The sequence below is a fragment of the Sebastes umbrosus genome, chromosome 7 (assembly GCF_015220745.1).
Source record: "Sebastes umbrosus isolate fSebUmb1 chromosome 7, fSebUmb1.pri, whole genome shotgun sequence".
Taxonomy (NCBI): domain Eukaryota; kingdom Metazoa; phylum Chordata; class Actinopteri; order Perciformes; family Sebastidae; genus Sebastes; species Sebastes umbrosus.
Window position 1 is genome coordinate 33,489,366 of NC_051275.1, and position 72,089 is coordinate 33,561,454.

The window sequence follows — 72,089 nt, forward strand, 5'->3', positions numbered from 1 at the left end:
CAATTTTCACTGCTATCTCTATATATATATCTTAATATATTTTATATTTTACATTCATGGCCTCACATTTATGAGAGATAAGAACAAGTCCTGACATGTGGGTCAGCAGTGATCCATCCACTCCTTCAGCGGTGGTGTTTTCATCGTCCTTTCAAAGCTTGTTGTTGTGTTCAAATGCAAATAGAGGTCAGTGAGGATGGTTCAAAGCTAGTTAGGGTGGAAAAAAGTGTCAACTGCTCCACAGTAACACATGGGACAAAACAAAGATTGCCGCTGGTTTGAATGGGTTGCTCCCAACCCGAGTTTCACAGAAGTCAGCGATAACAACTCAAAGGTGTCACCTGTTGGAGACCTGTAGATCTGTCTAGAATGTATACTGTATACATAAAGTTTGAAGAGTAAAGATACGAAATGCTGCGGGTGGGGATTTCTTAAATATACACCAAATCATCCTCAATGTCTGTCGTGTTGAATGTCCAACAACCCTTAAATGATGTCTAACTCTAAACCTGTCTAAACCTGGTACTTGTGCATGGTCACATTATGCACTGAATACATTACCAATATTTGTGAAAGGAATATAAATCTGCTCTGCTCTCCCAGTCACTTGTACAGGTGAACATTATCTCTATTAATGGCCTCTCTAGATGACCTTTGTCAATGTTTTCAGTCAGTCCTCTTAACTTGCAAACATATACATTCCTAAATTTTTTAAAATGAAAATAAAGCATTGTGCGTCAGTGGTGGATGTGTGGTAACCAAAGCGTGTTTAGACTCAAATAATTAGAAATTCAAATGAAACCAGGAAGTGTATTTTCCTCAGAATGATTACCCCTGTCCAACGAGTTAAGAGTCGTTTGCTCGTCTCCAACTCTCACTGAAACTCACTGACCTCATTGAGTACACAACAACAGTTTGAACTTGTGTATTGTACCATTTGAGACTTTTTACAGTGGGAACGATGCATTTCAAACAGTACTGTGTGATCTGTTGTTTGTGTTGTGCATTGTGTCTCTGTTTGGACGCTGCAGGGACGTTTCAGACGGAGTTAATGTTGTGGTCGGGTGATGTGGGGTGTTGAGCCGTCAAGGAGCTACACAGAGGAAGTGTAAACACTGCAGTGTTTACTGTTTGTGGGATTCAGCTGGTAATACTGAAACAGTACTCTAATGAGAAAGTACCAATATGTGTCAAAGTGTGTGTGTGTGGGAGAGAACAAGTAAAGGCCCTGACACACCGAGCTGACGGTGTGTCCTGCACCTTTGGCTCTAGTCTGCCTGTCTCGGAGGCTTTTTGTCCAATTCAGAATGCTGATGATGTTGGTTTGATGTATCTGCGCCTTAAGATAGAGATTGTGTACACACCAACCAAACTAAATCTGAAAACACACCTTCCTCTCTCCGTTTTGGACCGCCATCCACACTAACGACGAGTTCACACTACAGGATTTTAGCCCTGATTTTCCATTCGCAGACCAGCTTCCAGACAAAAGCCCCAAAACAGAGGCTAATTGGCCAGCGTTGGCTTGGCGCTCGCAAATCTGTGTCTCGCTATGTGTGAACTGTTCAAAGATGTGAGCCGAAAAATTCGCTGATGCCTCGCAGACACATTCCAGATATCCTGCTAAATATCTGGTCCTGTCGGGGAATCTGTTTGTGAGCCAATGAGAGCGCAAGACACAGGCGGAGAGGAAGCCCGACGAAAGGGTCGTCTGTAACAACAGGAACTTCACTGTACGTGTTGCATTTGCAACACGGATCAAAGCTGTTGTTGCACCTATGGTGTTGGATGTTAACATGAATAAACGTAACACATGACTGATCTACATAGGGGAAATAGTAGACGCGTGGCTGTTTTGTGAACATGTGTACCAACGACAACATCAACATGTGACTACGTCCACGTCACTTCTCGTTCGTGTTTTCGTGACAAAACATAGTTTTGAGACCTCACCTGGGAGGTGAAAGATCTTGTAGTGTGTGACCTCCTGTCTCCGGTCAGTCATGTAGTGTTAAAACCACTAAAATGACTTAAAGACTCATGATTACAAGAACAGCAAGTTGTGTAGTGTGAACAGTACAGAGATCTGTGTGAACTTGGCATTAGCTGTCTGACAACTGCTGACCAGATGTTGGCTGAAAATGAACAGTTATTGTTTGCCGACTGAAATAGAGCGAGGCAGGACAGATTGTTTCCAAGCGTTTTGGCATTTATGAGTGGGAGGTGATCTTGTGGATGTGTGGATGCATGCTGTTTTCACATGCAAACTGAATTTGTAATGTAATCTTACTGGGGCAAATATTAACTTACGAGTTAAGGGCAGCCGAGAGGTTTGATGTTTGGATTGTTTGTGGCTGTGAGAACTGAGTGACAGTTCGTTTTTAAGAGGCTGCAAAGACAAACTGTAAAATTTCTTATCACAACGCCTCACTGATACGTTACTGTGGTGTGTGTGTGTGTGTGTGTGTGTGTGTGTGTGTGTGTGTTCAGGGTTAAATAACTGTAATGCAGTGTGGTTTCCTCCCTGTGGTCGGTTGGTTTGGTAACAGACTGACTGTCGTTATGTCTCTCTCTTTTCTCTCCTTCTTTCTACCTCTTTACTTTTTTTACCCTCTTCAACATTTTTATTTATTTTTTTCTTTCTTTCCACTCTCTATATATTAATAGAGTAATTTATGAATGGCAATCAATCATGCAAATGAATCAGTTACCTCTCTCATCCTCTCCCTTTACCTCTCTCTCTGTGTTGTTGTGTTGTTGTGGTCTGGTCTAGTGACACAGCAACTGAATCTTCTCTTACATAACCAACATAACTGTCTGTGGCTGTGGGAGTTGGTGGGTGACAGAGTATGTGGGTGTTTTCTTATAGTTCTTGCAGTTTCAAAGCTCAATATGAACAGTGTCACAATAACCCACAACATAATCATGTAAATAAATGTCTTTATTTACACTTATTGAATCCATAAAGTTCGACTGTGTCTGCACCCTTATTCCGAAAAAGACAATATTCCTACTAAACTGTTTACATGGCTAATGAAAATTAATATTCCACTAATATTCCCGTTTACATGCAGCTGTGAATGCTCCGATTGACGTAAAACGCCCCGGTGACGTACGTCCTACGGCTACGCACTTTAAATAACTTTACTTTTCCAACTGCAGTCATGTTGCTCCCGTGGTGTACCCTCATTGTCACCGAGAATATGAATCTTAATATGACCAAGCACTTAGTGCCTCCAGTTTTGGATACTCGGTTACAGTTACGGTCACAGTTCTGTCGGCTGTTTAAAAGCGTTGACTTTTGACATGTACAGTAGCTCTATATGGTACACAGGAAGTGCTGCATTTTATATTCCATGTTCGTCTGTGAAGTAGAAAGTAGTGCATTTGAATGATCTTTGGATACGTTCCACTAAATAAAGAGATGAGACGTGCTTTTCTGGTAAATTCTTTTCATTCCTTGTGCGTAGAGAAAAAAGCCCTAATTAAAAAGATATGTTAACTACACTGACACACTTCAGCTGAGCCAAACCTCCGACTGGATCATAAATCACCTTATCAACTGTGAAAGGAAGGCATCTGTAGTAGAGCTCGGTTCAGGTTAGGGACTGACATTAGGGGTGCATTCCACCACCACCACCACCGTCATTTTCTGCCTGCAGGAGTGTGGTTTACTTAAACTTTGGCTGGGAAGTATCACGTGCCGTGTCAGTTAGCAGTGGTTTGGGTGGAGACGAGGGAGGAGCGTGCTTACAGAGGCTGGTACAACACAGTAACAGTGTTGGGTACGTTGTTGGGGTAAGTATTCTGGTTTGCAGACAAATATGAGATGTAATATCTGTCAGTTAATATGGCTGACACAGAAACACAAAATATTACAGTTACAGGATCAGAACCCGGACGCTGGAGTTTGTGCTGGTTGAATTTGAGCTAACTTCTAACTGAAGATCCGTCTCCCGGAGCTGCCACACACTCTCCTCCCGGCGGCAAGTCATTTTCTTGTTTCTGCCATTCTGGATTTAATCCAATAAACAAATTATCAAAACGTACACGGACCCCGTACCTTTCACGTGATTGACAGGTCCTCGGGGCAACTCTACTTCTTCGTCCTCTCGAACTGAGGACAGACTGGATGCTACAATAGCCCCTTTCACACAGAGATGCCACCATACTGCCGTAAAGAAGATCCTCCGTTAGGCTGCCATTGCTTTTTCTCAATGAACGAAACAACTGCAGCGTTTGATTTTAGATAGCATGCAGGCATCGAGGGAGCAAAAGGGGCATGACGTTAAACAACAGCGTTGGCGTCTAGAGTGTGTATGTGTTTAGTCGTAGACCTTTTATACAGAACAGTGAGGCAGAATAACGGTGCAACAATCCCGCCTTGAACAGGCTGTTTGAAAGGAACCAGTGACTCACTATCGCCTCTCCAGGTATATAAGTGGTATTACAAGACAAGACGGGCCGGGGCTAGCTGGTTAGCATGCTCATTTCAGTAGATATCTCTTCAACACAGTACATAGACGTCTCTGACGTCAACGTCAACACTGTAACCTCTTCACATTCTGTTGATAATGTCAGTTCAATCTGGCCATATCTTGCACGTTGCACCTTTAATCATGCAATAGATAAGAATAAGCCACTTTTCTGAGGTAAACTGTCATTTTGTTTTTCCCCCAAATTATTGTCAATTGTCAATTTCCCCCAAATTATTAAGAAAAGAGAAGGCCTGGAGGGGAAACGAAAACATAAACTAGATTAACTAACGACAAAACACACGTCGTAAGTATAAAGCTAAACTTATTTAGGTGGTAAAGTTAATAAAGTAATTACTGTGTAATATACTGTAGACTTCTTTCTTCTTTGTCACGCACACACAATCTCAAAAACACACACAATGTCTCTCTCTCTCTCTCATACACACACACACACACACACACCCCAGCATGGTTGTCGGCCCCCTGTCTGAGCCTGTCTTGGCCTCTTTGTTGAGGCCAGCATGACAAGAGCTCCATTGTCCAGAAGCTTCTCCATATGTCCCTGTATACACCACAGTGAAGCACTCTGGACAATACCAGCACACAGAATCTGATCGAACTGTCCTCTGTGGCTTCATCAAGGACAAGAGCTCGTCCTGAGTTGCCACTGCATCACCTCAGCATGTAAATGATTCATATTGATAGAATGTGATAATTTGATGAGTTTGAATTATTTCAACAAACAACTCGTCAGTGATGCAACAGAACCGTCTATGAGGCTACATCCACACTAATACGTCGTAAACCATCTCCGTCCAGACGAGTGCTTTAAGGCCGCTTCAGAATTAATCTATGGCCATACTACCACGCCTGAAAACGCATATCACATGACCATTCACGTACACTGGGCATGTGCGTGTCGGTTTAAAAAGGAAGCAGGATTGTTGGTTGTTCAGTTGCACAAAATACTACGAAGGAAGAACAGCAATGGCAAAAAGTATAAGACCAGAGATTTCTTTGCTTTGACTGACGACGAGGTGGAGCCGTTCAACGTAACAGATGTTGTTTGTTTTCTTCCGGAAAAGGTTCACGTGATAGGGGCGTGACGAATCAGGGAAGGACACATCATGAATGATGAATGAAGTTAATTAGTTAACCCAACCACACCTTATTACCCTGCCAAGCCTGCTTATACCATGGTCAACCTATCCGACGCTGTTTGTCTCAGATTTCTCGACCCACCTTCCCTTCCCCTCCCCTTCATCCATTCTCCTTCCTACGTCATCCTTATCCTCATCCTCTCTTCCCTTCTCCCCTCATCCTTTCCTCTCCATGTCTCATTCTAGGTACTGTCTGGGGGCCTGTGATCAGTTCAGGTGGAAAAGCGAGCGAGTCTCCTTCTGCCCGGACTTCATTACGACCTCCCAGACCAGCCTAACTGACGACATCCTTCTTCCTCCTTCACCTCCCCCTTTGTACATCCATCCATCAGTCCTGAACATTCAATACCTCCTGAATTTCCATTAAAACCTTTTAAACGACCTACCGTTGCAGCGTGGTCCTGGCTAGTGAAGACCCCAATCAAGAAGCGAACATGGGTGTCTGCGTCATCGTTTTTCTTTTAAAGGTCTACGTTTCTGTCCGTCCAGACTAAAACTCAACCCTGGAGTTTTAAAACTAAAGCTAAAGCATTTTCAAACGTCTCTGTTATAGGGGTTTGAAAACTGCTGTAGTAGTGTGGACGCTAGGCAAAAACTTAGCAAAAGTTAAGCGTTTTAAAACAAAAACATATTATTGTGGATGTAGCCTGAGAAAATAAGAATGGAGCTTTTACTTCTGGAACCGTGGACACCTAAAAAGACTTGACAAGACACAGTGAGACAATGTGCTTTAAAGAGGACATATTGTGCTCATGTTCAGGTTCATACTTGTATTTTGGGTTTCTATTTGAACATGTTTACATACTTTAATGTTTAAAAAAACTTTATTTTCCTAATTTGGAGCTGCATGCAGCGCCTAACTCTGAACAAAATACAAACTTGTAATAAACAACATACAACAATTGTGTCGTCATTTTACCATGCAGATAGTTATAGTTTTATCTTGTGAGGTTTTGAGATGCACTGGGTGTGAGTGGTGTGAAAATGTTTTTTTTATGTCCACATGTTTTTTTATTCAGTCCACACCTAACTGAGGAGTTTTCAGTGAGAAAAGTGTGCTGGTTATCAATGAGCAAAGCGGGACCTTGTTTCTAGAGAGGCATGTGTTGCCAGTGAGTTCTTTAATTGCTGTGAGTGCATCCTCTTACAGGTAATGTTGCAGTTCCACATGTGGCCGACCATCTGTTTACTTAAAAACAATTCATGCTTTTAATATTCATCGTCATCTCCTCCCTGTGTCTGCCCATTGTTATGGATGTTGGCTTTTTTAGGTCATTTCCATTTCAGGGTTGGTCGTCAAGTGATCCTGTTTGCGAAGCCACAGTCTATTGTTGTACCCTGCTGGGTTTGTTTGTCGTGGTGGTGCTCCCACTTTAATGCCCACATTGATGTGTATGAGGGCCATAGCCAACAGATTGTCCATCGTCTCGTTTCCTCCACCTCATCTGTCCATTAACTGTGTGTATAGGGACACTTCAGTGTCAGTGTATTGCACTTCCACCATGACCACATACTATACAAAAATTAAGCTGTCTTGAAATTGTCGAATAATGTTGTTATTAATAATATTATATTGTTATTGCACAAAAACTACTAATCATTTAAAGTTTTTAATAATCTAATGCTAATCAACCAACAGGCGATCAAAAATCATTTTTAAAACTGAAATTAGTAGCAAAAATAACAACCCTATCATGCGCTGCTTATATATGCTATTCATTCTGTAGTAGCAGTAGCAGTATTTTGCTCTTTTTGTACCCAGGGAATAAAACCTTCAACTCTAACAGTGCTCTGTTAGTGCCAATAAAGCACACGGTACCACAGCAGCTCTATCTGCTTTTAAGCTGGTGATTTATGGGTCTTTTTCTAAAGTGCCAGGAAATATTTCCAGCCCTGATAGGAGTTTTTTAAACGGCTGATTTAAGTGAAAAGTTATAAAGATTAATGGTGACTACAGTTGAGAAATGAACATGTCGTTGAAGCTGAGAGATGAATGGTGACCCCCAGGCAGTTATAGTGACTGTTATACAGAGGTGGATAAATCACCGAGCAGGGACCTGGCACTGGTGAGGTCGCACAAACAACCGTGTCACGACAAGCTGCAAGAAGAAGGATATTTCACTTTGTCTTCGGCCTCGTTCCATTCATCAAGCCAGCTTCCTCTCTTCTAATAGTACTGCTACCTCTTGGTCTTATTTCACAAAAACATGCTCTCCTGTGTGGTAAACTGAAATGATTATGTCTTCTCTAGTCTCCTTCACACACACACACACACACACACACGCACACACACATATCCACATTCTATCTGGATTTGTGTGTGGAGTAAAAATGAAGAAGAAGAGGATTACAATGAGTGTTGAAATGTGTAAAAGGAGATAGTACTAAATGAAGACACCCACCTCAGCTTTGATAACACAACGCTGCTGGGATTTCCTGTCTCAAAGATTAGAGAAGACACCCACCTCTAACCCAGACAATGAAAGCACAATTTAATGCACACATTTGTATTTTAAAATCCAGCTTGGGAATACTGTCTTTGTACCGTTGATTTGGATAATAAAAACATCTGTCCGTCTCCCCGGACGGACAGATGTGCAATAAATGTTGTGTGTACAGAATAGACCAACACAATTAAAGGGACTGTATGTAAGTTTTTACTGTCAGTGTGTGAACAGGTTGTAACCTAACCTAAAAAATTAGACCTTTCTGGGAGGGTGCCGTTTGCGAGTGCCTTTATTTTCAGCTCCGCTACAGGGCTAACAGTTTGCAACGACAGCTAACGTTCGGTTCAAAATCGACCAGCCTTCAACACGACCAGCCTCCAACACAAACTCCACGTAAGCACAAAAAAAACAAAGTTATATCTCGTAAAGCCCGTCTTGCAAAGCAAGAATGAGACCGACGTCGGGGGGTAAAACTAGGATCAAGATTGTCCGGACCATCAATTCATGGAGGGACCTTCGTTTTGGTTTCGGCATCAAAACGGACACCGAGCTGTCAAAATTCCTATTGGACAGGTAAGCTCACATGACTGCTAAGCATGTGAAATATATCATGATATTGTGGTTTTTAGCTGCTAATGTTAATCAACCACATGCCTGTTAATCACAATCACGTGTGCTGCCTCGCTGTTTTGACCGATGCTCGCTCGCGTCTACGTAGTGCGAGCACAAGCGCAAGTCATTGACTTAACGGACACAGGTGTCACTGTCAACAACACATTTCTGATTCTTATATCTAGCCCCTTTAAAGTATACACAATCAGGATGACAAAAATATAGATTATAATCATATATGAAGAAGAACAAAGTGTGGGTGGTAGTAATAGAGAAGTGGAGAAGTGTTATAGGAGTGGTTTGGGAAATTTCTATTGACATTTTTTCTGTTTTATAGAATAATATACTGTTGAAATCCATTGTAACTGATCGTTTCAAGAGGGGAAGAGTGTTTGATGCTCAAAAGATTTGAGGTTTTCCATGTACTCCTTATGACAGCGTTGTTGGACAGCCGTCCTGTTGCAGCACAACACAATGAATGTCCTCAACGACCATGTTTCTCTTTCTCCATACAGTCGTGGACATCAAGGTCTACAGCCACGGCCCCCTTTCTCTCCCTCTGATCCTCCATCAGGCCGTATGGCGGCTCCTTAAATCCTTTCAATTGACCAACTGGACTCGACCCCCGCTCTGCACACACACACACACACACACACACACACACACACACTCACTCACGCACACACATACAGCTAACTGTTTCATCCCACTCTCTCTTTCTCCAACAACAAGGAATCCCTGACTTCCCTTCTTCAGTTCCCTCTTGAGGAGGGAAACAGCAGCCGCTCCTGCTTCCTGGAAGAATGTTTAAAGAAAGTGTGTGTGTGTGTGTGTGTGTGTGTGTGTGTGTGTGTGTTTGGGGGACGGAGGGTGGTGGATGAACAGAGTGTTAAGAGCGTCCACTGGATTATGTTTTGACAAAAGACTGGACCCCCCGCTGCTGTAATTTTCCCGCCAGTCAGTTTCCTGTTTCCTGGAATCTGGCAACGTGTCTCACACACACACACACACACACACACACACACACACACACACACACACACCCACACACACACACACACACACATGGACGGGCCATTTGGTGCCAGCTGCTCGCTATGATGCAACAGCAGAGTGACCAGCAAGCCCTCAGGGCATCTGGTTAATAAAGACTTCCTTTCATCAAAATCCCTGGGAACATAATCCATACACACTATTTTATCACATCGCTGGGAAATCGCCTTAAAAAACAGGGGGGACGGAGAATCTGCAGAATCCTTTTCATCCTGTGACAACAATAAAAAGATTAGTTTCCACATTGAAGCTGACTGTCAGTGTTTTTGATGCTCAGCATGTTCAACATGTGGTTTATTATTTCAATAGTTGGCAGTTTTGGGAATAAAACTGAAACAGATTCAGATATTTTCTGTATTGTTTTTGTAACTGTTTTGACACTAACAGACAGATTAATCTTTCTCACTCAGCCTTGTAGATCTCTCACACTACATGAAGCATAACAAAGTTACTCTATATTAATACACATTTCCATAATGTCAGATACACAACAATCTGAGCCTGTCAGTGGCAAAAACAAGCATGTTTAGAAGACGTAAATAGAGGGTGAGGATTTGCCTCGAGCGGTTATATTGCAGCCCATTTCGCAGCTGCCAGTTACAGCGTTATCCCTCAGTACTGGATCAAGTTAAAAAATTGTTGTCCCCATTCAGGCTGGTCTCACACTGTTCATACTGTAGCTATACCTACGGAAAGTAATGCACTGTAAATCGTGTGTATCCCACAAAATCAATTCAAAAGACTGTATGCATGTAACGAGCGGAAGTTGACACGTGTTGTTGGACATTCAGACGAACAAAAAAGGAGGAATAACTTTCTCCCAAGATATCATACGCAGGTATAAGTGCAGGACACACTAACAGGATATATGGGTCGAGTGAAAGTAAAACAATGTGTTTTATATTAAGCTATCGCTGCCTCTACCAAATATTACAAGGAAAAATAAAAAACTCATCACCAGTGAGAAAACTAGGCTTGTTTCTTGTTTCACAACTAATTTGTCATTGCAGTCAGGTCATATGACCCGTGTCGATGCAGAAAGACTAAAGGCCCTGACACACACCAAGCCGTTTGGTCGGCCGTCGGACAGCTCCAGGCCCGTGTTGGAGGTATTTCCAACGGAGCTCATCGGTGAGAGAAATCACTCTGATTGGCGGTTCAGCTTCAGTGCACGAGAAGAGAAACGGAAGTGAGGAAAGCGAGCCAACGAGTGAAGTCAAGAGGAAAAACACCAAAGGCTCTTATAATTTTTCATCTTTATTTCACCTGATTTCTTCTGATTTCCCTTTTTGAATGACGATGAATACAGACTACTGCCGCCTGCTTGTGTTGAGAGATATTTCCTCTCACGCAGGCGCAGAATGTACGTGTTACCTGGCCGTCGGCTGTTGTCTTTGCGGTGTGTTCGAGTGCAACTTTTTGGCCAAGACAAAGGCGATGTGAGGTGACCTTTATCACCGCTACAGTTCTTTGATGTTGGCTTGGTGTGTCCCCAGCTTAAAATGTGCAAGAGATGTATCCTGCGTCACAGCATCAGTGTGAAAGTCGGTACGAGTTCAAAAGTGGATTTACAAATGATAGTGAAGTTCTCTAAAATAATCACCTCACCAAATGCTCCTGCAGCTTTTAGGGCATCTACAAATTGTACACACATGTGTACGACACTGTGCAGAGCATGCTGAGGATGCTGCACAGACACTCAAATGTTCACTCCAAATGTCTGAGAGGACAAATGCCAGCCTCCCCGACACACTCACAAACCTTCAATGCCAAACTGTCAACTGCCACAACTGGTGGGCGGTTGCTAAGGTGTGTGTGTGTGAGACAGACTGGACCTTGTTCACTTCAGACAGGCCCAGACTGCTGATACAGTGTGAAGTAACAGACACACACACACTCATTGGGTCTGGGTGTGAGTCTAAGAGGTGTTGTTTGGTGCTAAATGAGACCAGTCTCCTCAGCAGCTGCTACTATGTTATTTTAACAGGGGCTGTCATATGTGTGTGTGTGTTTGTGTGTGTGTGTGCACCTCTTGCCCTCAGCTGTTAGTCGCCAACGCTCTTTTGTTTTTGAATTACGTCATATAGTCGGGAACAGACAGATCCGATTTATTAGTGGTTTTGTTAATAGAGTTAAAACCATCAATACACCTGTGAACACTACGAAGACAAATTATCTTTACTGATGTTGAGAAAAAAATAAAGGTTTCAATGTCTTCAACACTGAAATGCTGACAGCTACCGGTGTGTAAATTCATCAAATATAAAACGTTATGATACATATTCATGCATTTGTCAGAAATTGAATCGAGTCGTGTGTCAATGAACATTAAGAACAAAACGTTCAAACACATGCACCTGTGTTACACACATGTAGTAGAGTTTGTTCTGCCACTCCGGTTTGAGTTACAGAGAAAACATCTTGTGAATGCCACGCTGTTTAGACTTGGAAGTCCCCATGTGTTGGACTTTCCCTCCAGAATGAAAGAAAGTACATTTAATGTGATTTGATAGAAGGGGATGTACATGCTAAACTTAATAAACTTAATAAAACACATTTTTATATGTTTATATTTGACTCCAGAACATGTAGATTATGGTCCCAGGAACTAAACTGTGGTCAAAAAGTTCCTAAAAACAGTAACATATTACAAAATGCAAATGACACGAGATAAATTGTTTTATTTGAATGTATCTCAACTTGTTTTTCTATGAAAAAGTAGTAAAGCTCTTGATTTACAAGAAGAACCTTGTTCATGAAGCAAAATGAGCCTCAGTTTTTCCCTCTGTGCATTATGCAGAACTTGCATTGTAGGAATTTTGGCTGTGGACCAGCAAAATATGAGGTCAGAGGGGTTAAAAGTCCTCATCCATTTATATTTTTGAACATAGCCTCATTGTCCCCCTCTGAAAATGTCTGATGTGACTTTAGAGAGTTACTGCGCTGAACTGAACAACCACTGTCACTGAACGAATGCAGCTTTTAGCATTAGAGTTCCTCTACTACACGTACGTTACTTCTTCGTTATAGAGAAACAATCCTAATCTAATAACTGTGGTAAATAAGCGTCAGCTGAGTTATTAACTTTATAAACAGCGCTTGTTGCGTTCACTTACTGTTGCACATACTGAGGTGCATTTGGATATTGATGCGACCGCTTAGCTCGTGCAAAAAAGTGAACAAACAATATAGTCAGTAAATATCAATCTATACAACGCATTCTCATACAACGGTTTGTATGATAACTTAGGAAAAAGTTATTACTCCTTTTTCGTTTTCCTACGAATGTCCAGCAACACGTGTCAATTTTGGCCCCTTACATGCATCCAGTCTTTTCAAGATAATCTTCCGTCTTGACAGGAAACAACTTCTTTCGGTTTAAGCAATAAATCTGCTTAGTTAGGTTCAGGAAAAGATCGGGGTTTGGCTTAAAATAACATCGGAAGTGGTGTAACTTACGTACGTAGTTACGTGACAAATAAATCAACGTTGACAGCAATGTTGGATTTATCATTTCTAACTCTACAGTACAGGCCTTTGCACATCACTGTCACTCTGTTATTGCCATCTGATCAAATGCCAGATGCTGAAAATAATAAAAATGTTTAGTTCATTATATTAACAACCCTGAAACCGTCATCTGTCATAAACGGTTTTGGAACAGTCTATCATACTGCCTGGAATTCCCCCTCGGCTCTTTAAATGTAATTTCATAAATTTGCACAATGTATAAAACACGAGAAACACATCAGACCATAACAAGCTTTTCAAATTATGAATTAGAACACATAAACACATACATACACTTAACAGGAGAGTTTTGTTCCATGTTGTGTCACAACAAAGTCTTGTACCTATTTTCACTTGTTGTGATGAAGTTTAAGAAAAGCATCAACAGCATCATCAGCCACATGCCTGAGAAAGAAGTGTGTTTATGGCTGCAGCCATCCAGCCATATCTAACGGAGTCATTAACATAACAAACATTAATTCCCTTTGGAATTCCTGCCCTCTTTTTTGTACAATACAAACCAACAGAGTTAATGCAACAGTCCACTGAACTGTTCCCTTTCCACTGCTATTGTTCCCGGCTTGTTTTGCCGACGCCGGGCCTCCACCGACCCCATTAATCCACAACAAGTCCAGTTTGTGTCGCCGTGTTTTATTGTTATTGGGAAAAAATGTCTTGATTGTGGAGAGTGGAAAACACAGGAGGAGACTCAGGGAGAGAGGATCTACCTGCATCCTCTGGATGGCTATCTAACTATCTGATGTGTCAACCAATGCACTCAAGAAACCCCGCCATACAGGCGGGTAATCAGACATGTTCACATGATTTGCTTATTTTAACACATCAGTATATAATACATTGTAAGCCAAGTTTCCATCCGATTATAGCACAAATGTTAACCGAATGACGTATTTATTAAGTCTGTTTTCATCGATACAGCAACTATTCCCCCTCAGCCAAGCGTAGAAAAATGCACATAAAACAGGTGGATGAAAACAAACATTTATTTATTTTATTTATTTAGAATTAATTTAACCAGGAAAAGCCTCTTTGAGATTAAAAATCTCCTTTTCAAGAGTGTCCTTGCCAAGACAGCACCAGCACCAACAAACCAACAAACAAACCAACAAACCAACGCCGGTGAAAACATAACCTCCTTCCGAGGCCTTCGGCCTTGGCGGAGGTAATGAGCTGTCTGTACATGGCAACAAACACGTCAAAGGAATCTGTCCAGTCAGCCGGATGCAGTCGTAAAATATGACGTGTCTGCTGAAATGGAAGCGTTACTGTTTGAGTTGGACAGTTCAGTTTGAACCTTTTTTTCTAAAAATTGTTTCTCTCTCTGTTGCTAAAAGGCTGGATTCAATAGAGAAAACACACACACGTCTATACACACAGGGTAAAGAGAACGATACACAAGCAACAGTGCATTTATGTGTGTGTGTGTGTGTGTGTGTGTTCACAATTACACGTGTCTCCTGTCAACAGGTCTGCAGACCAAACACACCGTGACATAATTACTACAGGAAGAGAAACAGGGTCGACAGAGGTGTGTGTGTGTGTGTGAGAGAGAGTGTGGGTGAGTGTGTGTGTTATAGGGGTGGTCTGGTACATATCTTGATGGCAGACATAAAAACAAATATACATACACACACGCACACGCACACGCACACGCACACGCACACACACATCCTGTGTTTTCATGTGTCTACCATTGACATGGACCAGCGGAACTAATTGAGCAATATGTGTGTGTGTGTGTGTGTAGTCTCATGGTGTTGATAAGCAAGTGAGTCGCTTTGACCACATCCATTGCCTCGCATTGATAATCCGAGCAGTTAACGAGACACAACGGGTGTTACAAGGCTTCCTCTCTGCATATATGTGTGTGTGTGTGCGGTTAGCTGTGTGGTAATGTTTGAGCGACGAGGGGTTAACGAACACAGCTGCCGTCAGTTAGAGAGTGTACAGCCAGAACTCTGTATGGTGGTTTACAGTTGACTGTGTGTGTGTGAGTGTGTGTGTGTGTGTGTGTGTGCGTGTGTGTGTGTGTGTGTGTGTGTGTGTTCCTGTATGCAAATACAGAATCTAGATATCAACTTTACACATCAGGGTTGTTTTTCAAACGTTATGACACTTGAAGCCTGCATTTGTAGTGTAATAATATATATATATTTTAAAGGGACTCTATGTAAGAATCAGAAATTGCTTGTTAACAGCAACACCTGTGGCTGTTAAGTCAACGAAAGTCAGCGTCTTGTTGCTCACGCTCACACTTGTGCTCGCTCTATACAGACATGAACGAGCATCGCTTAAAACAGTGAGGCGACACACGTCAGCTAAAACCACAATGTCACTCTATATTTCAGCTGCTTGGCAGTAATGTTAGCTGACCAGACCAAGGTCTCTCCATGAATCAATGCTGATACTGGGTTTTCCTGCTTCAGCCCCCCGACTGCGGTCAGAAGGAACAGGGGAGACACCGGAGTTTTGGTCGGAGACGATACCGTTACTCGCTCCGGAGCCCCGTCTATTCACTCAGCAGCAGGAAACGTCACAGGAAACCTCTGTTGGTCTGGAGGAGCTGCAGCATTTATTTCTGCACAAACGTCCACTGCTCATTCACTAGATATTCTCAGAGCTAAACTAGCTCTTCTGCAGTGTGTAGTGTGCGCGCACGCACTTGAGAGCTGGAGCAAGAGAGCGAGTGAGAATGAGCGCGGTGTGTGAGTGAAGGCAGGCAGGCAGAGGAGCAAAGTACAGCAGAGACTCCGGCCCTGGAGACCAAAGCTATACAATCTCCCCTGTGTCTTCTGGCCGCGGTCGGGGGGCTGAAGCAGGAAGAGTTGACACTGTTTAACAGACGGGCTTCACTAGATAGAACTTTGCGGTTTTGGTGCTTCTGTGTAGTTTGAGTTGGAACAGCATAGCCAAACACGAGGATGCATGGGACACCGACCTGCAATGATTTATACATGTAAGAAGTTACAAACAGTACATTTAAGAAGCATCTGGAACAATGAATGTGACAATCATGCTGATTGGCTGATGGTTGCTATGATTTTTGGGAGAAAACCTGAGAATATTTGGGCTTTTGTACAAATATGACCACTGATCATTTAAATTTAAGAAGTTGCTGTAAGTGTGTTTTCAGGATTTCTTGGAGTTGTGCAGCCGATTAGACTGTTGTCAGGCTATTAAATAAATAGGCGTTATCAGTTGCTATAAGCCCCATAGATGTGGGTCAGTAGGGGTCTACTACACCCACTAGTAGGTTTCATCATCTAGTCATGTGGTAGATCACCAAAAGGAGGTATAAAACAACATAACAGTGGCCTCTAGCGACCGTAGTAATTATGACAGGAGCAGAAGCGGAAGTCAGGCGCTGTAGTATAGACAGTGTGACAAAACACAGGGTTTTCATCCAGGAGACTGCAAGTTCGCTTCCTGTGTGAAACCAAAAACACGTAGTTGCCTTTGTAGTTATTTTAACCCAAAACATAATGTTTTTCCCTAAACACGTACAACATTCTTGATGAATTAAAGTAAATTCATATTAAAACATCAGTTAACAAACTCTCACACACTTTAATAGGCTACTCTATCAAAATGTCAGCACAACTACAAGCCAAGTATTCTTTTCTGTAGGTCTATAAGGCAACAAATACTTATTAATACTTTTATTAAGTATCAAAAGATTAAGTACAAGTATAAGCCAAGTATACTTAGACTTTTCTGTAAACTTAAGTATACTTTTGTTAAGTATATCTCTGATAAGTACATTAAAAGTAAACTGAAATTATACTCTCTTATTTTAAATGTAATAGAAGTATACTAATGGATAAACTTCTTTTTGGTAAGGGTAACATGACCACTAATTACAGGAAAACTGTACGGAACACGAAAAAAAAAAATCAATAACTTTTGTGGGCTTCTTTTTTGTTATTTGCCAAATTTGGAAAAGAAAAGAGTCACTTTTACGCCTTATAATTCAGATGGTAAGAGCCAACATGTCATGAATTATGAAGGGCCCATGGTAGAGCTACGGAATATGTATACGCATTCAAAAATAATGTCCCAAACTTGAAAATGATTAAGTCTGACATACCATGCTAACTAAGAGACAAACAAACACAACCAAATCCCGATCCATCTCCATCCGCCTACCTTCACAAAATTCCTCTCGTGGACAAAAGTTTATGTTTGGGTTAAAACAGATCAAAGTAAAGGAAGAACTACGGCGTTAACGTGAGCCACCGTGGCTAAACCAACAAAGAAGAGAGCTACGGAAATTCACACTTCAGCTCGACTTCAAAGGGAAAAAGGAAGACGACGTCACTGTAACACCGATAAGGTTTGAGTGACGGGTGTTCTCAGAAACACACAGGAAATGATTATGAGCAGAGATGGAGGACAAGATAGGATTACAGCTTTACCTTTAATGGTGTTCTAACAGAGAGGCTGTGACAGTGTGTTAACTCAATACTGGTGTGTGTGTGTGTGTGTGTGTGTCTTTCATGCAGTAGCAGAAGAGAGAGATCTTTTAATAAGAGTGTCATGTTGCTTCCGGTCTGTGAAGTGTGTGTGTGAGAGAGAGAGACATAGAAGCTGACAGAGAGGAACTGCCTGTTACTTACACACACACACACACACACACACACACACACGCTTCTCAGATACTTCTGGTTAGTATGGACAGCTGGTCTGTTGGCGGGAAAACGGAGGCCAGCTGTCACTGGAGAGAGAGAGAGAGAGAGAGAGAGGGAGAGAGCGAAGGTGGGGTTACATACACCAAGAGATGCAAAGAGAGGAAGAACAAGAAGAAAGGGAGTCATCTAAAGACAGAAATACACATGTAGCCTCTATAGAGAGGGGGAAACATAACAAGATAAAAGAGGAAGTAAAGCACGACACAGACAGGAAAAAAATGGAAACAGAGAGGAAGAAAGCTCCTGAGATACCAAGAGAGATGTAACCATACTATCTTTGCAGCTAATGTTTCTATATTAGCTTCACAATCAGCAGAGGAAAAACCTCAGCATCATTTAAATCAAAGCAAACTGTTCTGCCAGTAAAACAGTTTCCTCCCTGTTGGATTTACTGGTTTAATTGGACAGTAATAACCTCTGCTGCAGAAAGGCAAAACACTTTCTCCCATTACATTTTTCACAGGCTCTGTAATGTGGTATTAGTTACAGAAAGTTGTTGATTGATTGCCGGAAGATTCGGGTACTTTTCCACTCGGAAATCTAGCCATTTTGGCATTTTGTGCAGACCCCTTGGCGTCACTCTTCGGCCGCAGTAAAAACACGTGATTAATGTTGTGAATTAAACAAAACCACTTAGTTAGGTTTAGGAAAAAACAACATGGTTGGGCTTAAAATTACTACATTTGTGCAGTGAAAATGTGACTTAACATTGTGAACAGCTGATTGCTACGTGAAAGTGAAACTTAACGGACGGGACACAAACAGCGGTCTCCTGAATGAAAGCATTGTGTTGTTGATTGATCGACCACAGTGTTTTCGCTGGAGTATGAAGATGCAAGAGTTCTGCGAGATATAGGTGGCGCCAGCCCATTTAAAACCTTAAAAACAAGCAAATAAAGTCTTAAAATCAATCCTGAAACGGACAGGGAGCCAGTGGAGAGAGGCCAGAACTGGTGTTAAATGATCTTGTTTAATTTTTCCGGTGAGCAGACGAGCTGCTGCATTCAGTACTAACTGCAGACGATGAAGAGACGACTGCTCTACATCCACATATAAAGAAATACATCTCGAGATCTTTGGGAGAGAGATGGCCTTTACCATGGCTGAAAGTCGAAAAAGCTAGTTTGAACTAAACTAATTTGTTTATCAAATTTGAAAGAGCTGTCAATAATCACGGCAAGATTCTTAACAAAAGGTCGATTTTGAGAAGCTAAAGGGCCAAGAACACCAACAGAGTCATCCAATAAGTCAGGTCATTCAAACATAATGATCTCGGTCTTATTTTCATTAAGATCAAATCCAGTTTTGATATCTTGGAGGACACTACAAATAGTAAAGCTAAGAAGATGTTTTTTTAGAAATGTTCCCTTTTGATCAAAATCAAATATTACGTCATAAAACTAAATCGTTCCCACCAACTCCTGAGAATAATATTTAGCTTTTTAGCTGCTAAATGTTGAAATAGTGTGCAGTTAATTGTTGAAAACAACTGCCTACTGCTGTTGGAGACTGACCCATACTTTAAGTGTGCCATAAAACCAAGATTAAAGAGGTTTAAAGCAACATAGAGTTGCAGAGTTAGGTGGATATCCCAGTAGTGGTACCTCCAAGTTGGACAAACATTGGTTGGCTGGGCAGGCTACATGGAAGATGGTGAAACTGGGGGGGATGGAGTGAACCGTGCTTGTCCTCCTGGTGAAGCTACAACAGCAGAGCTAGTGACAAAGACTGCAGTGCATAGAGGGACATTAATCTATAAAAAAATAGGTTTTTTTTGTGAAGGGAAAGTCCTGCATAAAATGAAATTTACTTCAAAGCTCAAACAGGGAAATTAAATTTAATCTTGGAATGTTTCCTGCAGGGAAGAATAGTCTTTACTGTGGAAGAGAAAGGTTGCTTTACACACAGAGAGAGAGAGACTAATGATGATGGATTAGCGTTAACACTACGCGTTTAGTGTTTATGAATTGTTTTATCCATCCTCCACTCTTAGTTTATTATTCAATCACATAATAAACATCTCTCTTTCTGATTGAATAATCAGATCAAGTTGAATACATTCTCAGTGTCGCTGTATTTTTATGAATAAAATATTTAGTAGGCCTACTTTTTAAACTTAATAGAAAATGTACTGAAAACTTTAACCTGCTGGGTCAAAGCCCTCCACAAAAAAACTCAACATAATCTGTAGGAGGCAAAATTGCATGAAAATGTGCACATTTCTCTCTCTCTCTCTCCAATAAGGCCTTCTTTCAGCATCCAGTTTCAATGAGGTTAATTATCTGTCTCCTAATTGGCCTCAGGGTGCACACACACACACAAAATACACACGCACACACACACACACACACACACCCCCAGGGAAAAGAGCAAAGGGATGAAGTGACTCCACATAAATCTTCAACCAATAGCAACAACAGTGTGCACACACACACACACACATATATAGATGGATACACACACATACACACAGATGAATGCTCTCACACAAATGTTTTATTTTCATAAACGCAAAGTTAATGTAAAGTTATCGTAAAGTTAAGTTCACCTTAGTTTTCTTACCTATTTCTATTTTAGCTTTTAGTTAAAAACTTTTTAAATTTTAGCTTTTATTCTCAGCCTTTAGCTTTATTTGACAACTTTTTAGTTCAGTTTTGGGAAAAGAGAGTAAAACATGACAGTACATCTCGCTGGGCATTCAGAGTTTTTATATATATGTAAAGATTAATCATGTTTAATTCAATCATATTTGGTTTTGGATCTGATCAGGATTTCAGTTTTACTACTAAAATGTCCGTGTTTTTATTGTGATCACCAAACAGATGTTTTATGTTGGTTTATTTCCAGTTATAATCTTCAACACACACTCTTGCAGACTCAACACTACGTGTTTTCAAATGCACACACACACACACACACACACACATACACACACATGCACACAGGCTGACAAACAAATACACACACACATGCACACACAGGCAGGAGTCAGGGAGCGTGGTAAAATAAGGGTGAATAGTGAAAAGCACCTATTTATTCCCGCTCCCTCAGGTCTCCTGGGACACACACTGGTAGGAACAATGACCGGTTTAACTCCATCCACAGACCTGCACACACACACACACACACACACACACCAGTCTGTCTGAGACACGCATATAAACACGGTATCACACACACATCTGCTGCTGAACACAGACATACACTCTCACACTTTCTGTCAGCAGTAGAAGAAGTATTCAGATCCTTTACTTGTACTTTTCTTTACTTTTACTAGTAAAAGTACTAATACCACACTGTGAAAATACGCCGCTATAAGTAAAAGGACAAACCTATAAATAAAAGTACGTAAATATTATCAGCAAAATGTACTTAATGTAAAAATATTCCCTATCAGTGTTTTACTATGATACTTGATGTTTCTGGATTAATGATGTTTGTGCTAAGTTTAACTGATACTGCTCAGAAAAACACAAACATTCAATTCAATCAATCAATTCAAAATCACCAAATTTGGAGATGCATGTACAATATTTACCTCTGAGATTTAGTGGAGTAGAAGTATAAAGTTGCATCAAATGGAAATACTCAAGTAGAGTACAAGTACCTTGAATTCATACTTCCAGTAAATGTACTTTGTTACATTCCACCTCTGGTTTAAGACATATGAGAACAAACTTTGAGACACTAGTAAAGCAGTATGTAATGGTTAGTTAACCTAAATATATGTGAATCTACATACTGACTAGTTGGTTAATTCATTTTTATTTGTCAGATGTTTAAGAGTCAGTTCTTCTTTCATTCCTCCCTGATATGTTCTGAACACAGTCAGCATATTTAAAGATTGTAAGACTTCTTTAGTCCTCCAGAAACCGCCTGTTTCCATTCATTATTGTACAGCATGCATAGCCTTCACAATAAATAGAAAGTTTGCACTTCATTTTTTGAGTTAAAACTAAAAGACGTTCTGTTATTCCTCCGTGTGTCTCCCCCTGTCTCTATCTCTTTAGAATATACGTAGCTTCATTTTCCCACCCTTCCTCTTGCTTTCTAACCCTCTCTTTGTTAATTTCTTTCTCTTCTCGTTCTTTATTTCTTCTCTTTCTCCGCGGTCCCTTCCCCCAGTTTTCCCACCTCCATGCTCCATCAGAAGCACCACAAAGCCTGCCCCTGCCCCTAGCAACCACTGCGCCGCCGCCTCTGCCCCGGCAACAGGACGTCGTCAGGGCTGCTGACCCCTGACCCCATCACAGCTGCTCAGCCATCGCATATCCCACAATCCCCTGCTCCCTGCTCGCTCCCGTGACCAGGGGGGTCACACACGGGAATCAGCGGTGAATAATTGCTTTCACTTTGTCCTCTGTCCATAATCTGAAATAGGAGGAGAGGAAGCGAGGAGAGGAAAGGAAAGAAGAGTAAATGAAAGGAAGGAAGGAGAGGAGATAAGAGGACAGGAAAGCGAACAAGGACAGAAGATGTGAGGAGAGCAGAGACAAATAGAGGGTATGAAAAGAAAGCGAGTCGTCATGTTGAGCGCCGTGTGGAGGCAATAGATATGCTCTGAATATGGAATTTAGCACCTTTAATAAAAGAAGGTTGATTGCCGTTATGACTCTTCAGTCTTCCCCTGTCCAAGTGGATCAATGACCCAACACAGTGGCCAGATATTGCTTATCTGGACATCTATACATATGTGATTGAATCACCAGGTATCGTCAGGTTAATCCTGTAAATAACCAACCTGTTAATAGCCAACTGTTTGATCTATAGACTGAGATTTAGTTGGAGATGACAGTCTGATGCTGTTATAGTGCAGCAGCCTCCCATTCAAGCTAACTATCCATCAGTAGTAACTGTAACCAGCATCTTTTAGCAATCTACCACACTGACGGTGAATATTCATGCATCTTACGTGCCTCAAATCTCAGTGTGAAAACCTTGGTTAACCCGCTTTTCGGCCTTCTGTCCTTATGTGATTCTTTCCCCCAAAAGGGGGCGTGGCCTTAGTGATTGGCACCTGATGACGTGATGCCGGTCTGGTCTATATGTCAAGAAAAAGTTAGAAATGCGTCTGCATTAGTGTGGACCATAGACTGTATCTAAGAAGTGGACGCAGTCACCGTGATGTCACCCATTGGTTTGTGGACTACTGTTTTGAAGCCTTCAGTTCGGCATTTTGGCCATCGTCATCTTGGTATTTGGACGTTACCATGTTGATTTTTTTGCAACCAGAAGTGACACGAGAGGGTGGAGCTAAGAACAACCGAACGCTGAATAAGACATTTTCAGGTGACTAAAAAAGTTTTCATGAAGTGAAAACACACTGTGAAAGGGTTAAAGTTCTAAGACGTCAGCATTGGCTTCACTTTTCAGAACCGGAGATAGCCCACTGATGTGGACGTGGCCTTGGTCAGGTTTGATTAATACTATATTTTATGCTCAATAACCAACATTTAAAGTTGCTGTCAGATGATAGTTTCTACCACAATCATTATCTGTAAATTACAGTGTTTTTCAGCATATTTTTTTTATTAATGTCTGAGTGTCACAGCCTCCACAAGAGCATTTGAACCTTAATATCAGTAAATCAACAATAAAAGATGAATGACAGTTTAAATGGGTGAATATTCATTATGTGCGACTCAGCTGACTGACTCCAACTTCCACTGCTCTCTCTGTTCAGCTGACAGTTTAGGATAAACAGCTCCGTTAAACCATTAAAGTGCAGTGATCGTATAATACCAACAGCAGGCTTCAACACAGAGCTGCGAGAACAACAACTCACCACTCATTACAGGAATAATCAGCCACATCCTTCGCCCGCAGGCAGATAAGTGCACTGTGTTTAAGTGGCTCTGTGTGCATCAGTGCTGTTGTGTGTACATAGGCTCGAATGTGTGAAAGCTTTTGTGTGTGTTGTTTTTTCCTTTGAGCACCAAGTGTCCTCAGGAGGAGAGCAAAAGAAAACAGACAATTTGTCTCTTAGAAGGGGTTTAAGTGACATTAAGTGACATTTTCATAATATGATTTAACCATCACACAAATCAGAGGGTTTGAAAATGAAGACTTATTTTCTATGACTGCTTTATATATTTCTATGACTGCTGCTTTACTCTGTGCAGTGAGGAATGATTTCAGATATTTTGGGTGCACTCACGTCAGTTTCACCTTCATGGAGTGTTTCAATCATCTGTTGGTTTGTTTACAACCAATCGGATCCCAGTCTGAACGTGATTCTTGCCTGTCTGACGTTTTATTAGATGTCGCTGTGTTGCCTGATCTCAGTTATTACTTTGATGAGTACAAAGTTATAAGCAATTGACATGATACACCAAAACTACAAAAATAAGACCCAAGTTGTAATATAATCCAGACTTTTTATACAGCTGCTAATATATCTATATAAACAATGGATCAAATTATGTACCTATGTAAAAGATGTCACTAGTAGTGACAAACCCACAGAGAATTATCACATGACTCTGCTTTTTCACTTATTTCTCATGGTTTTGGTTCACTCTCACCGCTCTCATAGTGTAGTTCTCAGCCGCAGCAGGCAGTTGTTTTTCAGTGAAAAGACTCTGATAAACTCCTGGATTACCTGCAACCGCTGTTTTGTGTCCTGTGCATTAGGTTGAACTTTCACTTTCACAATCAGCTGTTCATTCCTGTCCCGTGTTCACAACGTTGAGTCTCAAGCGTAGTCATTTTAAGCCCAACTATGATGTTTTGTGGCCTAAAGCTAAGCAGGTGCTTTTGTTTAATTCACAACGTTAAGCACATGATCACGGTTTAAAGCGTGAGTATGTGACAAGTTGGGATGAGAACGTGTTGATGTAGCTCTGTGTTTGCTGCTTGTGTAAATAAGACTCTATTATGATCAAATATAAGCTGATAATATTTCAGTCTTGTGTTTACAGTTTGTTGCTGTGATCAAAAGTAAATTTGATTAAATAAATTTAAATATAAATATAAATATGAATGTATTGTAAACCATCTGTGATATCAGTGTCTCGACGATAGCAGCTGACATGCTGCTCTTGTGTTATTTGTAGTTTCACGGATGGTTCCAGTAGAACGACTTCCTGCTTGTTTGTTTTGAGGTTTCAGAGCTGCGGTCGGTCCGGTGACGTATTACGCACAGGAGACGCTCGTCAGTTTCTGATGATGTCGGTCAAGAACAGAGGCACAGCGTGGTGCAGCTCACCACTGAAACAATACATCAGAAATACCATCACCAAAATGAAAAGAGCAAATAAATGAGTTGAATGTGAAGTTTAGTTTAGAGGGTGATTGTATTCAATAGCGATGCAGTGTTTGTCTGTCTCTGTGAGCGTCTTGGTTCCAGGTGCTGTCCCCAGTGTAACCTGAGCTGGTCTTTATTAATAAATAATGCATCCGAACCAGTCAGCTCATCAGTCAGCCGGTAGCTCCGGCTTATTCTGCCTTTTGCCCTCCAAAGGACAGATACAGACACATACACACTTATAATCATACACACACACAGATATAGAACAACATCACAGTCTGAGATAATCTGACTGTTTCTATCTTCAGGATTCAATTTCAGGGATTCTTTATTTTGTCGTGTCACCTGGAGCCACCTCACCGATCATGAATCCTGAATAGTAAGTGTTGTTTCTTTCTGTATGCTGTGTGTTACTTCCTACAAAACACATATACTGTGAAGACACTGACATCTTCTCTCTAACAGTGACCGCTGACGTGAAAAGTTAGGAGACAATATAAGAGCCTTGTTTCTGACCTGGATAAAGTGTTCATGGAGATATACAGTATTTGCAGCTCTGTGCTCATGTGTTAACTGAGATCCCTTATTTAAATATGTTGCTTTAATTCTATATGTATGTAAGTAAAATATGAAATACAACATAGGTGATCTTGTAGTTGTGAATTTTCTGCATAGACTATTGTAGGTAACTTGCAGTTAGGTCACTAGGCCCCTGTGGCTTATGGGTATTGTAGTCCGTCAGTTGCCACATCAAACTGACGAAGAAAGTGGGTCTTGTCCCACACAACTGTGCTCTGTTCTGTTACTTTCTTTGTTAATTTATTTTGATCTGAGGATTATTTTTAGTTAGTAATAGGAGGTTATTTTAATAGGTAATGTGCCACAGTCTCTAATCACTATTAAACTATGTAGTTCAACGTATCCTCATACAACAGTACAGTACATAGTCTTTTCCAAAATAAACTTCCTTCTTCACAGGAAACAACTTGGCTAGGTTTAGGCAACAAAACTACTTGGTTAGGTTTAGGAAAAAGATTGTGGTTTGGATTAAAATAACTATACGGAAATGATGCAACTTCAGTATGGAAGTTATGTGACAAATAAATAATAAAACGTTGACTTCTGGTTTCACACGGGACATGAACAACGACCTCCTGGGCGAAAGTCTGGTGTTTTTGGACCCATCCATGACCCACCGTGACCTCCTCGCCTACGTGACGTTTGTCGTTCTTTATACTTACTGGTTTAACGATTACGTGGTTTACACACAAATTGATTCCGTGGGATATATGAGTATTACAGTGCATTACTTTTCGCATAGCTACAGACGGTGTATGAGAACAGCCTGTATAGCCCAATATGGACAATACAGCTCAGGAGGCTTGTTTACATCCCAATAACTTTAACTTCACGTCTTCAATAGCTGTTTACAGAATATAACATCATGATTAATATCTACAAAACTTACTTAATGACAAACATGAACACCCCCCCCCCTTCCTGCATCCTAGTGGAACACACTGAATGTTTTTACGTGTGTGTACATCTATCCCCCTCCAGTGACTACCTGTTCAAACTTCTTCTGATCGGTGACTCTGGAGTCGGAAAGTCATGTCTGCTGCTGCGCTTCGCGGTAGGCCTCTAAACACACATACACACACACTTCATTTTAAACACTTGTACTGTGTGTTGTTGATCGTATGTCACACCCCCCCTCAGGATGACACCTACACCGAGAGCTACATCTCCACCATCGGAGTCGACTTCAAGATCAGAACCATCGACATGGACGGCAAGACAGTGAAACTGCAGATTGTAAGAGTTTGTCGGGGAAGTGGGTTCTCGTTGGGAAACACCATCTTGTTTGTTTGTTAAAGCAAAAAAGTGTCATGAAAACTCGGTGTATCTGAATCGGGACTGACTTTCACACCATCTTCCTCTCTGCGTGTCTCCCTCAGTGGGACACAGCAGGTCAGGAGAGGTTTCGAACCATCACCTCCAGCTACTACAGAGGAGCTCACGGCATCATCATCGTCTACGACGTCACTGAGCAGGTCAGTGTGTGTTTCTGCCACATCATCAACACAATAATAGGAGAGAGTTTGAACATTAACTTCTCTTCTCCTCCTCCTCCACAGGAGTCCTTTAACAATGTGAAGCAGTGGCTGGACGAGATAGATCGTTACGCCTGTGAAAACGTCTCCAGGCTGCTGGTGGGGAACAAGTCTGACCTTGTTAGTAAGAAAGTGGTGGATGTCGCAACTGCTCAGGTAACAGGCTACACACCTCTAAATACTATTAAACAACTCCAAACATCACTGTAGCAGCTGTAATGCTCATTAAACGTCAGAAAACTAAATTGGATGCTTAAAAAATGGAAAGACAACATTGTTGTTGTAGATCCTCCTTGCAGGGCAAAATGCAATCTGGGAACCCGTCGGCTATCTGAACTGATGACAGATAAGGGGCTATGTTTCTGGGGTTCTGGTGTAGACCTCTTTTTCCGTGTGCTGCTCATTGTTTACAGTCCGATTAGCAACTTGAGATGACGAGACCGGAGTTGGAATTGAGAGACGAGGTGTATGACTGGATTGTTTCACAAGCAGCCAGTTTACAAGCTAATTTTAATCCAATAAAAAAGCGAAATCATCGTCAGACGATAGCTGGTGGGTTCCCAGATTGCATTTTGCCCAATGAGTACCTCCTCTTTTGGCCTCTACACGGACTGTTTGGCTGCATTCAATCAACGCCGGCTCAAACGTGATTCGTCGATACTACTCGGAATACAAACGGAAACCAGAACGCTTCCGATACCAAAATGTTAAAGTGTGTCCTGCACCGTCGGCTCTAGTCTGCCCGTGTTGGAGGCTTTTCGGCCGATTCAGCATGTTGAATCTGCAGCGCAGCTCGTCTGTGAGAGAAATCACGCTGAGTAGCTGTTCAGATTAAGCGAATCAGTACACGAGAAGAGAAACAGACGGAGAAACGTTCATCTCTGATCATTTCAACACACGGATATTTTCACAATGACATGGCCATCTGGAATGAAGCTAAGTGGTGAGCGAGAGTGGTGTGAAAATAGTCGGCAAATGCTGCTTTGTTTCATGTACGTATCATAACAACGGCTTGCATATCCACCGTCCTTTACGTCTTCCGGTTTCCCTTTTTGAAAGACAAATACAGATTACCGCCACCTGCTGGTGTGGACAATTATTTCCTCTCACGAAGGCGCAGAACGTACGTGGTCTTTGCGGTGTGTTCGAGTGCAACTTTTTGGTCAAGACAAAGGCGACGTAATGGCTGGCCTTTGTCGCTGCGAGTTCTTTAACGTTGTTTTGGTGTGTCTGGGCCTCAAAATGTAAAGTTTGTCCTGAGATTGTTGTTAGTTGTGTCATATTTGAACTACAATGTTAACGTTTTGAATGCTACGTTTGCAATCATTTTTAAAGTACAACTGAGGTGGACAGTGATTCAGTGATTAGTTTAAGAGTTCCTGTCATGAACTGAAGGCAATCAGAACTTTGACCTGATGGTGCCGCTGGATGGAAATTCAAAGTAACTATTAGCTTCGGGAGAATTTCCCCTTTTCCTCCGCTACATTTATCTGAAGGCTAGAGTTGCTTTGCAGATTTGTGTACCTGTCATACATAATGTAAACTCATAAATTATGATGGTGTAGTTTAAAGATACCCAACAGAATATAAAGCAGTTACACCACCTTCAATATTAAATTGCTTACATGTCAACTCATCAATAATTTAAGACTGTGAGGGGATTCATTTTCACAGTGAGTACACTTTTCATCATGAGCACACCTGCTAATACTTTTATGCAGGACTTCATGGAGTACTTTTACACCGTGGTATTTGATGATTTTGCATATTTGTGATTATTTCTTACATTTCGTCTCCCTCCTTGATCCCTGGATCCTTTTCTCCCATCCCCCCTCTGTCTCCCTGCAGGACCTGGCCTCGTCTCTGAAGGTCCCCTTCCTGGAGACGAGTGCTAAGAGCTCTGATAACGTGGAGAGGGCTTTCCTCACCATGGCCTCTGAGATCCACAAGCGCGTGGCCAGTGATGGAGGGGGGATGCAGGGCGAGTCGAAAGAGGCCAGGGCCCAGAGTGCCAAGATCAACAGCGCCCCTCTGTGGCTGGGAGGTGAAAAACAGACGCAGGAGGCGAGTAACTGCTGCTGAGCAGGAGACGACACCACGATGACATGACCACACTGTTCAAAAGAGAGTCATTTGAAACACTTTCAGGACTATGTGATTGCTTTGGACACACACATTGTCAGAAATTTTGACTTCTTTGCTATTGAACTAAAAACATCTATGAAAATATGACTTTTCAGGAAGAACAAAACGTGTTTTTAGCTTGACGACAATATATTTTGGAGCTTGGTATTTTTGAATTAAATATCTAATGACATTTCTGCTTTATTAAGGAGCAGAGACAAACAGGACAGACTGTAGACATATTTGAAACTCAGCCAAATGAACAACCTGGACACAGTGAGTTTGGGAAGAGTTTTATAAATACATAAATTACTATTTACTGTATCACTCCTTCAACTCAGGATGCTGCACCCGATCTGACTGTAATTAGGCCTTTAAATACCATAGATGTGGGTCATTAGGGGCCTACTACGTTGTAATAGTGGAAGTGAAACTTAAAAACAACATGTTATAACATGTAAAACTGAATGAAATGTCACGTTTCTAACACAAACAAAAAGGCTTCTTTAGGTTTAGGCAACAAAACTACAACTTTAGGTTTAGGCAACAAAACTACAACTTTTTTAGGTTTAAGCCATAAAACTACAACTTCTTTAGGTTTAGGCAAAACAAAAAAAACACTTAGGTTTAGGCAATAAAACTTCAACTTCCTTAGGTTTAGGCAATAAAACTACAACTTCTTTAGGTTTAGGCAAAACAAAAAAACACTTAGGTTTAGGCAATAAAACTACAACTTCTTTAGGTTTAGGCAATAAAACTACAACTTCTTTAGGTTTAGGCAAAACAAAAAAACACTTAGGTTTAGGCAATAAAACTACAACTTCCTTAGGTTTAGGCAATAGAACTACAACTTCTTTAGGTTTAGGCAAAAAAACAACAACGCTAAGGTTTAGGCAATAAAACTACAACTTCTTTAAGTTTAGGCAATAAAATTACAACTTCTTTAGGTTTAGGCAAAAAAAACAAAACACTAAGGTTAAGGCAACAAAACTACAACTTCTTTAGGTTTAGGCAAAAAAATTATAACTTCCTTAGGTTTAGGCAAAAAAAACAACAGTTAGGTTTAGGCAATAAAACTACAACTTCTTTAGGTTTGGGCAAAAAACCCCCCCAAAAAAACCCATTGTGATTTGGGTTTAAATAACTACGAACACAAAGACAACTACACATTGTTGGTTTCCCATGGGATGCGAACTCCAGTCTCCTGGGTGAAAACCCAACCTCAACCCCTTATTGAGTTTCACACTGTCTATATTACAGCGCTCGTCTTCTGCTTCTGCTCCTGTCATAATTACCACAGTTGCTAGAGGTCACTGTTGTGTTCTTTTATACCTTCTTTCGGTGATCTACCATGTGAAGAGACGATAAAACCTAGTGGGTGTTGTAGGCCCTTATTGACCCACATCTATGGGGCTTATAGCCTGTCACATTAAAACAGCAATATTTGAATAATAGTTGACACTCAACACAGAATGAGAGGAGTTGTATGATATTAGCAATTTGAGCCGCAGCTGTGATGGATGAATTTACTGTGTGATTTAAACTGTCAGTTACCGTCATTTCCCTCAGAGGTGATTTATCGTATTTATGAGTTTTTGTTGTGTTTCGCATGTTGTTCTTTTATGTCAATAAAGACACCTCACGAGTCTTGATGCTGACGTTTAAAAAATTAGAAATATATAAATGTAAGTGTAACTATGTATATGCGAGCGTTATCTGATCACCTCTCTGGTTAATCTTTGGTTACGTTTAGGCTTCAACAAGTGGAAGATCACTGTCGTGGTTAAAAGAACCCAACTCGTTGTATGAGACAGGATACAACTAAATGTTATCATAGGTCATTTTTAGAGTTTGAATAAAATATATATGCTGTTATGCTATTGACTCACATTATTAAGCAAAGAATATAATCAGATTTTTGTACCTTGACTAATACTAGGGGCTAAAGTCAGGATATCGCAGCCTCTGCTGCTTTGACTTTGGTCATTCTTTTTTTTTTTATATGACTAGAGTCCCCCACTTTATGGAAATGTCATATTCCATCACTGGAGTACCCCTTTAAAATGTAATTTAAAGGATCATAAATTGACCTCTCCAATGTAACACAGCCAGAACTGGAGTAATGTGCCCTCTGTGGTCAGTGTTGTTCCTAAGCCTTGCAGATGTATTCTGGACCACTCCAGATGTGCAGTTGCAGCGTTCAGACATGTAAACACAGAGCTGCAGTTATCAATGTAGGAGGAGGTGACATGGAGGATTTGCTCAGCCATATTTTTGCACAGCACTAATCTAATATTAATGATATTTCTAAAACCCCTTTCCCGCTGGACATAAAAACCACCACTAACATCTGGCTTTTGTCTTTAGTGGGAAGGTTACAATCGCCATAGGACAAATGACTCTGCAGTAGTCACGGGTATTTATTGGCTCCTGCTCCGATCAGCAATGATGGACACGATAATTAGTCGGCACTGAGTTTGAAGAGAGACTGAATTAGTAACAGATCTCCATGCTGATTTCTACTGTTTACCAACATTGGACGAGACACCAGAAAAAAACAATACCAGAACGGCATACTCGTCTACTGGCAATGAGAAAGGAGTCTGTCGCCTATTTTTAGCGGGTTTTCCCGCGTTTTAAAAAACTGCATATGTGTGCTAATATTGGTGGAAAAGAAGGCATTCGTTTCAGGAAGCAGGACTTTAAATGTGCTAATTGGATCAGAAATAACTTCAACATTTCAAATTGAAGAAGGAGGTTATATCATCTGAAATCAGTTCAGATGAACCTCAGTCATAAAATGTTCAGTTGGAGGAAATAAGAAGACATCTTTAATAACAGCAGCAGCTGTTCAAGGCGTCCAGATTATTAATCCTTCAAAAGGTAAAAGGATTAAAATCACCATTCAATCTCTGTAATTATGACAAATTGCTGGACATCCTCAGGAGATATCAGCCTGACAAATATCAATCGGATGTGAAGTGATTTCTCATAATTGCCTGGCAACCCTGAATATGTTATACTATAGTCATTTTTCACACAAATCAATATTGTTGCTCTGGTCTGAGTGATGGATTCTTACAGTAACACAATGACTCACTGCAGATTGATCTCCATGTAATCAGCTGCACATTATTTCATCAGCCAGGGCCTGTATTTATCATGCATCCAGAATCCCTGGTGTATGGAAGTTAAACTAGAAGCAAAAGGACTTTTTTTTGCATGTTAAGGAAGTTAACATGCAAAAATAAGATGCAAAAATGAATACAAAGCTTAAATCCCAATTATATCTGCCAACACACCATTAACATAGAACGTTGTAAGTAATCATTGGAACATACATAAATGAATATCGTGGGGAGTTTGACTGAAGTGCATGTAATGAATGTTGTCAGCCTTATCCAGTCACTTTGTTTTACAATGTCTAACTTCAGCTATGTATTGTGATGACAATTTTGGAAATATCTTCAGAAAACCAAACAGGAGGAAGACATATGAGATAAACTCAGTCCGACGCTCAGCAGCCAAGATAAGAAAAAATGTACGGAGGGAAATCTCAGACAATCAACACTTCCTTTCAGTTTGCCAGTCGCTCCCCCGAGGAGTGTTATGTGAAGAACACTGGATATACAGTCTTCACGTATAGAGATGTAAGTGTTTGATGAAGAGTCTGAACAAACAGATGTGTCTATTCTCTAATTCCTAACGCTAATTTGATGGCTTAACGTTTTGGAGTTCCTCCCACAGCATATGTTTCTGCCTGACCTCCATCTCCAGACAGGTTATAGGACACCTCTCCTCAATAAGCAGAGATAGCAGCCGTGTCCCAAGGTGAAGAGATGGAACATTGCAGTCAGGACTGATTTCCTGCACTACAACACTTGACAATATGAGCTCTTGAGCTGACTTGATAAGTAGGTTGTAGCTGATCAGATAATCGGATTCAGAAAAAGAACAGCTGCGACCTAGAGGTGTGGATTCGAGTCAAATGACTTGAACTCGAGGCAGGCTCGTCACAAATTTGACTCGACTTGACAAAATCTAAAGGACTTGCAACTTGGACTTTAACACCAATGACTCGTGACTTCACTTGGACTTATTATGATTATTTGTACTCTTAGATGCCATTGGAACTATTTGTGTTTTAAAACGTTTCAACCTAAATACTTCAGACCTGTTAGATAGTGATAAACAGAAACACATTTCAATTTGAATCACATTAACACCACTTTGTTTTGCCTACATGGTTTCGTTCGCGAGCACCTGAAGACACATTTTAGATGCATTTCAGTCTCCCGTCGCTGTCGCTCGATATAACTGTCTTCCTATTTAGCTAGTTTGGTCTTAGCGTCACTTCACGATGGGGACTGACTCAAATATTTCTCCATGCTCTCCAGCTCGCATACTAAGTGAAGTGACTCATGACAGATTGACGTGATGTGTCTCAATCATATCAGAGTTTCTATTGGCCCAAAGCTAACATTGGTGGGAGTAATGGACACAATATGCTTGTTTTATTGGCGCAAATGGTCCCCATCTGAAGATATGTACTTTCTAAAGTAACAGCACAGTTTTATAATTTATAGCAAATGATTTTGCAGACCCCACTTTGAGGATCACCGAGCTAAAGAAAGAAATGTGTCAAAAAACAAACAAACAGAAACTGCTTTTTAGTACAAATTTTAAAACACATTGATTTTTGTAAATTTTATATATTATTACTCTGTTGTTAAAATGGCATTACATTTTGTGGAGAGCACATTATGATTTGTTTAGGACTCAACGCTCTAAGTTTAGGACATGGGACCTGACTTAGTTGTGACTTGCAAAACAATGACTTGGTCCCACCTCTTACTGTAAAGATGGCAAACACAAAACAGGATGAGGGAGAAAAACAAAATAGAGGTAAGCTGCTGTTAGTTTTCCTTCCACTAGATGTCAGTCTTGCTCCGATTTCAGCTCCGTTGCTGCTGCTGCTGCTAAACTGAGCACATCTGGACCTCTCATTCACACGTCTTTTCCCCCCGGCTCTCCTTCCATCCTTCCCTCCACTTCCACTTACCTCTCTGTCTCACTTTCATCCTCCCCTTTAGGCATCACTTCCACCCCCCCTGTCTGACCTCTGCCTTTCCTTCTCTCTCTTACCACCTTTCCATTCATCTGGTCCCTTTCTGTTATCTCCTATTCTCCTCTCTCAACCTCCCCTCCATCTATCTCTCATCCTACATCCTTCTCCAACATCTCTTTTCCTCCGCATTTACTTCAGATCTTTGCCTCTCTCCATATCTCGCCTCTTTCCTCATTTCTCTCTCTCTCTTTCTTCTTTGGTCTGACTGTGGCTGGCTGCTGCTGTGTTAGTTTGGCTGTTGCTGTTTGATTCAGTGACAACGTTAAGGTATGCTGATGTTCATGTAATAGCATCTGCCTCAAAACGGAGGGTCAAATCCAACAAGTGGATGCTATGAATGGATGTAGAGCTGCGATACCAGGAGGAAAACAAACAAATATCCTGAAAAAATACAGACCAAAAATGATGAATATCTTGGTGACCCAAAACAAAAGATTGGTTTGGTTTAGTGTTATTCTTTATATTACCGTTGGGTCATTTGTCCAAACTAAAATATAGCATGGTTGCAAATTGTTATAATCTACTCCAGTTCTTTTCAACGCACATGTCACCAAGAGTTACTGGTGACTAATATCATGTGCATCCTCCATACACATCATTTTCCACAACTGTCAATACATTTGTGACCGTTTCAATGGGTCATAATAACTTATTTAACCCAATAACACCCATAACCCAACAGTACAAAAACAACAACAAACAACCCATTCGTACAAGCTGAAGTCAAGCATACTGCGATAGAGATCCAAACTGAGTCCATTTTGACCCAGTGATTTTAGTGCGTACATGCACACACACACACACACACACACACACACACACACACACACACACACACACACATAAGTGTGAAGCCTGAATACACAAAGACTGAAAAAACTGAACAAATATTATTGACATGAATCAAAAATACATGGCATGACATGGATTGTCTCTTGTCCAACCAATACATGTCACCTTGCTTCCACTTTCTTGAAAACTGCTAACACAAATTTAGACACTACTGCCACCTAGTGGGCTCTATTAGTGTCACCATTCAAAACAGAGACATGCAGACTCAGCAGACAGTAGTAGTCGGATAAAGGAAGGCTTTAATTAGTCAGAATGCAGTAGGGATACCGGTACTGGCACTTATACCGATCTTATCACGTAGAGAAGCCATAATGTGACGTCAATAAATACAATGTCACAGCAGGCTTTTGTTTCTACTGCCACAGCAATCCCTTTCAAATACAGATTCACATTTGGAAAAAGAGCGTTGGTACTGGATCGGTACTCGGCATCAACAGATATCCTGAGTTGAGGTGTTGTAACTGGTGCTGAGAGAGAAATCAGTGTTGGATCAGTGGTTCCCTAGTAGGCAGGGTGAGGGGCAGCAGCAAACAAAATCAAAAGGGAATCAAGCGAGCAGATCAAAATCAACTTAAAAATGCTAGGAGACTGGAGTTACTGGGCAGCTTTATATACTGAGGGAGTAAATGGGTTAATGAGGGGCAGGTGTGCACACAGGTGGAGGATCAGGGAAACTGGGAGGGGTGATGACACGCCGAGGACAGCAGGTGGACAGCAGGTGGACAGCAGGTGGATGGCGATTGTGCAGATAAAGCAGTAGTTGTGATAAGGTTTCCTCTTTGTAATCCACCACACAAAACAGATGAAATGTATTTACAAATGACCTCCATGTTTCCAATATTTAACTATGTCAATAACTGTTCCTAAATATATAGCAAAGTAGCATCTTAAAGTTAAAGCTGCAGTGGGTAGAAATGGGGCAAATATTATTAAAAACAGTTATTTTTATAAAACGGTCATTATATCCTGACAGTAGTGCATGAGACAGGTCATCTGAAAAAAATCATGTTCCTCCGGTGCTCCTTACGGCATCTGCAAGATTTCACAGACCGGAGGAAAACAAGCAGTAAGAGCTGATCTGAGGTCTGCTGTCCAGCTGCCGTCTATGAGAGCCGGCTGTCAATCACTCGTGAACTTCGACCAAACGGTCAGACTAGGCAGCGCTGATCAAATATGAATCACTGTTACGGTAATGCCTATTTCTCTCCTCAAATGTTTTCAGAATCATCTTGTAGTGCACGGTTTAGCTGTAAAATGAGAAAGTTTGTGACCTGGAAGCCATGTCGTGATCAGTTGAGGAAATACCAAGCATCGCCCACCAGCCTGGAGAAGCAAACAGAACAAAGACAGCAGAGCAGCGTAGGCAGAGTGGAGCACAGGTTTTCCTCGAGGTGGAGGAGATTATCTGAACGCCAGCCTGTGAAGCCACATCAGGAGTAAGAACAGATTGTTTGAGGAGCTCCGGTCCTAATTACAACACACTACATTACAATTCGAACTGTGCTCTTTCAACATTAGATTATTCTATATTCTATATTGTGTCGTCTTCACAGACTTCTCTGTTTAGAATGAGTTTGCTGCATATTTGTAGTCATGTTGAAAATATTCCGTCCTCTCTGGGCCCGGCGGTCAGTACTAGGAGTATCAGTTTTTGTGTATTAGATGAGCAGAAAAGTGCTTTAGTAGCAGATACCAGCAGTTAGACATGACTTTTCCTTCAAGAGGCACACAACGGTCGAGATAACGAGGCTGATTGATGCTTGCGGTGAAGGGTCAGCATATCCTTCATCATGGGACCGATTTCTGTGCCGGGGGAAACTGTGGAGAGCAGAGCAGCTTTAGCCGAGGCTGAGATAGAGTGAAGGCTTTTTTTATTTCTTTAATATTTATACCTCTAATTTGGGAGGTTAGGAAACTTAAGGAGGTGTTTATTTAGAATGATCAGAGGGAGTAATTGTGGTACGATTAAACTGGTGGTATGTTAGAGGTGCTATAGCGGTTCTGGGACCAAAAGTTTTACTTCAGTCAGCAAGTCCACGGCTTTTTAAAGACAGCGAGGAACCGTGAGATATATGCATGCCACTCCTGATTCTCTCTTAGCAGTCCAGAGGCAGCAGGTGGTGCATCTCCACCTTCCCAGTACTGACCCAGTTGGACTGAAGGCCCATCTGGTAGATTTTTACACCTGCTGAGGTGTGACAAAGAACCACCACAGCTGTGCCGAGTAAAGCTTGTTTGGACAAAATACACTTGGAGTGTTGTTTCAGAAACCCCCCCACCCCCCACAGCATTTTATGAAGTTTTTAAAGGAAGTGTTTTAACACACAGCTCAGCCGAACCCGGTACCGAGTTCATCGGGTAAAAGAGGTTAAATTAGTCGCAATAAATACCACGTCTATGAGTAAATGCAAATTTGTGAGAACTGATGTCTAACATAATTGACAACCCCAATTGCTTTTTCATGCTATGTGTTCGGTTTCATGTGTGGGTGAGTATACACAAATATATCACAGATGTTCGTCCAGAAAATTAACACGGAAATTTATAAAAACAGATTTTGTGGGTTCATATGAATCCTGGCACGCCCCTGCAGAACATTCGTGTGGGAAAAATTATTCCTTGACCAATGAAATCCATTGTTCTGACGGATGTCATAGAACAAATCGCAGTCATTCTGCATAATAAGTAGCCCCGCGGTTCTGTTTGTCGCACGGAAAGTGTTTATTTTCGGAACTGTGGGCTTTTATTTTCAGGGTAACGGACTGTCCGACAAATGGGCTTTCAGTCCAATGAGACATTTTTCGGATTATTGGTGTTTCGGAATAACAATGGGCAGTCCCCTTCTCGACATCCAATAATATATGCCAAACACTATGACTTCAGAAACCAAATGAAGGACAATATATGGCTTGAGATCGCCCAGCAGCTGGGATACGTTGATGATGGTAATGTAGCAGATATACACTTGCTAACGTTATATGTTTGTCACGGAAAGGGGCTAGCCACAACAGCTAACGTTAGCGTATTAGTTTATGTATTGTGTAGTTAACGTTAGCCACTTAGACGTTCTCTGTTCTCGGTTTTGTTGCGAGGAGTGGACACGGGCATTATTAAGATGGAAACTCATTAGGCTTCATTGACAGAGATGGAACCGGTGTGCATAATTGTCATGTAGAAAAAAAAATTCATATGCAGATTTTACTTTATTCCTGCACCGCATTTTCACATTACACTGGTGAGAAACGGCTTTTCAACAGACATCCAGTGCTATATGAAAGAATGCATAAAGGCCCTGAGGTTACATTTTAAAATTTGTATATGCAAAAAAAAAACTTGTGTCTAAAGGTTTTTAGGAGGAAAATTAGTTCAGGCACAACATTTCTCTGATCAATGAACTCCACCGTGACACCAGAACACATCCTGTCTTCTCTAAGAGGGGACCTTTTTCCTTGAGGGATTTATTTTGTTCCCAATCACAAAACGATAATGAAACTGAATGATGATGACACTTCATCACTTGCTTTTAAGCCCTTTTTTTTTTGCTTTTTTTATTTCTTGTGAATATTTGACGTAAAGTGCCTTTTTGTCATGTACATGCATTCTTTCTTAATGTGACTGCTCGAGTGCGACCAGCTTTAATAAAGTGCTTTTAAAAATTCAAATCCTCTCTGTCTCCCCCAATCCTTCCTACCTCCCAACCTTCATTTTTAGAAACTGATAAAACCAACATCTTCCTTTTTTCTCTTGTCTAAAAAATAAATAAAACTAGATAAATTCATTGTTATGTATTTTGAAGCACTGACAAACTTCCTTTATCTGAATCAGTGATAAACCTGTCTCTATCTTTCCACAGAAGTACTGATAATAAATCTTTCTACCTATTTCTCTGTCTTTAAATAGTGATAAGCAGTGATTCTCTCCCTCTTACAGTCTCTCTCTTCTCTTTCTCCTTTGAAATAGTGAAGAAAGCATCTTTCTCTTGAATTCTTCCACCCTGTTATTCTATCTCGCTGACACACTGGGTGTTTTAATAAGTCAAGGTCTTTTTCTTAATCTTTCTCCAGCCTCCGTTCGCTCCTTATTGTCTTCAACTTTCTATCTTTCTTTGGTTCTTAAACACTAAACACTGACATACGTACTGCCAAACATTGCATTTGTGTACTGTAATTATTGTTGCCTTCCTCCAAGTCTAAACTACTTTCTGTCTCTCGATGCTGTCCCTGAGGTCATGTGACTGTCCCTACGGTCTCTCAATGAACAGTTGTAGAGATGTCTGTACAGGTGAACCAGATCGGCCAGTCTTCCCTCAAAGGCGTTCTTGTTGAAATGAAAGGCGCAGCGCACGCAGTCGGCGCGTAGTCACAAAAATTCAGAGGTGCACGACAAACCACCGCGACAACTAGCGGAGCTTTCGCGCACCACGCAAAAGCCGCGGCTTCTGTATGGCGAGCATAAACCTAGCTTTAGTAAAATACGTATGAAAACAATGTAACCCAACTAGGAAAACACGTCACAAACGTCGATAAAAAACGAGACAATCGTTACATGAAAAAAAACGTGATTAACGTAACTTACAAAAAAACACCACCTGTCTCCTGGTCAAAAGTCCTGTGTTTGTTGGACCCATCCACCTCTCCAACCACCCACCAAGTTGTCTTTCTTGCTTTTTATACTACATCACTAACTCTTACTGTAGCACTTATACACAGATGTGTTTATATTGCAATCAGTGCAGGATACTTGGCATACAAATGACACGTGGAAATAAAAAAAAGGCGTACTTATTACATGCTTAACAATTATCGTGACACATTATCGTGACATTTATACGGGCTGGGAAAACAGATGTGCTGTGACAGACACAGAGAGGCCCTCGGCTTGTGTGAACATTAATGTCACAAAACTCAAATTAATTAATCTAATTAAAGGATAGGTTCAGATTTTGTACGTTGAGTTACATGTATATCTTACAATATGTCCACTGGATCCGTCTGTGTGGCGTTCCTGTTGCGGTTTCAATGTCCACCAGAAATGCTTCAGAAGCGGAGCGTCTGTTCTTCAGCAGCAGTTTAGAATTGTTTTACCAACAATTTTTCATGTTTTGCAAGCATATTAAACACAGATTTGCAGCTCATCAAACGCTTTGCCGCCTCTAACTTTGTCTGTGATCCCTCATTGTAAATGTTGATACAGTCAATCACTCAGCACAGCTGTTGTCATTAACCTGCATTTACGTTTGCTTGAGCACGACCGCCGGTTATCATGTAGTATTTATGAGCCGTGATCATCATATCACTGTTTTCTCTCTAGTTCGGTCGTCAGACAACAGAAACAGAAAAATATGTAGATGTGAACAATGAAATTGTAAATTGAGCTGTATTAAAACACAGTATAGGTGTTGGTCTTTTGCTTTTTACCTCCCCCCTCTCTCTCTCTGGGTTGCTTTAGTAAAAACTAAAATTGGCTAAGTCAGTCTGCTGAAGCCTCATATTAACCTCAGCTGAACTTTGTGCACAAAACAAGGATTTTGTCCGGTCTTTCTTACGGAGTAGTCGAAGTTTCACAGCTAGTATGGAGAGGAAGAATGACTTCCTCAAACAACTCTCAGTATGGTGTGTGAGTGTTGACCCTTAAGACCCTTCAGAACTGCTTCAATCAATAATGCACTGGACAGAACAGTGGTGTCAAATACTAGGAAGCATGACGAAAACATCACCTGCTGGGTCACTATTGACACGTGACCTCTATTGCTCGGTCGTGTCAATTTGCCCTGTACAACATCAGGAAGATCAGACCCTACCTCTCAGAGCATGCAACACAACTCCCGGTACAGGCTCTTGTAATATCACGCACTGACGACTGCAACTCCCTACTGGCAGGCCTCCCTGCATGCACACTCAGACCTCTGCAGATGAAATCTAATTCAAAACCCTGTTGATCGCTTTCAAAACAGCAACAAAAATGTCTCCCTCATCCGGGTTCACACTCCCTCCCTCCTACCTGAACTCCCTCATCCAGGTCTACACTCCCTCATCCAGGTCTATACTCCCTCCCTCCTACCTGAACTCCCTCATCCGGGTCTATACTCCCTCCCTCCTACCTGAACTCCCTCATCCGGGTCTACACTCCCTCCTTCCTACCTGAACTCCCTCATCCGGGTCTACACTCCCTCCCTCCTACCTGAACTCCCTCATCCGGGTCTACACTCCCTCCCTCCTACCTGAACTCTCTCATCCGGGTCTACACTCCCTCATCCAGGTCTACACTCCCTCCCTCCAACCTGAACTCCCTCATCCGGGTCTACACTCCCTCATCCAGGTCTACACTCCCTCCCTCCATCCTGAACTCCCTCATCCGAGTCTACACTCCCTCCCGCCCACTAAGCTCGGCCAATGTAAGGCGCTTGGTACTCCCATCACAACAGGACCCTAAGTCTCTAGCTAGACTCGTCTCCTCCGCAGTCCCCCGGTGGTGGAATGAGTTACCGAACTCCACTCGATCCACAGAGTCCCTTTCCGCCTTGAAGAAAAAGATAAAGACCCAGCTCTTTCATGAACACCTCCACACCTAATGACACTGATGCTATTGATGATGTTGATTAGGATATTCATGATGATGATGATACTGATGACGTTGTTGATGATGCTAATGATGATGATGATGATGTCCGATCAGCCTTGAAGCTGATGTTCCCTCCTATCTAGATCCTTACTTGTATTGTACGAACTCTCAGATGTACGTTGCTTTGGACAAAAGCGTCTGCTAAATGAAATTGTAGACACGCACGCACACACGCACGCACGCACACACACACACACACACACACACACCATCCTCTCATCTGATTATGAAGATTATGGATTTTTATTCTATTCCTTTAGGCTGCATGTTTGAATATATACTATGTAGGTGTGTGTGTGTGTGTGTGTGTGTGTGTGTGAACAGGTTGCATTGTCATTGAACAAACAGCAACAAGCTACGAGCGGGTTCCTGCCTGGAGGCAGCTTGTTGTAAAGTCGATAACTGTGAAATTGATTATCATTATTTTGCTGCTGAAGTATTTTATCTCCATTGACTGAGAGAGAAAGAAAATGACTTCATAATGTGAGTACAAGGGCAATTCTCCAAGAAAACACACACACACACACACATCCATACAGGTTTCCTGAACAACCAAACGTAATTTGTTATGTGTTCGCAGGTGATAAAGCTGTTGAATCATAAAGAGAGAGAGAGAGTTAATGTGATCATTTCCATTCACAAAGACCAAATGCGTTGTTGTTTTTAACCAGCGGGAGAGTAGTAATATCCTACATATTCGTGAATTCGGGTACATTTTATGAACCTAAAAACATACAGCCCATTCTGATTCCCAGGGCGTTATATACCGACAATCTATCACGGCCGTCGGCGTTAGATACCAATGCACAAGGCAACCATTAGCGTTGGTAAGAGATGCACCGAGCTTTCCATTAACTACAATGTAAACCCATCTACGTCAAAATATCAACACGCAGGGAAAGTGCGCCGGGAGTGTGGTGACGTAGCTTTAAGAGCGAAAAGACGTGTCTCAGCTTCAAGAACTGACTTAAAGGTAAGAGCCTTTCTCATTTTATACCTCAAGAAATATTGCTCTACACTTCTACCTGATGTGTCCTCATTGAACTGCCTCACAGACTTTTAGAAGTGAACCAGTTGTATGCATCTGGCTCTAGGGAGGGAATGAGGTGAGAGAGACAAAAATAAAAGTGAGTTATTGACAGAAAGAGATGGAGAGGAGAGAGACTTAGAGGATGAATGGGCGCAAGCTGGCATAGAGAGAGAGAGAGAGAGAGAGAGAGAGAGAAAAACCTCAATCTGTAACCAGACACCATAGAAATCACAGTCTGAGCTGTGACTCAACATGAACCTCTGCTTTCCTTCCACATAATTGGCTTGTAAAACCAAAGAGAGGTCTGGAGGTCACTTAAAAAACATCAGAATAAAACCCCATCAGAAAAGAGGCAGAATGAGCTTCTATAGGATAACTGGTATCTGTTTGTGTGTGCTGCAGTCTTTTGGGGGGGGCAGAGTTGTTGGATGCATTATGCAAGAGGCAGGTGATGAACCCTCACAAGAGGGCGTCTGAGTTGAGATGAGACACTCTATGACCTGTTTTAGGAGAGCATGCATTATACAGCACCGGTCCTAAAACTTGTTCTCTTGTCTGAGCAACTGCAGGGTTTTTTACAGTTGAAAACATCTGAAAAATCAGACTGTTTCCCACTGGGGAATCAGTACAACTCTCATCTGTGCTTGCTGCAACTCCCCCACTTGTGTCCCAAAATACTTGCCTCAATCACAACAACTCATCCAGAAAGCTCCATCCTGCCTCCTAAATTCCCCTTCTCCTGGCTGACTGCAATGCCTCGTATCAAATTTGAAAAGCTAATGTTGGCTATGGTTCAGTCCCACATGCCTGCTGATGCTCTGCAGTCACAAAGTTCACGTTTATTTATGTAGCATGTTTAATACAAATGCCAGACACACATTTGTATTTACATGTAGGCAGTTTAAAAAGTAAAGCTTGGTTTATGCTCACCTTAGTGAAGCCGGCGAGAGGTGCGCACGCCAGAAAGTTGCGTCATCACGGCTTTCACGTGGTGTGCGAAGGCTCCACAAGTTGTTGCGTACCCGTGAATTTTTGTATCTACGCGCCGACTGCGCGCGCTGAGCTTTTCAACATGGATGCTTTTGAGGGAAGATTGGCCAAACAGGTTGACCTGTACAGACATCTCTACAACTGTTCATTGAGAGACCACAGGGACAGTCACATGACATTAAATACTTGGAGAGAAATAGGCAACACACTGGGGAAAGAAGAGGCTTTCTGCTACAGGCTGTGAAAGAATATGAGAGATCGTTTTGTAAAGCTAAAAAAAAAAATGTCTCATGGAAAGAGTGGCGACCCGAGGGGAAGCCCCGAGAGACAGAAAATCATTTAGACTTGGAGGTAAGCGACAGTAATAATGACAGTACACAGATGCAATGTTTGGCTGTACGTACGTCGGTGTTTAGTGTTTACTACGGTTGCCAGGCAGCCTACTTTCATTTCCGGTACCACTCGTTGACTTCTTGCTTATCCACGGAATATTTAGTTTCTACGCCCTCTTGCGTTTCAGGGCATACTGCAACGAACAACGCGCTGATCATAAACACCTCTGTGCATGCTCGTAGTGGGCGCGCCATCTACGGAGGCCCGCGTCACACTTTCTCGCACGGTCTTGCACAATATTTTGCATGGCTATAATGAAGTTGCACCTTTCATGACAGAAGACAGGTGAATCCACCTCTTAACATGTCCCCTTGCTTTGGGACAGCATAGGCCCTTATCAGCCACAAGACAGAAACCTGTATCTGCATTTTGATTGCAGTAATCTAGTTCCAGTTTTGGTTCCTGGGCCGTAATTCCTGTCACCCAATTAGTTCCTGCTCTGGAAGGATGACTTTCTGATGAACCAGGAACTATCTGTCAAAGTCTGACCATGCAGACTGGAGTGCTGAACATCATTTGTCAAACACAAACCTCCAGACTGCTACAACTTCTAGAATAGTTGTGACCAGAGATTTAGATGTTTGTTGTGTATGGACCCAGAACCCTGTTGATCAGAATGTAATCCAGTATGTCTTAGAGGTTTATGGTGGGTGTGTATGCTTGAAATGATCTAGTTTGTGCAACATGTCAAAAGGCAAAAGTGTGTTACGAACAGCCACACTCAAAGGCGGAGTGACAACCCTGCCATCATAGAGACGGGGAAGCTGCGATAACAGCAACCGCTTTCTTTTCTGAAGGCATTCATAGTGTTGCACTCGGTCGTACAGAAGAAAAAATTACATGAAATTGTTGTGTAAAGAATGAAAAAGACAGCTTGAGAGCGAGTAGTGCCTACTTTCACTCTTATTAGACACCCCATCCTACCTAATATTGGAACATTTGTGGAGGGAGGGGGTTTCCAAAGATATTCAAACATCCAAAAAGCAGATGAAGTGGACATGATTGTTGGTTTTGGAAAAGTTACAGAAAGGGTTGGACACAGCCCCCCAGTTCCAAACTCGGATGGGGAAGGGGGCAACCATCCAACAAGCACTTAGGATGGAGCATACTTGCACCTTTAGAGCACCACCAACAACAGTCTAAAGACTTGATTCAGAGCTCTACATTAAATATCTTTGTCACTTGTATTATGGTGCAATGGTTCAAAAAAGTTAGCACTGTCTTGAAGCACATGAGGGGGATGTGTTGACTTCTCAATGTTTGATCAAAACCACCATCCTTATCTCACCTAAGATTTTTATGTGCCAGTGAATGTAACCCAGGCAGTATTATAAACACATTTTGTAGGTGACAGGTTTGCATGAATAAATGGCATCTAATGGCCTCCCCTGAAGGAAGAATGATATTTTTTAACAGAGCTGACAGCAGCATGACAACTGTAAAAGAGAGAGGCAACCTAGATCCTTCACACAGAATTAAAAAAACACACACAGGTATAATCCTTTAAGAAATCCCTTCTACCTGCCTCCTTAGATTTATTTACCTTTATTTTCCTTATTTATTTTGCTCATTCCTCTCCGTGAGTTCACTCAGGGGTTACGCTCTGCTTCTGAACTTTACACACCTTACTGCTGCTTGCTTAAAATTATGATTGTCTAGAAATTGAATTTCTCCACTGATGTACTCATTGTAAGTCAACGGGGCCAAGAGCTTCAGTGAAAAATGAAATATAAATATCTTTAGCCTTTACAGGAGGAGAAATGTCTTTGTGATTCTGAGGGTTCATCATTATCTCAACTCAGCCCAGTGACACATGACATGTGCAGTCTCTCTTTAGCATCACTCATGTGCCATTCCTCAAAATGCAACGTCAAGGAATACCGTTGGAAGGCAGTAGTAGTTAGGAATGATACTTTTTATTGCTTTTATCTGGTCGACAGCGGCCACGTGTTGCGGGGACAGGTTAACAGGATCAGTACGCTCCAAACTAAATGCTTGTCAGGTCGCCAGAAAGCATCTGAGATACCGACAATCCAACAATCACGCCCACTTTATGCAGAGTGCTCATTGTGCTGGCACGAGCCCCTGTGGTGTTAAAACTACTTAAAATAACAACGAATTTGACGTAAGTCTGAAAAATGTCCGAAAAAAAGGTCTGAAAGAAAAGATCTGAAAAATGTCGGACAAAAAAAGTCTGAAAAAATGTCCGAAACAAAAGGTCTGAAAAAATGTCTGAAAATAATGTCTGAAAAAAGTCTGAAAAAAAAGATCTGAAAAATGTCTGAAAAAAAGTCTGAAAAAATGTCTGAAAAAAAAGATCTGAAAAATGTCTGAACATTTTTTTTCTGAATAAAAGATCTAAAAAAATTTCCGAAAAAAAAATCTGAAAAAAAGTCTGAAAAAAAGTCTGAAAAAATGACAGAAACAAAAGGTCTGAAAAAATGTCTGAAAAAAAAGTCTACAAAAAGTCTGAAAAAAATATCTAAAAAATGTCTGTAAAAAAGTCTGAAAAAATGTCCCAAAAAAAGTCTGAAAAAATGTCCAAAACAAAAAGTCTGAAAAAAATGATCTGAAAAAAGATCTAAAAAAGAAGTCTGAAAAAAATGATCTGAAAAAAGATCTAAAAGAAAGTCTGAAAACAAAGATCTGAAAAATGTCTGGAAAAAAAAGTCTGAAAAAATGTCCAAAACAAAAAGTCTTCAAAAAAAGATCTGAAAAATGTCTGAAAAAAAGTCTGAAAAAAAAGATCTGAAAAATGTCTGAAAAAAAGTCTGAAAAAAAGATCTGAAAAATGTCTGAAAAAAATGTCTTAAAAAAATGCGCGAAAAGAAAAAGATCTTAAAAATGTCTGAAAAAAAGTCTGAAAAAATGACAGAAACAAAAGGTCTGAAAAAATGTCTGAAAAAAAGTCTACAAAAAGTCTGAAAAAAAAGATCTAAAAAATGTCTGAAAAAAAGTCTGAAAAAATGTCCAAAACAAAAAGTCTGAAAAAAAGATCTGAAAAAAGTCTGAAAAAATATCTGAAAAATGTATGAATAAAAAGATCTAAAGAATGTCTGTAAAAAAGTCTGAAAAAATGTCCCAAAAAAAAGTCTGAAAAAAAGCCTGAAAAAAAAAGATTTAAAAAATGTCTTAAAAAAAAGTCTGAATAAATGTCCGAAACAAAAGGTCTGAAAAAATGTCTGAAAAAAAAGTCTGAAAAAAAAGATCTAAAAAAATGTCTGTAAAAAAGTCTGAAAAAATGTCCCAAAAAAAAGTCTGAAAAAATGTCCAAAACAAAAAGTCTGAAAAAAATGATCTGAAAAAAGATCTAAAAAAAAGTCTGAAAAAAAAGAACTAACAACTCTCGATGTTTCAGAAGAATTGCAACCACAGTGGTGTATGAGAACAGCCTGAGTCAGAACACATGTTCACTCACTGTTCATCTCTCTACACTTCATCAATCCATTCAGTGATTTCATTCCTGCCCACGGTCAAACATTGCACCCATTCAGACATTACAAGCCACACAGAAATCCAGGAATGAATAATTTGTTGCCTAAAATGTGGTTGCAATCTTTGGTTTGCAAAGACCCTGCCTGTGTGTTTCTGTCTTCACTCTACTGCCTCCACCCCCCTACTTGGATTCTCAGCCTCTCACCCTCCCTGAGGGCAGACGTCACCATATCTACTTTCTGTAAAATGCCATGGCGGTCATTTCACTCATGATAAATGTACTGGTTTGAAGATGCAGAACCTGCCGTCCGGGTAACACAGAGTTCATATGTTATAAATGTGCTGGGTTCTTATCCCTCAGATCAACATTTCAGCTTTTAAAATTCCTTTTCATCCGTAGATGGTTTGATTCTTCAGCTCTTATTTTCACGCATTCAGCTCAACAGTCATCTACAGTAACACAGCTGCTCCGGCTATAGGGGCATTGCACAGCGGCTCACCTTGCACCTTTAGTCAGTCTTTAGATTTGAAGCAAGACTCTTGTCTTCTATTCTTCTATTCTTCTCTATTCTCTCTCACTCTCTAATCCTGACCTAATATTTCATGTTAAGTGGATGAGTAACTTTTGCGTCTAGTTTTACAGTGTCACCTTGAGGCAAACTGATTTCAATTAGAAGAGGACAGTTTTACGGCAGGAATGCATCAGAGGCATCTCTATTATTTGGCATTAGTACTTAAAGGATAACTCTGGTTTATTAAAACTTATTTTATCAGATACATTAATGTCATACTAACCAAAATAATTGCCAAGAACATGGCAAGTCTCACAAACAAAACAAACACTAGCTGTCAGAATATCAACAGGTTGTAAACAAGACAACAGTTTATAAAAACAAACACACATAAATATACCCAATAAAAAATTTGAAAGGATTTCACAAGTGGAGACAACAACAGATTCCATGAAATACTTTCCAAACTCGACAGCAAGCTCTGTTTTTTATCAGGTGTCTGATTCACTTATCTGAGGTATAAAGCAACAGATGTTAAATTGGCCACATTTGTCTGATTATCTGTTTCTCCCTTTCTTCTTCTTCTCTCTCTTCATTCTATTTGCCACGAGGCATCACCTAATGGGGCCTGCAATGAGGTCTCCACAACCTGTGAGACCACACACACACACACACACACACACACACACACACACACACACACACACACACACACACACATACAGTACATACATAGATCTGTAATAGATTTAGAGAGAAACCATACCTTCCTCTAACCAAGATAACTTCCTCCATCTATCTCTGTCTGGCAGGCCGCCCAAATTAATGATGCAGGACGTGTCCTAACGAGGTGCTCTAACGAGCTGACCTAACGAGGAGCCCGTCCCTGCCGTCTGATGGCCTCCGCTCCGCTCCACTGGCCCGACGTCAGTTTTTTATTTTTTGTCTTTGCACTGGACAGCAATGCAACAAGCAGTCCATTCCCCTCAATTCTCTATGGGCAGGGCCAGGCTAATGTCTGATGACTCTTTGTTTCACTGAAGATAGAGAGGTGTCCATGTGACTGATGAATCTGAGTAGTGTTACTGACTGAAAGTCACGTGTTTGTTGGCTACGAAGATTATGGGGAGGGATAATTTTTAGATGACTGAAAGCACTGCTATCCATAGAGGAGAATGATCTGTGACTCAGTTAACGGTGCCATTTACAGGACATATGGTTTGTCATTGATAGCCGTTACAGAGCTGGAGAGAGACAATGTGACATATGGCTTTAAATAGCTAGCTAATTAGCCAGCGAGGTTGTATTGTGACAGATGGTTTGGTTAGAACACAGTAGACCTGCGGCTTGTTGGCTAAAGGAAAGCGTCTAATTCAACTGTTGCTTTGTGGATTTACTGCAAGGATCATCTCGAGAGAAGTTATTCACATCTCACTTTCTTCTCACACTTCTTCTTTCTACTTTGTCTCTTTTCATTTCATCTCTTTCCTCCATGTTCCCTGTGTGTGCTCTCTTGTCATGTCTTCTCTTGCTGCCTCTCATCTTGTTTTCTCTTGTCTTTTCGATACTATGACACGCAGGATATTATGCTGTACATGGACATGCAGATTACCAGCAGGGCCCCGTCAGGCATGAAAAGTAGGAAAGCTCATCATAAAAACTCTCAATAAACATCATCTTACATTGAACTATATGATACAGTTTCTGTTGTAGCTGCGCTGTCTGTCAGTCAGTCAGTGTGATTTATTTGTATTTGTGTGTCATATGTCACTTTTGTCACTTTTTATCAACCGTGATGACCGCCTCCATGTCCCACCGCATTTTGGGGCGATAGTGTCCATCCAAACCAAAACCACACTTACTGTGATGCCAGCACACAGTTTTCCAGTGAAAACATGTTCCAAAAGTTTATCCTTCACTTATGTTCATATGTGAAGCACTGTATGTTGAACTTTATGCATGTATTGTCGACCCGTTCTCATCCCAACTGGTCACATACCGATGTTTTTTCAGGACCCCTTGGCGTCATTTTCTAACGCACTGGGTCGGTACCCCTTTAGCATCATTTTTCAACATGCAGGATATCCGATCGACTTCAACACATGGTTGTGAATTCAAACAAAACTACATGGTTTGGTTTAGGAGAAGATGATGATTTGGGTTAAACTAAGTATGTTTGTTACGTAACATCAAGTATGTTTTGTCCGTGACGTAAGTTAGTTACATATGTTTACTTATTACTTTACGTTGGTTTCATACGGGACACAACCAGTGGTTTCCTGGGTGAAAGTCCTGTGTTAGTTTGGCAACAAAACTACTTGATTAGTTTTAGGAAAAGATCATGATTTGAATTAAAATAAGTATGTTTGTAAGTTACGTAAGTTAAGTACACGTGGGTTTCACACAGGTTACGAGCAGCGGTCTCCTGGGTGGAAGTCCTGTTTATTTGACCCATCCACCACCCAGGCCTTCTCCCTACGCCGACGAAGTGAATGAATGGCCGGAGCAGTTGCTCTGAGAATCTAATAATGCCGTGGATGGGTTTACATTAGAGTTAGTTGGTACTTGATGACCTGGGAATGAGAACGGTGCTTTAAAATTGAAGTTTATTAGTAATAACTACAGAAATGTCTTGACATATTCAGGATGAGCTGATGTGCTGATAATGAGCTCCGCAAATACAGATAATAAGACATGAACATGGGATTTTGAAGTGAGTTCATTAACTGGATGGGGATCTCACTGTGTCATGAATGTACGTCTCAAATGTCCCCACGTGTGTCTCTAAAAGTCGCTTCGACTGTGCAGCATTTTGCATGATTAGCAGTTTGTGTGCGTCAGTGTTATGATTAAAAGTGGATTAGCCTGTCTTGATCTGACAGGAAGCAAGTTGTGTGCGAGGATCATTATTTATTTTTGAATTTTTTTCTTGCAGCAGAAGTCTCTGTCAGGAGATACTCCCTCAAAACAACGTCAAACTGTCACATTCCCATCTCCTAATTTAGGGAGGCGTTTTTAGTGAGGACAGCTTGTATTTAAACCTCAGTTTGATACAGTTAAATGTAATTAGAAGTGGCATGCATTGTAAAATGACTCGGGAAATAGAAGCGAGGTGTAGATGTAGCAAATATAGCAGCTGTAACAAATATTCTCCTTTAAGCACAAATTAAGCTTTTACAATATGACAAGTGTATATTGTATGTGTGGATATGAGCAGCTATAAATATACTGAGTGTGTGCCTCCTTTCAACAAAGAGTTTTACATGCAGGACATAAACCTTCATGACTGAGCCGTGTCATCTGCGTGTAGATGTCCACATGTGCGGTTGTCTGACAATGATGTGCATGTGAAGCCATGCATGTTTACAACATCTGGAGGACTGCCAGCAGTAAACATTTCTATTATGCAAATACCCACTTGAGTACATTACATTCATTTTTAATGCACGTGTAAAAGGTTAATGCAAACTGTTGTTGCAGCTCTTTGTGTATCTCATGTCATGGTTTATGTAGTGAATGAGAGCACGCATGCATGCATGCACTTGTACGTGTGCTGATTTTCAATTGCTCCGTGTAACAGGCTCTTATAAACGGTTCCCACTGCTCCTCTGTGAGAGTGACGGTGTGAGACATAAAGGATTGGCACCAGAAGAAGCTGGCAGAAATGTTGTCACATGACACATCTCTATCCAAGACTCCACTCATTAGTTGTTGGTGTATGAAGACGTTCTCAACATGTGAGGGTTTACCACATGCGACACACTGGCTGGCACACGAATGACAGAGAGTTCAACCCAATTATAGTTTTAATTACTTTCCCTTTCCAGGGTCATCTTCACTTTGTAAATCTCATTACATTTAGCTGGTTTTCATATCCAGCTGGAAGGCTTAAAACAAGTGAACAGGCACTTTAGTTCTGCTGCACGCGGGTGAATAAACACCTATTCTGTGCCACTAAGACTTGTTTAACTTCTTTCCCAAAGAGACAACAGGCTCCTCTGGCCCCAGTTTGTCCCTTTTACACTCCTCCATTTTTTTGTTTTTTTTAATACCTCTGTGGTTGAGTTATTTTCTGTGTTGTTCAGCTCCGAGCTCTCCTGCTCGCTGCACGGTGCCAGCTGCTTCAGGCTGATGACTTGCTTATTCTCTCCACTTCCTGTCACTGAACACCAGGAAGAATCGGCCAGTCATCGGCTCCCATGAATCACCTGCAGTGACCTGCGACCTGGAAACAGCACGGACAGCAGGGACATTCACACTTGGACATTTGACATCTCAACAAAAAAAAAACAGCCTTTTTAAAGTCTGTCCTTGGAATTTGTTGCTTTGCTAACTGTCGTCATGTCTCGTCTTTCCACCAAAGATTTAGTTGTGGTAGCTGTATATAATTACCACATAACTATGTTTGTGAAAAGTATACAGAAAAGTGTAAGTATATTTGGCTAAGTACTAACTTACAAGTATACTTGCAGTAAAAAAACTAAACTAGTAGTTTACTGAGAGTATTCTTTAAAGTGTACTTTCATAAAGTGGGCTACAAGTAGGGATGCACCAATACCACTTTTTTGGTAGGGCTCGGCCCACGTAAAAGGCACCAGGGGTCTGCGGCGATGTCTGCAACCCACCCGACCCGTTTAAACACGGACCAAGGAGTCTAAAGATGGTGACAAGAGGTTAATGTCACGCTGCCGTAAAGTGGTATCGGTGCCTTTGTATCGGAGCCGTTTTGCAAGTACGAGTACATGAGCACAGTATCGGACCCGATACCCGATACTGGTATCGGTATCGGTGCATCCTTAGCTACAAGTATATAACTAGTAGACTAACAGTATACCTATAAGTTCATTTGTAGTATAGCTCATAATATAGTTGCACTACAAAATACAACTTGGATGTAAAGTTGTATACTCAAAGTTTACGATTTTTACATTTAAAGTTGTAAACTAAAAAGTGGGCCAATTTAGTCCCAAGAAGTATTGATGTAGTACACTTACAGGTATACTACTAGTACATTGATATTAGTATACTAATTACATAAAGTACACTTGGGATTATACTTGAACTATACTTAAGTTTACATCATAAAATACACTAAAAGTAGGATTGGGCTTTTCTCATTTCTTTCTCCAAACAAAGTAGTGGATCCGTTGTTCCCCTCCCGTCTTCCCCAGAAAGCAGTCCTCTACTTTCTACAACGGCCTTGTAATCATCCCAACCATTATTTTCCCGACATGTGACGTAAGTGCAATTGCTCTGTATAGCTTGTTGGACCTGCCGGGTCCTTTCCTGGTTTTATTAGAAGTATAATAACTGCATCTTTCCAACCGGTAGGTAATCTTCCCTCAGCTGTGGCTGTAGCTCTCCTCATTCCTCGTATTGTAAAAAAGGAACATCCATCGTACTCCGTGCACTCTGTAAAAACTCTGGATATGCTTCTCTGGTTTCTTCTCCCCCTCGTTTCCCTTCCTCTGTTCGACTATTAGAACTATAAATTTCAGTGAACGTCTTGGCTATTATTTCTGCTTTATATAGCGGTTTCCTCTCCAGCTTTTAATACGGCCATTCTCTTCGGACTTCCCTCATCTTTCTTTTATCATTCCCCATACATTACTCACAGGAGTTGATCTGCCTATTTTCTTCAGAATTCCCTCCAGCCCTTTTTTACTTTGCTTTTCTCACAGCTTTCCCTACTTGTGCCTGTGCCCTTTTATATTCAATTAGCTTTTGAAAATTATGGGTTCTCTTTAATACTTTTAAAGCTCCATTCCTTTCTTTAATGGCTTTACTGCGTTCCTCTGTCCACCACGTGGCTGCTTTCCTATTCATTTTCCCGTTGCTTCTGGGAATTGAGAGCTTTGCTGCTTTTAGTGCTACTCCTCTAAACTTTTCATCAACCCTTTTCTATATATCTTGATTTAGTGCCAGCAATTATCAATGTGTTTAAATGCTCCCAACAGAAATTGCAGTTAAAGTGAGTGTAATCCAACAGAAGGGGGTGCAACAAAAGCTCCATTTTTTGTTTTAGTTCAAGGGAGTACAGATCAAAAGTTGGTGCAATAAATTACTTGACATCTGTGTGTCATAATGTGTGTCTGTCTCAGCCCTCCAACAAACAACATGTTGTCTCTGACTGTCAGATCTGTCTTGTTTGTCAGCGTCAGATCTCTGTTATCTTTTGTCTTTGACCCAGATTCAAGGTAGGAATGTGTTTTAACATGGATATGTTAACTCCCTGCATTATGGGGTCAGAAAGCATGACACAGTTTGAAGAAGGCCCTTCTTTAAAGTCATAATAGTGACAGCAGGAACATATTCATAGAGACTTTGTGGGTGATGGCTGAAGCTCCTCTAGGGAACATTTAGGTGTTAAAGCAGCCTGAACCGGGAGGATCAAAACACTGGAAATGTAACTTGCTATGTTTCTAATCTCAACACAGCTACCACAAAACAACAATGAACCTTTCACAGTTTAATTTAATTTCAGAGGTACTTGGAGTTGCTTATCCTCAGGGTGATGGCATCAGAGGACGCTGCAGCTCTCTGATGTGTTAATTAAGACTCAACAACAAAACAATTAAAACATAGAATAACTCAAAGCCTCAGAAGGGGAAGTGTTCCTAAAAAAAACCCTGTTTACTCAGTGTTTTAATACAAACTATATATTATGTTTGTACTGTTTATACCTCTGGTCAATTGCTGTCAACACCTGTGTTATTACTTCGCCTTCCTTTTGACCCTTTGAATTGAAAGTAATTAAACCAGTATAAAACAATTCATTTGATTTTGTGGCCTTTTGGAGATCGATTAACAGAAATGGAAAATAATATATATATAAAACTATGTTTTTATTAGTGTATAATCACCTGAAACTAAGAATCGTTGTGTTTCGTTAGCTTTGAATGAGTCCTTCATATCTACATAGGGAGACAAACCAAACTCTCACGTTTTTACGTTACCTGAAGGCCACCGTAGTTCTCATGTTACCATAACGTGAGCCGCGGACTGTTGCTCCTTAAGTAGTGTTATTATGGTGAGGATTACCACGGTTTTGCACTCGGCGGCTTACCACAGTCTTGGAAAGGGAGGAGTGAGCGAAGGGGTACTCAGTTGGTTGCAATCTTAACTTGAAGTGAAAGCAGGTTTTGTCGCAATCATTTCACCAATCATAGATCTCTCCTCCACCTGGAACAATCTTGTAATCAGTAACTCATCTGTGATTGTGTAGTTTGTGCACCTTCACATTATCATAGCAACAGTTATAATGGGATTGTCAGGGGAACGGGGAGAGGGACGCAATTGTGGACCAGGGGAATCTAAAGGTTAAAAGTTAAAAGGGAGAGGAAACGTTGGGAAACACCAAATGAAAACGGGCCTAAAAGGAAGGCTCCCTATACACTCAATATATCTTGAAAAGACCAAAACTAAAACAGTGCTGTCGAGCAGCTGACTAGAACACAAAATAAAACAAAAGAACCAGCGAAGGCAGGCCACACAGACCTAACCCACTCTAAGAGACTCCAGAGAAGAGAAGAAGCTAACTGGTGAGTGAATCCCACAGATGGTTCACGTGGTACTTCTGCAGATTCACACACCCCTATACAGATAGAGAAAAAACAGGGCAGCACTCTCACTACCTCTGACAAAGAGACAATGAGTCAGCGTCCGAGCACTGAAACCAGGGGTAGATATAGGCTTCAACCGCCTGATCCTCATCAGGGACGATTAGGCTCCACAGCTGCCTCTGCTCAGAGATAATGAACCCAACCAGCCTGCTGAGGGGCAACTAGTGACCCTCACAGTGACACAGTCACAGGCCCCTACGACATTATTTCTTACAGGTGTGCTCGTAGTTGGAGCACCTTGGAGACGAGTCTGAAATGATTTGGAGGCAGCGACTGTGACTTTTCGCATCTGTTTGTTGAAAATGGTAATCTTTGTCTCAGTGATTACCTCCAACTGGAACAATCTTGTAATCAGCACCTCGTCTGTGATCAGTTGCCTAGTTTGTGCACCCCCATATCAACATGACAACAGTCTGGGACAAAAAGTCCTGTAGTGTGTGAGCAGTTCAGGAAGTATTTTGAAAGTTTTGTAGCCTGCACCAGAGAAGTGTGTGAAGCTGGCAACCTGGTGATGAGGACAGGACTTCTAAGGCGCTGTATGCAGTCACTTTGGCACACAAGTTACAAGTCAAGATTTCTTCACGATCAACAAGAGCGTACGTGTAAATAAGAAAACGTTGGAAGGCACCTTTGACAGAACTAGGCAATACTTTCCTCCTGCTTCCAGTGCAACCTCTGTGTTGAATGTACAGATATAAAATGTATTCACATTTGACTCCTGGTTTATTTCATAACTTTCTCGCTTTTCAGGCAGATAACGTGAGCATTTTCTCCAGAAAACTGACTTTTCTAATTGAGAGTTAAGATGATTACTGAGGTGCTGTGTGAGGATCATAAACATTTTCACCCTTAAACCAGCCCTCTTATGTATAATTTAAAACTATGTGGGCGTCATTGAGAAGACTAACAACTTTCATTCTTAAGAAACACACTTCTTGAAGATCTGATCTGTTATGTGGTTGACAACAGTGCTGCACACTCGCTTGTTTGATTCCCTGTTTGAATCTGTGTGCAGTGTGTCATCTTGGGAATGAGTTTACACCAGTGGACTGCACTGCACACACACACACTCATGGAGGCTTTGAAATGCATGCTCAATGAGAAGCTTCACACTGCCTGAGGCACAGGAACTGTTAGATAAGGTGTGTGTTTACGTAAGCGTTGCTGTATAATGCTATTTCCTCCTGTACATGCTGGAGACATGAGGAGTGTGTGTGTTCGTATGTATGTTGCTGAAGATGAGAACAGAAGAACAGGTTGCTGCTTTAAACAGGTCAACCAGCTTTTTAAGGCAGAACACTGATAACATCCTGTGGTTGAAGCCTTTGTTGTTGATGTGTTAATAAAACACATTTTGTGCAAATGTGTGGAGGTTTAAGGGTTGGATACGGACCCTCGGCGTCAAACTATGACGCTCTAGATACCCCTCTACTTCATAGGAAGTTAGGTTTAGGTAACAAAACAGGCTGGTCTCATGCACTGTTCCTAACTATACCTACGAATAGTAATAGAGTAATGCAATTGGTGTATATCCCACAAAATCAATTAGTGTAATTTTGAACCAGGAAATATAAAGAGCGGCGAACGCCACGCAGAGAGGAGGTCGGGGTGGATGGGTGGGTCTAAAAATACCAGACTTTCACCAGGAGACCGGCGTTCATGTCCCGTGTGAAACCAAAAGTCAACGTTGATTTATTTGTCACATGACTTACATATTTAAGTAACGCCACTTCCGGATTTATTTCAAGCCAAACCACAATCTTTCCCTAAGCCTAACTAAGTAGTTTTGTTGTCAAAACCAAACCAAGTCGATCTTTTCCTATGCCTGACTAAGTAGTTTTGTTGCCTAATCCTAAGGAAGTTGTTTCCTGTGAAGACAGAAGTTTATTTTGAAAAGAATGAATGCATGTAACGAGCATAAAATGATGCTGGACATTCGTAGGAAAAGGAATGAAAAAGGAGCAATCATTTTTTCTTAAGATATCATACGAACAGTATGATATCTTACTCTAATTTTCCCAACAAATAAAACGATAAAATGCATTGGTATGTTTGTGATTTCCGTGCGTAACGTTTTTTACTGGATGATGAATTTAAAAAATCTCATATGAAAAGTGCAAAAACCTTAAGCGTTGGTATTTGATGAGGTTTGTATTGAGAACAGGTTGAACTTTTAACAGATTTTGATTAGGGTGGTTATAAAATGTTCAACTATTACACATAGGTGTAAGGTTACAATATACTCCTGTGTATTTAATTACAAGTTATGCAAAGATTTTTCCAATTACAGACTATGAACAAAGAGAAAGCCTTTCAAGAACTGTCTGTAAATTGAATCACAATATTATCATATCAATATCAATTGTTATATCAATTAGTGAAGCTAAACAGGTTGATTTTCAGGTTAATTGATGGCTGCTCATGTTCAAGCAGCAGTGATGAGATCAGATGTGACTCATCGGCAGATAAAATAAGACCTTTTATTTCTGCTCTCTATTTTTAATCCCTGAGACGAAGCCTGTGTGAAGAAGAGGGTGGGATAGAACGAGGTGAAGGTGAGACTTCCCTTCGTGAAAAGAAAGGAGAGAGGAGGTTAATTAAAAGACAGAACGGTGGAGAGGCGGAGGGATAAAGCAGGCACAGGGGGAGAGAGGGAGTAGAAGAAGAGGAGGAGGAGGAGGAAGAAGGGTGCTAATGAAGAGGGGGAGGAGAAAATAATTTTCTAATTAACACTCCTCCAGGTCGATCCCACAGGAGTTCTCTCTCCAGGCGTCCTGATGCCTCTCTCCATCCCTCCATTCATCCCTCCTTCATTTTGCTTCTTCACTTAACCCCATTTTTTCTTCTTCTTCTTCCTCTGCATCTGTCCATCCTTCCCATTTTCCTTTTCCTCATTCATTCTTTCTGTCTCCCTCTTTCTTTTCTTCCAGCCCTCTATTCCTCCCCCGTCCTCTTTTCTCTCTCTGACCTTCCTTGTTATCTGCTTTTCCCTCCTTCATTTCGTTCTATTGTTCCTCCCTTCTTCTTCCCGTAATTTTTCCTTCTTGTCTTCTGTATTCTCACCCTCTCTCTCTCTCTATCGCCTACCTTGCCCTCCGTCCCTTCCCTTTCTCCCCCAGGAGATGACAGGCTGAAGCAGGTTGTTATTAATCCAGTCTGTTCTCTCTGGGGTTTGAACAAGCAGACTGACAGGAGAAGTCTCCAGGAGAACGCAAACACTCTCAGCGCTCACACACCGGGGAGGAGAGGCAGCGAGACACGGAGGGAGGGAACAGAGAAATGAGGGAAGGAAGTAAAGGTGGATAGGAGGAGTTAGAGGGGCAAGGAAGGAAGGAAGGGTTTAGGACCCAAAAGTGATTGAAAGGTGAGGAAGAAACAGCAAAAACAACCCTTCTGAGGTAACAACATTGATACGTAACTGGACGATTCCCTGGATTACATTCAATTCAAAGTTAAAGTTAGTTTGTTTTGTACAGTATCTGCGCATGAGATCTGGTTTGATGAGGGAAAATCCTGGTTATGGCAAATAAACTATGGTTGAAGTATGGTTAGATTTAGTCAACTGAAACACTTCGTTAAAGTCATAACTCTTCAACTTTCCCCCCTTAGCATTCGAAGTGGTATTTTTGTTGCCACTGCTATCACAAAGACAAAACAAGTTGTGCAACAGAGACGGTGATAACATATCTTCTGTATGTTTATATTTTCATATGAACAAGAAGTTCGATCCACTTGTTCATATATCGTTAGCATCATATCTACCCTTAGCAGTTGTCCAAAGCAAGAATCACAACTTGAACTAGAAACCCTGATCCCAGTGCTATGATAAATGGAGTGATGAAACGGATGGAGCACACAGTTTATGGTAAGATGTCGATTCATATTGGCACATTCAGACATGTATCCCGCATAAATATTGACATAAGTAATGTTGGCAACAACGTCACCTAAAAGCAAGAAAGTTCTGGCTTCACACCCGTCGATCAGATTGGGCCTTTCTGTCTGGACTTGTTTTTCAATAATTTCTCTATTTGAACGTTCACGTGTCTACGTCCAAAGACATGTAGAGTAGTTTTATTGGAAACTCTGTTAAGGCTCACCTCTCAGCCACTATACGTGCAGGGATAGAAATCAGCCTCCCCTGACCTTGAAGTGGAAGGAATCAATATTGGGGTTTGAATTCAGTATAGTATGTCACGGCTTCATTCTGTTGAAACTTGATATGCAACACATGTAATGCAATTTACACCAATCCAACTATTTTCAAAGCAAGGCACGCCTCCGAGACGTGACTTGGAGGTTTTAGCACTACTAATGTTAAGAGGGAGTCTGTTCCACAATCTAGGGACGACGGCAGCAAAGGAGTGATCCTCGTTGCACTTTGAACCGAGGAACAGACAACTTTTAGTGCACTTTTCACAAGCCAACACTTAATCAAACTCTGGTGCAGTTTGTTTGGGTAGTTGTGAACGCAGCAATCGTACTCTGGTGGGGACCAAAACAACCACTTCGAACCCACATAATCCCACCCAATTGCAAGAAATTAACCAGAATTTGTTGAGATGGACACAGGTAAACGACAGGTTCACTTGAGCTTAACAACAACAGAGGACTGACCTGGACTTCTGCAGAAGTCTGATGTTTGCTTGACATCTGGACATCAAAAAGCCCACAAAAATAGTGATGCTTATAAAGTCATTCAAGATAAACTGGAGGAGAAGGGATTTGTGAGCAGATCAGTGTCGAGTCAATGTGAAAAAACTTCAGTCCTGCTCCTTTGTACATGCCCCTCAGCAAATTATTTATTTATTTGGTCCACTTTAATTTGTGACTACACAGAAAACAAAAAGAAAAGCACCAATTTCACTCTGATTCAGGCTAGTCAAATGGATTATGACTTGTGAAAGTGCTCTTAGACATACATAAAACATCAGAGACAAGATTTGAGTGATTAAAAGGTCCAAGATATAAGAAGGGAGATGTAAGGGGCATTACCGTAAAGATCGTAGACATCCATTTCTGGTCATGAAGCAGATATTAAAACCTCACCGTCGACGTCATTCGATGCTGTTTCCATCCTTCATGAGTTGAGTATCATGCACCTCTCAGTGCTGAAGCCTGTTTAAATCCCCTCTGAATAACTTCCAATATACAGTACAAAGGCCGCAACCCAAACAAAAACCCGTCCTGTCCTCTATTCATGCAGAAAGCCCGTTTATTTCTCTCAGCATCATCGCAGAGTGTTGGTTGGACTGAGCTCAGTGGAAGGCTTTAGGGCTTTCAAATCCATCTTTCAAAAAGAACCACAGACCTGTTTTCACCTTGTCTAAATAAAAACGTCTGTGTTTATGTGGCATAACACGCAGCTGAAGCCTCTCCAGCTGAAAGGAGTGAGTGTAGCAAATATGCTTTTAAATGTCCCTGTTTTTGCTGTGACACCTGAATAAAGGCTTTTCAGTTTCGGATGAAAGAAGCAGAGTACCTTGGTTTTCTTTCAAAATCAATTTAGATCTGTTGCTCTCTGAAAACCCTTCAGATGAATATTGTAATATGTGTCAGAGCAGCAGTGTTATTTTACATCTTCACAAAATACATCCTGACAGCTTCTGCTCTGAATCATAATCTTCCTCGTCCTCCTCCTCCTCTCTTCGCTTTCATTTGCTTTCCAGAGATATTTTTAAAGCTTTTGATTTTTCTCTAATTTTTCTCTCAGGGTTTTTTATAAGACCACTTAGCAACCATGACCTTTGACCTCATTACTACTTGTTCCATGCTGTGTTGGTGCTGGAGCTGAACATTTGAGACTCAAGACAATTTTAAATTACAAAAATGAAGACTTTAGACTTGACTTGGACTTAGCCCCCAGGACTGGAAGACCAGACTTGTGACCTGAATTGACACACTTGACTTGGACTGTGCCCCAAAATACATCAAAACAGCTCTGGTTGCTGTTTGGTTTAGTTTGGAGGGCTATGATCTCAACTGTTAATGTCTAAGTTATTACATTTGGTCTTCAGAAGATGATTCATAACAACATTTCCTTAGTCTCCACTGTCACCCAACTGACCTAACTTAACTTAACTCTTTAGTTCATGACATGGTACGTTCTCAGAGATCTAAAGGTTGCATTTTGATGAAATTTGCTGAAAACATTGATGGTCAACAGAGAATAATTCCCAATGATTTTGGCATCTCTTCCCTCCTTCCTCCCCTTGCACCACCATCAGGCCAAAGGTGCAGTACGTGTGTCCATTTTGGGCAATGACTCGCAATGTGTGGCTGGACGTAGTCACTGTGACGTCACCCATTGGTTTATGGACTACGGTTATGAAGCTGAGTTCTTCATTTTGACTGTCACCATCTTGGTTTTTTTGCAACCAGAAGTGACATGAGAGGAACGCTGAATAAGACATTTTTAGGCAACCAAAATGTTACAATTAACTTTCATGAACTGGTCTATCTGACTGTAAATGGGACCATACTTTACTAAATGAACATCATGCTGTATTGAAGAAGACTTGAAACTAGCGATTGAGACCATAAACTCATGTTTACAATGTTTACTGAGGTAATAAATCAAGTGAGAAGTAGGCTCACTTTCTCAGAGACTTCTATACAATCAGACTTCTGTTAGAAATAATGACAGTTTAAGGCACTTCCACATTGGCTTCACTTTTCAGAAACGGAGGTAGCCATCTGGTTTTGTTTTAGTTTAATTTTGTCATTTGTTGTGTTTCTGTTGTGTTTTTCCTCCACAGTTTCATAATTATTTGCTTTGATTCAAACCAGCCAGCGGTCTCCTGGGAAAGTCCCATAAAAATATTATTTATGTAATGTCCAAATTTTCCTTTAACATACTCAGAGTGGCAAAATTCACCTGTAACAGTTTAAAAAAATGTGTTATAAATATCCTCCAATATCATACACGTCACTAAATGGGGTCTTTTGTGTTTTCGGTAGTACTTTTATTGAGGGCAGGCTCAACTGATGAAAGTCTGGATTTCTATTGTAATTTGTTCTCTCCTTGTTGAGTAAGAAGGTCTCTCAGCTCCTCTCCTCTTCTCTCCCAAGGCTCCTCTCTACTCACAAACAATAGGAAATATATAGGACAGGTTAATGGGGTTCAGGTATAGCTTGTTGCCTTATCAGGCTCCCCCTGTCCAGCTGGACACGGGGGTCTTTGGTGTGAAGAGGAGACAATAAGGAAAGGAAGAGGTCAAAGAGAGAAAGAGCTAAATCACAGCTGCTTAGATGCTCTGTCAGTCTTTCAATATTTCTAGAGTCCATATTTAGCTTTTAGCGCAGCCACGGGTCACAGTAACTTTATGTTTTATTGCTAGAAAATGGCTCCACATCATCCTCTGCATTCACTTTTAAAGAATTTTCTGTTTTCTTTTGAAACATCCCAAACAATGAGCGTTTGAAGCCGAGCGAGCCGAGCGTGAGCCTTGAGGATGTTTCTTTGTACTGTAAATGTGGTGGGAAGGAGGGAAACGACGCAGCAAAGCAGCTCATTTGTAACTTCAAACTTTGTTGTAGAGAGCCAATTTGCGCCCTGCTATTATTCAGGATGGAGGACATTTAATAAGCTTTTTGTAGCTTCTTAGAGGTGCAAATGAGGAGGTCCGGATTCCAAAGTGAGAAATCCAGCGTTTGAAAAATGGAACATACAAGAATAACAAACAGCTTTTTGGTATGTAAATCAGATTCAATATCAAATATCACCTGAAGGCCCTGAAACTGTTAGCTATGTACAAATCAGTTTAAAACACTCGTATATAAATAGATGCAAACAGTCAGGCTTTAACCCTCTGAGACCTGCCTACTTTACTGTCTTTCAGAGGCTGTAGCAGGTTCAGTTTTAGAGCTATAGAGTGAAGGTATCATGTAAATATCATATTAAACCAAAGGAATCCATCGGTACCAACCATGTCATACTAGCTTGTCGGGAAGGAGGCTTAATAATGCTCCAAAGTTGGGCTAAATTTTGGCGATGAAAAACTTGCATGGCCATTTTCAAAGGGGTCCCTTGACCTCTGACCTCAAGATATGTGAATGAAAATGGGTTCTATGGGTACCCACAAGTCTCCTCTTTACAGACATGCCCATTTTATGATAATCACATGCAGTTTTAGGAAAAACACATGCAGTGTTTTGCACGCATAAATGTGTAAATGTGTTATTTTTGCTTATTCTAAAATGGTATATTTAAATATTTCTGCATACTGGGGTCCCTAAACAGTCTTGAATTAAGTTACATCAATTTCATTGTAGTGAGACCAATTATTGTAGTTTGACCTCACTGTATAAAATGACCTGTGGTGACCTCTAGGATAATCACAGCCTCATGAAACGTTACAGCCACAAACTAGAGACCTAGAGCATTCAGAGGATGGATGGATCAGACTAGAGACCTAGAGCATTCAGAGGATGGATGGATCAAACTAAAGACCTAGAGCATTCAGAGGATGGATGGATCAAACTACAGACCTAGAGCATTCAGAGGATGGATGGATCAAACTAGAGACCTAGAGCATTCAGAGGATGGATGGATCAGACTAGAGACCTAGAGCATTCAGAGGATGGATGCATCAAACTAAAGACCTAGAGCATTCAGAGGATGGATGGATCAAACTAAAGACCTAGAGCATTCAGAGGATGGATGGATCAAACTAGAGACCTAGAGCATTCAGAGGATGGATGGATCAAACTAGAGACCTAGAGCATTCAGAGGATGGATGGATCAAACTAGAGACCTAGAGCATTCAGAGGATGGATGGATCAGACTAGAGACCTAGAACATTCAGAGGATGGATGCATCAAACTAAAGACCTAGAGCATTCAGAGGATGGATGGATCAAACTAGAGACTAAGAGCATTCAGAGGATGGATGGATCAGACTAGAGGCCTAGAGCATTCAGAGGATGGATGGATCAAACTAGAGACTTAGAGCATTCAGAGGATGGATGGATCAGACTAGAGACCTAGAACATTCAGAGGATGGATGCATCAAACTAAAGACCTAGAGCATTCAGAGGATGGATGGATCAAACTAGAGACTAAGAGCATTCAGAGGATGGATGGATCAGACTAGAGACCTAGAACATTCAGAGGATGGATGCATCAAACTAAAGACCTAGAGCATTCAGAGGATGGATGGATCAAACTAGAGACTAAGAGCATTCAGAGGATGGATGGATCAGACTAGAGGCCTAGAGCATTCAGAGGATGGATCGATCAAACTAGAGACTTAGAGCATTCAGAGGATGGATGGATCAGACTAGAGGCCTAGAGCATTCAGAGGATGGATGGATCAAACTAGAGACTTAGAGCATTCAGAGGATGGATGGATCAGACTAGAGACCTAGAGCATTCAGAGGATGGCTGGATCAAACTAGAGACCTAGAGCATTCAGAGGATGGATGGATCAAACTAGAGACCTAGAGCATTCAGAGGATGGATGGATCAAACTGGAGACCTAGAGCATTCAGAGGATGGATGGCTTTCCTCGCTATAGATTGACAATAAGGGGGTTTCTGAGCAGTTTACACAACAGAAGTACTCACAATTGCATTCATCCATGCAATTCTTGCAGAAATCTACAAATGTCAAAAGGTTTGATCCCAAATCACAGCATGGCTTTTTCTATGGTGTTCCTCAAGGTCTTGGTGTCTTAATGTGGTATTTTGGAGGGATTATTGATCATTTTTTAATCAATTTTTGGGTGGTAAAAATATTAACATGACCAGATGGAATAGAGAGAGGAGAGGAAAACAGCAAAAAGAGAGAGAGAAGAGGAAGAAGAGAGAGACAGAGGTGGGAGGGAGAGGGTGAAACAAAGTGAGACTGAGTAGGATGGAGAGAGACGGATAAGAGGCCAAAAAGAGATAAGAGGAATACAACTATAGGCCATGTAGGCGGAGAGCAAATGTTAATTTATGGCATGTTCAGTACCAGAGTATCTCTCACAAGAGGAGAGCAGGTGCAGATTAGTAGATATTCAGTAACAAAAGGAATATAAGCACTCCATGAAAAAAAAGTTTTCATTCCAAACAGCAGTCTTTTGAAAAATGAGGACAATGTTTCAGGACCAGAGAAGCTTTTCATCCTCTTTTGTTTAAGCCCAATTTGTAGGTTTTCCTCTGCATTTCTTAAAATAGCTCCTTTAACATTCACATTTCTTGAATTCTTTGCCTGGCTCAGTCTGAAGATGTTTGTGCACCTACATTCAAATCAGACTCACCTTATGTCACTGTTGTCTGATGGGGGGAGACATTTGCGTCAAGCATCAAACATTTGACATATTCAGGGATCATGAATTGATATTAGTAGTTTGATGGTAAACCAATGATCCATTCAGCAGAAAAGGTATCAAATCAAATCCCTTAAAACCTCCTTAATTGCAACAGGAGTTTTGATAGGTAATCAAAGATATCCTCGTATTTGCTTTCTTGCTGAGAGAAAGTAACGAGGTGGAGTCAGGATGTGGTTAGCCTAACTAAAATCAATAAATAAAATCACAGCCTTTGTGGTGTACAAATTGCGCCATTTGAAATCATGGTTTTAATATTAAAGAGCTCAACTGTACAGCCCTTTTATCAAGAAGCGTTGTGAAGTAGAGGGCACGCTAATGCATTTACTATAATACTGTCCTCTTGTTAAGCAGTTTTGGTCGGATATTACTGAAAACTTGTCATGTTTTCTTCATGTAGATATCAAACCTTGTCCGGTTACTTGTTTACTAGATGTGAAAATGGACATTGAACAACCAAAAAAATGTACACAGTATTACAGCCCTGGCCTTCGCCAAGTGGATTACTTTAATCAACTGGAAACAACGTAAACCAAACTGTTTCAGCATGGAGGACTGCCGCAGTGACTTTATGAACTTGCTATCAATGGAACAGGCTAATTCTCCGAGATGAGGATACGCCTGATGGATTTGATGATTCCTGGAACTTTATTATATCCTGTCTTGAAAGAGCTCCGTCTTTTGTTTTGCATTTGTCCTGTATTTTGTAAAAGAAAAAGAAAAGTGAGCAACGTGGACATCCTTCTGTTATCTGGAGAAAATAGAAAACGTGCTGTCTGACTTTTCTTTTCAACTTTACTGACAGATTCAGAGCATGAGAGAGCTGACAGGTTCTGCTGGTGGAGGAGGGACACCTGCTGAGGAGGGCCACAGGGTCGGTGTGTGTGTGTGTGTGTGTGTGTGTGTTAGCTGCAAACACACACATGGATGCAGACACACACTCACTAATATATACACAACTCACAACGCATGCACACAGAGACACACACACGCACACGACACATGACACATAATGTGACATGCCTGAAGTTGAGCTAGGTGTTAGCCACGGACACTACAAGCCTTTCATCTTAATGTACACACACACATACACACATGATCTCAGCTCGTCTGTTTCGGTCTCGCTTTCTAACTTTTTATCTTCCCGTGCCTTCTTCAGAACTAATTAATCTTTGTCTCTTCAGATGTGTGCGATAGTGCAGATTCCTCCTGCTCTGCCTATATTAGAAAAACTGCTCCTCATTAGCATATTAGCGTACAGCTAGCTGACAGTCAGCTCCAATATATGTCTGCTGCTCTGATGTCGCAGTTTCTTGCTGCGTTCTGCAGCGGGAGCAGAAATCCTTGACAGGTGCACGATGTGAGAAGGAAGGAAAAAAATCGCAACATGAAATATTGTAATTAAAGCGAGTGAGTGTGTGAAACGTACAAATCTCTGGGTGTCTTTTCATCCGTACGTTTCTGCTTACAGCAAAACTGTCAGAGGCAAAGATCAGTAGTACGAGTGAACGAAACAGAAAGAGAGTCATTAAGAGAAGAACAATAGCAGCTAAGTAGACAAAGAGATGAAAGAGAAATAAAATCAACACAGCAGCGTGTCGGCCCAGAGGAAGCTTCAGCAGCCGGCGTCTCACAGACTACACGGCGTGGAAGTGAAACCTCGTTGTGAATGTCTTTGGTGACGTAGAACAGAAAGTTTTAAGACTTGTGTGTTGGATCGCCACAGAGTTCCTAGACTTTACAAACAAACTGAAGTCTTCAGAAGCATTCGTAAGTTATTTGACATCTTTGGCTCTGGTGTTTTTACAGCATCCGATAAATCTGCTGACCTGCCTGTGTGGATTAGTACAGAGAGGCAAACAAACACTGAATAAATCTGACTGATCACGGATTGAACATTCATGAGTGTGTAGTCAATACTATAATGAGCCATCAACAGATTCTATTCAATTAAATATTCAAACAGTGGTAATAAAACTCCAACTGTGGACTGACTGACGGCGTAGCCCGCGGCATTGTGGGTTTCATACATACACATCAGAGACTCCCTGATGGCTAGCCCCTCTGCTTGTGTCCGTGTTCCTTAATGTCTAAAACCTCCTTGTGTCAGACTCCTGAAAGCTGTGTTTCCTCGGTCCCAAAGCTCAGCCTGAAGGCTTCGGCAAATCAGGATGACACTTTGAGTACGAACAGTGTGGGCTCTCATCGTCTGGAGTTCACATTAATTCAAACCCCCTCCAGCTTGTTCCTGTTGGACCTGCTGCTGACTAATTTGACCTACGTTTCTAATGATAGTCTGTGGTAGTGTGCGTAGGGAGGAGGTCGGGGTGGATGGCGGGAGGGTCAAACAAACACAGTACCTTCACCCAGGAGACTGCTGTTCGTGTCCGCTGTGAAACCAGAAGTCAGTGTTGACATTCTGTTATGACCCGGGCCGAGGGGGAAATCCTGGCACAACATCTTCCCAGCTCCCATTAACCACCAGCAACAAGGAATTTGCAACCCTTAGTAAAGGTTTATTTAATAACGTGAAATAGCTTCAGTTTGGCTTGACAGCAATAAACAAATAGAAATGAAAGTTAAATACCCTGAACTAACCTTCTCAAAATAAGCCAAACCAAAGACAAGTTATCAAGCTAAAACATCTAACGGGAAACAGGAGAAAACAGTTCAAACTAAAATGCTACCCAACCCTACCGGGCTAAATCTGGGCTGTTATATATAACTGAACAAATCTCAACACAGTCACATGGTGCGTTCTAGCTGGCAGTCTGGCTGGAAGAGTAGAGTGGAGAGCATGCGGGGCCTGAGGGAAGCCGGCCTTTTAAACCAGTCGCTTGAAGGCTGCATCGATCAGCTCCTTGAAACCACCTACACAATCAAATCAACCACTCAGCCAATCAGCCAAGCTCACCTGAGAATGAGGTTTTGCTGTATGGGAACGTCATTTTTTAGGAGACAAGGTTGCCTATAATTAGACCTATTCCACTTTCCCTGGTCGACATCACCAGGGCTATCCTGGAAAATGCTTAACAGACAGTCTGCATAACAACGTGGGGACTGTGAGGGTGAAACGAAAGACACTATTGAGTTGCATCATGGAAATTTAGCATCAAGTGTTGAGATGTCAGGTGACCAATACTGGGGACTAAAATCTATATATCTCGGCCTTTGCTGCTTTGATCTGTACCTTTAGGGCGGCTTTTGCTCAGAGGGTAGAGCAGGTTGTCCACCAATCGGAAGGTTGATGGTTCGATCCCCGGCTGCTCCGGGTCACATGTCGATGTGTCCTTGAGCCAGACACTTAACCCCAAATTGCTTCCGAAGGCATAGCCATCAGTGTATGAATGGGTGAGTACTGACATGTAGTGTAAAGCGCTTTGAGTTGTCGGAAGACTAGAAAAGCGCTTTATAAATGCAAGTCCATTACCATCCATTTACCTGCCTTGGTTTAGTCTGTCTCTTTTGAAGTGCAACACTCTGCTGCCATTGTTGGAGCACCAGAATCTGCATTTGAGTCCATGTGTGTCCCTGTTCACTCATTATGAGCCAGCTTGTTATGGAACCAAATCTCCGTGTTATTCTGCACAGATCAGACGCTACAGAGAAAGAGACGTGTTAAGACAGTAAACTGAGGTACACGGGGAGGGAGAGCGCTGAGAAAAGAGGGAGTTTTTAAATACGTCAGTTTTAAATTTCACTCAAGGCTCAATGACATCAATAAATGTAAAATCGAAGCACCAAGGACAGAATGATGGACAGAAGATTAAACGGTAGAAAGTCTGATACAAAACAGCTCAAAGTCTCATAGAAACCAGGCGAGACCCACTTAGAGACGCAGAAATTATCATGTTTTTCAGACCAACATTGCAACATCCAAGGATGAACAGGCCTCTACGGAAGCCCTGAGGGGTTGGAGTGGAAAGAAAAAGAAAATGTTGAGAGCGAAATTCAACTGGAGCTCCATTTGCTTATTCAAAGTGTTGTTGGTAAAATTCTGCGAGTTTTACATTTGCACAAAAGAGGATGTGGCCCCTGCAGACCAAAGACAAGGACAGTGAATGATTGTGATGCACATCCACTCGCTATCATCCCTGGAAACATCTACTATTTTAATATTTTAATGATGACTGCTGAGAGTCAGTTTGGCTTGGAGATCAATACAGTCATGAGAGTAGAATGACCCTGGAGTGCACAACTCCACCAAGGCTGAATTAAACTAAAACATGCTCTATTTTCACACAAAAGGTTTACATATTTTTCATATTGCACATCTGGATCTGCACAGTGAAATACAATCCTGGGATGCATGCAGATCTTTTCCATTCAAGTAATCAAATAACATAATTGATTTAGGGAGAATTTGTTTTAAAAATTCCTGGACTGAATCCCATTTTCTTAACCAGCGGCCAAACTTTCCAACAATTTTTTTTTAAAATGCTCTACCATATTTTGTGATATCCTGCTAATAAACAAGCAGGACTGAAAACTATAAAAACAATAAGCAGACATGTACACATCCAAACAAACCAGCCACCTAAAAATAATAATATTAATAGCTTACATTTTTATAGCACCTTTCAGGGGACCCAAAGATGCTTTACACATATGGAAGCAGTAATGTATTTAATGAAACACATCACAAGTAGTTTGTGATAGATCATTAATGCCCTCTAAATCTGGTGATTGCTAAAACCAGTTTTACCATTTCTCACTCCAAACTCGTCAAATACGGCAGCTTGGTCAGTGGCCCTGCGCGTCAAACTATGGCGCTCTATGTGGACGTAGTTATGGTGGGAGTAAAGGAGGAAGTCAGGTTACGTAGTATTAAGAGCAAGAAATCCTGCTTGTGGTGGTGGTCGGGGATGATGGATGGGTCAAACAAACACAGACCTTCACCCAGGAGACCGCTGTTTGAGTCCCATGTGAACAAAAGTCAACATTGACTTATTTTAAGTTACATTACAAAGTTTGTAACAGATATACATCTTGTATTATTTCTACATTCGATTATATTATTGTAAACACAACGGATAATTTGATTTCCATTATGTTGGGCTCCAGGCATCGCTGCAGTGTTTGCTAGCAGTGTTGACTCAATACAAGATATCAAACTCCAGAGTAAACGCACATGTTCTAGTTGTAATTACCACTTGGGAGCAAACATGAAAGTTTTGTTCCTCCACTTGCCAGCTCATATTCACCTGAACTCCAAATGACATGAACTGTCAAACTCTTTTCTCTGCAGCCCAACTGTCACTGGCCCAGGATCAGTAGACTGTGCAGGACAGAGACGTCAGACATCAAACACAACACTGAGCAGCTTCACACGTTGTTATGTCCAAAATATAATTTGTCCCCTTGTGTGCGGCGCTCTATGAAGCACCACGAGAGAGTCATCGGCTTCAAACAGTGTCCCTCACCGTCTCTGCAACGGTAAATGTGGCAGCAGAACAAAGTGTAAAGGTGAGTGAGAGCAGCAGGAGGCTGACATTAAAAATTAGAAAGTTATTTCCCCCTGAAATGAACAGGAAATGCTGGCCTTTAATGTATTATAGAAGCATTATTTGGTTATTCAGCACACAGAATAACAAGTCAAACTGCAGGTGTGAAGCGCCTTTGTAATATATTTTTTTGTTTTGACAACATCTTTTAAGTCCATTACCAGCATTTTTAAAACTTGCTTTCTTTAGTATCTGTGCTTGGAGACTACGTTGTTGTTAAAGTGACTATTTGTA

The 72,089-nt window shown here is 41.2% G+C and overlaps 1 protein-coding gene across 1 annotated transcript; it reads left to right on the forward strand.

Annotated features, from left to right (window-relative positions):
* Positions 1–25,583: 25,583 nt before the first annotated feature.
* On the forward strand, positions 25,584–29,776 carry LOC119490914 (ras-related protein Rab-1B-like). The gene is made up of 6 exons (XM_037774457.1): positions 25,584–25,597; positions 26,779–26,851; positions 26,938–27,033; positions 27,177–27,272; positions 27,357–27,488; positions 29,181–29,776. Exons 1-6 carry the CDS (start codon positions 25,584–25,586, stop codon positions 29,412–29,414), a joined length of 645 nt encoding a protein of 214 aa, XP_037630385.1. The 3' UTR covers positions 29,415–29,776.
* The last annotated feature ends 42,313 nt before the right edge of the window (positions 29,777–72,089 follow it).

Bases quoted from the DNA above. Each gene is read 5' to 3' on its own strand.
- LOC119490914 (XM_037774457.1), top strand. The intron at 26,852-26,937 runs GTAGGCCTCTAA...ACCCCCCCTCAG, and splicing joins GTCTGCTGCTGCGCTTCGCG to GATGACACCTACACCGAGAG. The intron at 27,489-29,180 runs GTAACAGGCTAC...GTCTCCCTGCAG, and splicing joins TGGATGTCGCAACTGCTCAG to GACCTGGCCTCGTCTCTGAA.